Raw genomic sequence first — 72089 nt, forward strand, 5'->3', positions numbered from 1 at the left:
TCATTTTATTCCTCCATAAGAAGCTTTTTACCTCTCATGAATAAAGTCACCAAGAAGAGGAGCACAGTTGGTTCCAATGGGAATGCAAAATGTTTTATTGAAAATCATGAGCTCCAAACCATAAGAATATGACCTTATGCAACATTAATATCAAAGCTTCTATTAACCTATTATGGGTTGAAAAATCTCTACAGAATGTCTAACTGTTTGAAAATTGAGTTGTGACGAGAAACCATCAGAACAGACAAAAAGTCATCATTTTGTATTTCAATGATCCAAAATTAGTCTCATACATGTATAAATAAGGTCTGTTTCTATCCAATGCAGTGTAATTGTTGTCAATATTTTGTTTGAATCAGTGATTTTTTACATTATGTGTCCAACATATTTCTCCTTAAGACAAGATACTTGTATCTATGTTCGCCATTCTTTTTTATGAAACAAAGCAGAACCAAGTCTCAAAAGTTTTCCTTTAGTTTCAACTTTGGAATGGGAAATACTGGTGTTTTGTAACTTCATAATGTTGTGTTGCAATGAGTATAACAGCTTTTCTATAAAAGCATGCAAAGCAAACCTATGTTTGTTTGGATGTTTGTAAAACAGGTAGGTAGTCTAAAAGTTCAGTCTATTTACTATATACTGGAATTTGATTGGACAATAAACATTAACTTCATTTCAATGTTAAGTTCCACATTATATATCAATTTTAATTGTCCAATCAAATCCCAGTATATATTAAACAGACTATAACTCCGCCTACCTATTGTTTGCAAACACCCAAACAAACATAGCAAGCAAGTCAAAGTTTTGTTTTGCATGCTAAGCAAGGTAGTTTTGTTAGTGAATTATGATTGTATAATCAGAGAAAAAATAGTTAATAGTTTTTAGAATTTTTAGGCTGTCCTCAAAATAACCCCAAGTTTAACTATGTCTTTTTTTTGAAGGAACAACATTTTATAACCCTCTAAATATGCCAAAGTGTGAAGTTCTTTAATTTTGAAATGTCACATCAGAAAATTATATAAAATGAACATATTTCAAAAGATGTATAAACAATTAGTCACCTTGCTTTGATAGAAAATTGGTAGAGCTATATTTGCTTAAATCCACTGTATTTGGATTTCTGTGAAGTTTCTACTAAAAAAGTCTTTCCTGGTACGCCAACTCCTTCAATGAAGACTGGCGGCCATGATATATCCAAGTGAGCTTAAAATGGTGTTAAACACCAACAATTAATCATTTTGGCTTCAAGAAAAACATTCAACGAAAAATGAGTCGAATAATTTATTATAAAATATATTTCACAACATAATGACTCTTAAGAAATTACAAATCTCTTTTTCCAATAAGTTCAGTAAAAGCATCCATTCCTGGTCGAAAGGTTTTGACCAGAAACTTCATATACACTGGTTCTTAAAGAAAAATGAAATATTAACTTGTCAGAGTCAATTATTTCTGTGGATTTCATCAATGACATACACTAGACATGATTTTTTTTTTTAATTCTCACCAAAATTTACACGATGTTTCATTAAGCTTTCACACACATTTACATAATCACTGTTACTATTCTCATGGAAAAAAAACTTTGCATAAAATGATACTAACTTGAAGACAAAAGATACACCATTAATAAAATTTTGAAAATTTAAAACACTTCATCTGAAATTCAATGTAATTTTAAAGAGCAGTTCATATAAACATTTAAATACTGTCTTTGTTAAACTTTTCTGCTAATATTCTCAATGATGTTTCTAAAAATAAAACAAATTACATATCTTTTTCAATAAACAATAATTTTCTCAAGGTCAGACATACTGAATTAGTTTGACACACTTTCACATCACATGTAAAATCATAAATATAAAATAATGCACCCATAAACATCACACATACGTGTACCACATGTAAATTGTTCAGGGAATTTTCCAACAGTGGACTACTCACAAACCCTCAAAATATTTTCGATGATTTTGGTTGGCTCATTTACTTAAGTAAAAACATGTATTGTCTATAACTATATTAAATATCAAAAGCTCAATTATAACATTGTGTATATGTCGTACATTTGCATAGAAAAATTGTGTGGTGAAAGAAAATGAAAACATTAATGAAGTTAATTAAAAAAAAAAATCCTTTAAAAGTTGTACTTAATTCATTTTTCATCTGTAAAACAGTAATTGGACTTAATAAAATAATTATTACAACCAAAATTCCTATGAGTACCAGTAATTTTAAATATGTTTGTATTCTTTTGTAGATAAATGTCATGATATGGTGATTTTATAATGGCACAAAATATAAAATGAAAGTTTTATAATTCTTCTTTAAGTTCATATGGTCCATCTGCTCCTTCTGGGACCTCTTCATCTTCAGAACTCTTTTTATAAAAATTCCATTTTTTTAATAAATCATTTATTTCATCTCTTTTTAGTGGTTCCATATCTATCCTCTGAAAAAGAAATATTCACATCATGTTAAAAAATAATTATATTAAAAATTAGATATCGTAACGAAGATGTATCATTTTTTAGAATTTTAAATCTGTTACCTGTAAACTTGAAAAGAAAATTTGAAAGCTGACAAAAGCTTTTGACAGAATGACAATCTGTCAAATAAACCTGTCATAATAATTTCTTTTCTTTGAACTGGTTCATTAAACCAAGCTAAGACGGCCATCTCTAACACTGTATTATAGATTTAATCGAGGTATATGAAATGATTAGATTTAACACAGATTTAATGGCTGCTTAAAGCGTTTACAATTTTGAACAACACTTAACATATGTTAAATTTATTGACTGGCTGACAACACTTAAACAATGTTAAACAACATCGTTAGCCTAGCAACACTTTTGAACAACCGGGGCCTGGTATTTGGTATTTTTGAATTTTTATTTTCATTTTCTTCAAACTGAGAAATGAAGGTTACAACATAAACTTGCTACTTGTCCTTATAATACTTCCATGATATAACTCAGTGACTGTTAAATACCAGTTCCTGCCAACTGCCACTATTTGCAGGGGATTTCCCCCATGGAGGCTCCTAAATTGAAATTTAAAAAAAGCAATTTTGTCCACAATTTTAAACATAACAATTAAATTTACAATGATTTTAGGCTTATAAAAGGACTATGACAGCCATTTTGCACGCAAAACCCCCATGGGCATTTTTGAAAAGTTGGTAGGTATGTGTAACTCAAATAATTACAGAGCCCCCTTACAGTCATTGTCCTCCAGAGGTTAATGCATCATTCAAAGTGAGTGAAATATAATGACTGGATTATTCCAGTTACTGTTGATGAAGATTATGTGGTAACAACCCTAGACATTTTTAGAGGATTATAATTGTTAATTGATTAGATAACAGTAACTTCTACACAGGTGGTCAAATAAGTGTTTGTCCCTTAGTTTCTAAAAGAGGGATGAAAGATACCAGAGGGACAGTCAAACTCATAAATCAAAATTAAACTGACAACACCTGGCTAAAAATGAAAAAATCCTCTAAGCTGATCATTATACAGAAGTATTAAATTGACATTATACTTCCTTATTAAGGTTTCCTTAAGTTGTTTCAGTATGTAGCCTTTTGCCTAAGGCTTGACCACTGTTGTCATTTATTGATAAGAATTTGAGATAACTGTAGGAAAGTGAAACTTGATATTCCAGAGATTTGCAAATACTGTTTATTTATTTTCATTTTATAACTAACAAGAGATTTATAAATGTCAGACTTATTTATGTACATATGATCAAATATAACATCCTTGTCAAAGTTTCCAATGGCAGAATGTTCTACTTCAAAAAAAGTTTTTTAGATTCATAAAAGATGTACTTGTAACCAAATATGAAATAAACTTGTGTTCTTTGTGGAGATAATTGAAAAAAGTTTCCTAGAGATAAGGAAATAGAAGACTCCGAATTTAATATTGACACTGAAACTCAGACACAGAACTGAAGGTAATTTTGTTAGTAATTATGATTGTATAATCAGAGAAAAAATAGTTAATAGTTTTTAGAATTTTTAGGCTGTCCTCAAAATAACCCCAAGTTTAACTATGTCTTTTTTTTTTAAGGAACAACATATTTTAACCCTCCAAATATGCCAAAGAGTGAAGTTGTTAAATTTTGCAATGTCACATCAGAAAATAAAAAAAGGTCAGATATTTCAATAGATGTATAAACAATTAGTCACCAAAGTTTTTCTGAAAACTACTCAAAGCATTTTAGAGTTATTGTCCAAAAACTAAGAAAATCCACCCCTTTTTTTGTTGATTAAAAGACAGACTTATGATTGACTGTTAAAAATTAGAATGTGACTAATGTGTCAACAAAGATGATTTTGATCTTGACAAATTGCATTGAAACTTTTTTAAACCAAGACAAGGTTTCCATGTAGATATTTTTTTTTTTTTTTTAAGTTTTGTGTTGAAGAATTGCTAATCACCTGTTAAACCCACATTTTCTTTCATTTAAATTATTTGATATACACAAATGTATATATAGCAATGGTCGTCAAATGTATAATATATACAATTTTAATTAAAAAACTTAAAAGTATGTGGAACAACCATATACATGATGTGCATGAGGGTGTGGATGGATGGTCCTTCATTTCTGTATTCTTTTAATTTATAGACCAATTTTCTCTATAATTTTTTATAATTTGGGCCAATAATTCTGCCTCCTTTATTATTGTTTGTCCTTTATCTTCACTTTTTGCTCATTATTCTCTATTCATTAAACCCCATCCAGACCCTTGTACGTGTATATATGTGGGTTTTTGGCTCTGATTCTTACCAATGCTTATATACTAAATATACATTTATATGCCGCTATTATTGTTGTTGTTACCAATTATGTAAATCAATTGTATCTGATTTTATGCCCTTTATGGACCCTGTAATTTGGGAGAAAAAAAAATTCTATTCTATTGTACCTACCTCCACATCTTGGTCTGCTGCATTCTTTAAGCAGAGTATTGGAGGGGCACCAGGTACCTTCTTAAATTCAACATTGTGACTGGTTACTTGTTAAGGAAAATGTTCAATGGAGAAACATAATATAATAATAATTCTTATATGATTTGCACATTAGGGAATACAATGATATGATTGGTTGAGAGGACTTCCGTCAGTTGTTCTTAACATCTTTTATTTTATAAAGGATTCTATACGACTAAACTGGTTTTATCAAAGCATAATAACAATTATGTTAAGAGATATCATAACCTTTTTTGCAAAAATAGTCAGGGTAACACGACTACATTAAGTCTGTCTGAGTAAAAACTGTGCAACTTGTTAAAGTTTGAAGGAAAGACAAGAAACCTACATCTTAGCTTAGAATGATATGAGAATGGTATGAATCACAACACTAGGCTAGCATGGATGAGTAACCTATAGCTAGATATTATATAAAATTAACTGCCTTTTAATTTTCAGAAAATTATATACAATATTAATGTTAAGTTTGTTTTTTTTGCTACACATTTGACATAACAAATTATCTGGGTAAAATATTTGAGATGTTTCCCTCAGGTAATACATGTAGATTAGTATGAGATAGTTTCAAAAAAAAATTTCAGATGTGTGTTTATATATGTTATAATCTTCTGCAGGGGTGAATAATTAATAAATTTTAAAATCATTTTTTTAATTTAAAACACAAAAATGTATATATCTTTTCAATTGAATAACTAGGTCCCGTCGTGTATTTTCAGTTGGAAGAGGTTTGTTTGTACTCATAATAAATTTTGAGGTGTAATCACAGCCATAGTTGCTATAAGTTATGATGAACCATTAGAGGTTATTTATTGGTTACATTACTTAAAAAGATATTTGTTGTATATAAATGTCCTAAAAACTAATTACTGTAGGATGTATTGCTTTGAGGATCACTGATGAGTCTTTTGTAAATGAAACTCATGTGTTGCTTACAAAATATAAGTCATGTAAGTCTGATATTTATTTTTTTTCACTATTTTGTATATATGACAGTTGTCGTAAAATTTTAACTTAAGATTTTGTAGAACTTATGTCTACTTTGGTAACATGTGTCACTAAATACACCATATGTCAACCACCTGTTACAAGAACTCATTGTGTATCTGCTTATGAATCTTTTAGCAAAAAATCAATTTTCAAATCAGTTTATCATATATAATTTTGTTTTATTAATTTGTTATTTGTATAATAATAGTTTTGACAATAAGAATAAAGAAAGTTAGAAACAGGTTAATATAAAATAGCAGTGGCTGTTCTAGAAATTTTCATAAAAGGGGGGGCCTGCTCCAGTCATTCCCTGTATAAGCAACAAAATTTGTCAGAAAAAACCCAAGACCCCCCCCCCCCTAACCCCTATATCTGACTCTGATTAGTTTAAGTGAGATCTTATAGTCATTTATTAGATCAAATATATATAATTATAAAGGTTGGATTAATTTTCTACAAATGGTAATTAATGATAGACGAACAGGTGCTTGTTTGAAGATTTCTAATAGATAATTTACCCTCTACTGTTGGCTTCTTGTAGTGATGTGTGCATGTAAAACATCTTACCAAAAATTAATTAGGCAGCCATGGCTGACAAGGACACATACATTGTAGAAGAGATTGACATACTTTGGAAATTTATTCTGCTTTTTAAAGAATTAACGTCAAACATTGAGTTCAGCCGAAACTTACACAGAAAGCATGTAGAATCTTCCAGTAAAAGCTAAAGACATTACATAATACATGATGAAGGAGTTCTACTTTGTGTAAATTTGAGATCCAGGAACTGTGTTTTCTAGGAGAGAACTTTTCATTTTAAATTTCAGAAAATAAGTACCTACCATTCTTTACATTGATGCCTTGTACACAACCATAATTGATTTCTTATCAACTTAAGGAGGACCTTTCACCAGGGGTTAAAAAATGTTGTTACAGCTAAATAGCCCAGGACTTATTGGCAGCAGGATTTTACTAGCCCTGTTAGAAGAACTGCTAGTCCATCAAAACTGACCTGCTAGCCCTAATATGCCTAAAAAATCAAGAGTTTGCTGCATAATACAAAGTGGGTGTCCTTTGATTTAAAGGAGACATTATACACTGTATTCAATAGTTTTTGTTGAATTGCTATGTATTCTGTTGGTGCTTAACCTAACTTAGTTGTTCCCACATTCAAAGCAGACTTTTTATTGGCTTGCTTGGGGCAACTAACGGCAATATTCACATAGCATCGCCTGTTTTTTTCATCAGCAACAGCCAACCTTGCCAGGGGAATCATTGTGTCCCAGTTCTGCCAACTTTTCAGGAAGTAAATGTGTGATTTTTTGGCCAAATTGTAAAGATCAAAGAGAAAAAACAATAGATCAAAGGAAAATGCCGCCAAATAAGCATGAAAATGTGTGAGTCTCGCGCTAAAGACTTAATTGGCAGGCTTGCTGTCTTGGACACAATAATTTTTTTTTCTGCTTTTCCCGGTTGTATTTGGCATTTTTGGGGGGTGAATTTTCAGCCTTGTTACTCCCTTCATCTACCGTTTTTCGTTTTGAAACTGGCGAAGTTCCTGGGGTTCCCGTACTAAAATATTAAGAAAGATTTTGTTGCATGGTTACGTGCTCAAAATCTGTGCAACAAGACAGGTCAATACCGATCAATACATCATACCCCTAAATACCTTTTATTGAAAATCTCGGCAAAAGCAATGTACAGTACCCCAGGCCATTGTGTGAGAAATCGGTATTTAAAGTACGAGAATTGCAATCAACACATGATACCAGGCCACCTAGAGTTATTTGATCTATTTTTAAAATATGTACAACAGGATCCGTACAAACCAGTTCAAATTCTTGGAATCCTGGATGACTTAATTGAATCCGATTGGCTAACATAGAATAGTGATGAAGGGATTTTCCACTTTCTATTTTGGAAACGTCAAGAATTTTTTGTTTCTAGTCCATCAGGCATATCGAATTACACATTTTAATTGCACGAGGCTTAAGTGATCTAGTCCCAGGCGTCGGGCTAGTGGATTTTTTAACCCCTGTTTCACTAAGAATTTCAAATGGTCCTGGACCTTTCATTATTTAAATCAAATTTGAACCCCTGTTTAGTGAATACAAGTAAAGGATACAACAGAGGGATATCATCATAGATGAATCTCTTGACCTCTGGAAGTCGGTTCAAACGTCATCCACCACAACTCTACAATAAACAAAAAAACATTGTTAACATAGTAAATAATCCCTTACAAACACAATATGAATATGTTTGTATACAATGTTCTGGATTTACCCATACTGCCATAGGTAGCCACATACAGAAAAACACTAATGACTCATACCCATAAGGCATGAGGGTTCCCATACCGACCAAATGCACATGCAGGCCATTGCATGATTTTTTGATGCCTGTTCAGTGGCAAATATTTCATAAAATTGAAAATGAAAATGGGTAATGTGTCAAAGATGTACAAGACGGATATAATAGAAATCAATGGTCATTTGAATAAAGAATGGAATGAAATAGTAAAAATTAAAAAGATATGTAAGATAGAAATAATCATAATGATCTGACACCCCTTTGGCTAAAAGTCTTAATTATACTGTCTGTTGCCATTGTTGGCCCTGTACACCCTGAGGTTTTCAATAAAAACATAAAACTTACTTCAACAACTGCTTTCACTACTACTTTGTCTTCAAGTTCAACTTCATCATCTGCGGTAACTATATTCAGAATTAGCAATAATGCCGGCAACACCAGCATTCGCTTCCAATCCATTTTCGATGTATGTTTGTATACAGATACCAGTAAAGGTGCGTTTTGTAAGTGAGCAAACGATTGTATTAAAACAGGGATCCAGAACCGGTGTAAACGTGTAAGAAAGCGGTGACGCGATAAATATGTATGATCAAAACGTGTATAAATTTCTTTGGTTGGTTTAAACGGCTAAGTCAAGAGATCAGGTAAATAAAAATAACAGGTTGTCTGTTTTTTTTCCCTGTCTATTAAAAATTAATTTTATTTATTGATTATTCATTTATATTATAACACATACCAGCAATAAGTAGTAAATGTATATACATACTACTGAGTGGACACAGTAGACGTCTTACAATAAAACAAAGATTGCGTTACATTCAATATGAAAATTTACCTGTATAAAGTAGATTTGCCATTTATGTTTTTGGGGTCAAACATTAATACATGATTGATTTTGGATACTATATTTAGAATAGCTCCTTTTATGATTGTCCATTGAAATTGAAATACATTTCAAGGAAAAGAAAGTTATTGGTCAACTTTCCATTAAGTTTATCATTATAGAATCATTATAATTTAGGCAAAGGCAAATGAAGTTTGTCACAGGTACTCGGTTAGCACAGGGACTTTCTATACTAACTATCATGGCTTAGTAGGGGTCTTAATTTTGAAAACTTTGATTATCAAAATTTAAATCGAGCCCATATCAATTTGATCAAAACTGGTGTGGAACATTATGTCTTATTCCCTGCCATAGTAGAGGGGACATTATTAGTTATCTTGGTGTAATCCGGGGTGTACAGAATTTTACACCGTTGTTGAAAATTCATACACCCTGAGGCGCAGCCGAATGGGTGTATGAATTTTCAACAACGGTGTAAAATTCCTCAAGTAAAATTCCGTACACCCCTGATTACACAAAGATAACGAATTTATTTCTTATGAGCATTCCTTTACTCATTTTTAAACTGGAATGTAAACTTGAAAAATGCTAATGAAAAATTTCCAGTGTAACATTTTTTTTCAACGTCGATGTTGCTGCGCATTGTCAAAGACTTTTTTTCTTCTTTTTTTCCGGAAATTCAGAAAAAATTGGTATAATTTGAATTTTCAGGATTTTTTTTTTTTTTTAATTTTTTAAAAAATTTAAAAAAAATTGTCCTCAAAGGAGTACATGGAGTAGGTCCGGTAAGGGCCGATTTTGGCCTCAAATTTCAGGTTCATCTAACGAAAGTTTTTGGACACTTTTTAAACACTTAAGTGTCTATTTCAATTGATTCGATTAGTTTATGGGAAAGATTTGATTTAGTCATTAAAAACGCTCTGATTCAAGCTTAAATATGAAAAATCTATCAAATATGCCAAAAAACGTCACTTTTTAGATGGTTTTTGTCAAAAATGAATGTGGCCGCATCCGTGTTCATCCTCAACCTTTATATATGTTTTGTATTTTCATCAAATACAACTTACATTTCAATATTATGAATGAACACGAATGCGGCCACTTTCATTTTAGACGGAAACCGTCTAAAAATTGACCAAAATGCTAAAATTTTGAAGATTTCAGTAATTTAGCATGACTTAATGATGCTAGAACGCGATATTTGTGCATTTTATCGTCAAAAACAGCTCATATTTATGTAGCAGAAGCATTTTACTTTCCAAAATATAGCTTAAGGATTACATTTTCACAATTTTCTAAAACTGCTATATTTTGGGGCCCAAAAGGGGTCTTAGTGAACCTACTCCTTTATTTATTTTTTATATTTTTGGGTTTTTTTTTACATTTTATTTTTTTATTTTTTTTTTATTTTGGCAAAATTTAATTTTTTGGAATTTTTGGCAAAATTTTATTTATCCCGGGGTGAACAAGGGTGGGGTGTTAATTACACCGGGATAATTAACCAATCAGATTGCAGGATTTTTGCTGCATAAGAAATAATAAATTTTACCCTTATCGTCTGTACGTACGTCCGTTCATACGTACGTCCAAAAAATGGTTTCCGTTATCTAACTTAAAAAAAAGTTTGCCTCAACCAAATGTTATGAAGCTTAATTATTCACAATGCTTATTACCACAAAACACATATCAATTTTGAATTTGGATGGCGCCGGCATCTTTCACTGGTCTAGATTTATATGCATCTTTACAAATGGAAAAAATGCTGAATTTTGTGTTACCACTCTTTAACTTTTGGCCCAAACTTAATATTACGAAACTTATAAACAATGCTAACTACCACACAAATCAGATCAAGCCAGTACAAAGGAGTAGGTCCGGTAAGGACCGATTTTGGCCTCAAATTTCAGGTTCATCTGACGAAAGATTTTGACCACTTTTTAAACACTTAAGTGTCTATTTTATTTGAATTAATTAGTTTATGTGAAAGATTTTAACAAACATATTTAGTCATTAAAAACGATCCGATTCAAGCTCAAATATGAAAAATCTACCTAATATGCCGAAAAATGTCACTTTTCAGATGGTTTTTGGTAAAAATGAAAGTGGCCGCATCCGTGTTCATCCTCAACCTTTATATATGTTATGTATTATCATAAAATACAACTTACATTTCAATATTAAGGATGAACACGAATGCGGCCACTTTCGTTTTACACGAAAACCGTCTAAAATTTAACTAAAATGCTAGAATATATATGAGGATTTCAGTAATTTAGCCACGGGGGGTTACTTCCTATTATTGGGTATACGGGGATGTGCCAAAAATATGGGTCATAATTTTGCGAGATTTTATATAAAAATGACCCTCCTTTTTAATGACATCCTATATTAAAATGCATTTACGTTTGATAACTGTATATTGATTTGGGGTATGATCTACATATCATATATAAATATGCTATTAAGAATGTCAATTCATATATAAAAACTTAAGGGTAGCTGACCAGTATATTTATGAATTATGAGCAATGGGTCATATTTTAAATATTGTATATAAGTAAAGGTCATTCTTTCTTAAATATTTATATAACTATAGGTACTAAATTTCAGTGAATGTTGTATTAAAATGGGTACGTTTTTTGAGGCAAAAATGGCACACCCCTACCAAAAAAATATCGAAGTTACCCCCCGTGAATTTAGCATGACTTAATGGTGCTAGTACCGGATATATGTGCATTGTATTGTCAAAAACAGCCCATATTTATGTAGCAGAAGCATTCTACTGTCCAATAAATAACTAAAGGTTTACATTTTAACAATTTTGTAAAACTGCTGTATTTTGGGGCCAAAAAAGGGTCTTACTGAACCTACTCCTTTGGATAGCGTCACGTTTACAGTTTTTGAGTAATGTCCTTTTATAGAATTTCATGCAAGCGGGGACATCATCTGTGACACATTCTCCATTTATTTTCTTAGTGTTTTAAACTATTTGAACTTTGTCCTAAAAATAAAAAAAATAAATAAAAAAAAAATGGCCGACGTGTCAGAATATAGACTTCCCCTTATCATGCTTATTTTTCTAAACCCAGACAAAACCAACAAAGTATTATAATTACTTCTGAATCTCGTGTAGGGGCACTTGTAATTGCCCCCAAACATGCAGGAATTAGAGAGAGAGGGGGACCAAAAACAAGCATTTTTTGGTTTCCAGACAATGACTTGTGTTTAAGATTATGGATCTTTTCTGATACATAAAGAGAAAATAATTTGTAACCTTTGCAAAAAAGAAATCGGGAACGAATTTCATCATTTATTCCAATGTGTATTTCCACCATTCGTAAAACATAGAAACACATATATTCATTGTACCTAGTTACTATAGTACAAATACAAGTGAGATAACTAGGAAAAATGTTATATCTGTATGTCATGTTCGACTGAACAAACCTGCCATTGATCCTGAAAAAAAACCCTCGAAGTATTTTAGCTCACCTGGCCCGAAGGGCCAAGTGAGCTTTTCCCATCACTTTGCGTCCGGCGTCCGGCGTCCGTCGTATTTAACTTTTACAAAAATCTTCTCCTCTGAAACTACTGGGCCAAATTAAACCAAACTTGGCCACAATCATCACTGGGGTATCTAGTTTGAAACATGTGTCCGGTCTACCGGCCAACCAACCAAGATGGCAGCCATGGCTAAAAATAGAACATAGGGGTAAAATGCAGTTTTTGGCCTATAACTCAAAAACCAAAACATTGACAGCAAATCTGACATGGGGGTAAAATTGTTTATCAGGTCAAGTTCTATCTGCCCAGAAATATTCAGATGAATCGGACAACCCGTTGATGGGTTGCTGCCCCTAAATTGGTAATTTTAAGGAAATTTTACTGTTTTTGGTTATTATCTTGAATTTATTATAGATAGAGATAAACTGTAAACAGCAATAATGTTCAGCAAAGTAAGATTTACAAACAAGTCAACATGTCAGAAATGGTCAGTTGACCACTTTAGGAGTTATTGCCCTTTATAGTCAATTTTTAACCATTTTCGTAAATCTTAGTAATCTTTAACAAAAATCTTCTCTGAAACTACTGGGCCAAATTAATCCAAACTTGGCCACAATCATCTTTGGGGTATCTAGTTTAAAAAATGTGTCCGGTGACCCGGCCATCTAACCAAGATGGCCGTCATGGCTAAAAATAGAACATAGGGGTAAAATGCAGTTTTTGGCCTATAACTCAAAAACAAAAGCATTTAGAGCAAATCTGACAAAGCGTAAAATTGTGTATCAGGTCAACATCTATCTACCCTGAAATTTTCAGATGAATCGGACATCCCTTTGTTGGGTTGCTGCCCCTGAATTTGGTAATTTTAAGGAAATTTTGCTGTTTTTGGTTATTATCTTTAATATTATTATAGATAAAGATAAACTGTAAACAGCAATAATGTTCAGCAAAATGAGATTTACAAAGAAGTCAACATGACCGGAATAGTCAATTGACCCCCTCAGGAGTAACTGTCCTTTATAGTCAATTTTTTAACAATTTTCATAAAATTTGTAAATTTTTACTAACTTTTTCCACTGAAACTACTGGGCCAAGTTCATTATAGATAGAGATAATTGTAAGCAGCAAGAATGTTCAGTAAAGTAAGATGTACAAACACGTCACCATCACCAAAACACAATTTTGTCATGAATCCATCTGCTTCCTTTGTTTAATATTCACAAAGACCAAGGTGAGCGACATGCAGGCTCTTTAGAGCCTCTCGTTTTTTTACAAAAAAAAACATGTATCAGATTGAATTTTAATAGTGAGTGGAAGCATGATAATTTATTTTACTTTATTTTGTTTGAATTTTGTCAGTCTCACCATTAAATTACAAAATAACCAGGAGTGACCCTCACATTTATAATTTTTATTAATCTACATAATTTTTCTAGAACAATATAATTATTAGAGCTCATTGATCAATTGTTGATATTTATAAACATTTGGACGAAGAGTACAATAGTATGGTAACAACCTCTTTTTTCTTGATTTAGAGCATTACATGACATAACATAATGATATTCATCACCTACGTCTCTTGATTCGCAAAGATGGCACAACCTATCATTAATTATATAATGTTAGTTTATTATCCTCTTGTACACTTCACACTTAATGTGTCTGAGGTTAAATTAAGAATTTGAAATTGAACAACATGGAAAAACGAAAAAGTAATTACATACGCTTTCAACAATGGATTTAAATAATTAGAATAATAGGTAATTAGTTCTTTATTAATAAGACCAGTTCCATTGGTCCTTAAGTCTTTTTAATTTAACTACCGTGAGTAAAAATATTAACGTGTCATTTTAATTAAATATTTCCTAGATAAATGCGCTAATTATTTTGGGTTTATTGTACTGTGAATCCTCTTTGAAGATGTAAGTTTATAGCAATCTGGAATATCTTTGAATTAAGTAAGTAAACAATACCCTGTACGTTGTTCAAAATATATTTAAAAAACGTTTCCAAATAAGTCTGCATTTCTTTGTATATTAAATTTTAAAAAAAATGTCATATCATGTTTTGTGAATTTATCTTCAGTAATATATTATTCAAATAAGTTATGATATAAATTTCTAGTAAATCGAATGTTACCAAAGCTTATTTTGGTATGAACGAAAGCGACTGCAAGCAAACAGTCTTTTTCAAAAAATATATTTAAAAAAATCACGAATATATTTCGACAATGAACAGATCAAAACGTTTATGCAATTTATCATTAATAATATATTTTTTTAAAAGTTAATGTAAACATTACTTTATTATGAAATTCAATACATTTTATACAATAAGTAACACCCTATATAATCGCATTGTGGCTGAAGGAATCAGAAACTAGCAACATATGCCTATTTAAGATTACCTCCTTGGTGAATGAATCAGAAACTAGCAACATATGCCTATTTAAGATTACCTCCTTGTTGAAGGAATCAGAAACTAGCAACATATGCCTATTTAAGATTACCTTCTTGTTAGATTGGATACAAATGCAAGAATAAATCAAAAGTACGAGCTCTGGTACATAATAAACATATTGAAAATTTCAATTCATGATGGACTTAGAAACAAATGCAACATTTCAGATGAAATGCTAACAGTAACATGCATATTGTGTAAACTATTTGTATGGAAACTTTCAAGATTTAATAATGAACCATTGTACCACGAGCAGAACATTTTTGTTTTATTTATTTAAAACAAGATTTGAGCCGTTCAATATAGATTCGGTGCATGTCCATTGGTACAGTTAATCGTAAACTTCCAAATGACATTATCCTTTCATTTGTTATGCCTGCTTATATTGGGCAACATCATAAAAACGGATACCAGTTAGTTTCCAAGATACTACAGCGACAGTGTGGAGAAGCATTTGAATTTCTTGGAAACCAGTGACTTTTAGTTGAAGTACAGCCATAAAAACACTGCACGTTCCTTTGCTTTTTGTGTAGTTTTAATGTGCAGGACTTTTGTATTTATTTTGTGTCCTGGATGCATATCCCATATTTTTTTCGATGTCCATCATAAAAGAGTAAAACAGCCATGCCTTGCATGAACTTATGTTTAGCTTGAAGTGGCACGTTGTTAGCTTATTTTAGTTAAACTCAATGTTGAAAGGGAAAATGTATGGTTGCAACTGCTACGTACTATATCTACTAATCAACATTCCTTCACTTTTTAGAAAGAAACACAATTAAATGTATTCTATCCTCCAAGCCTTTATACTTTTCTGAATATGTCATTGTTTCTGGAATTTGCCTAAACTATTTATTTCTAGCAAACCACACACAAGTCTTGCATATTATTCTAATTCTTATTGTCTTGTTACAGAGATGACGAAAAGAACACACGTGCTTATTTCTGGTCAAGAAAAGACATGTGCCAATGGTAGAAAAATCCTTGCCAAATGTTCCGATTGTGGTAAATGGTTTGCTTCAAAAGAAAACTTGAAGAAACACATGGATACACATGGTGAAACTACGAAGCACAAGGCGACACACAGTGAAACTAAGAGACGCAAGCAGGCACTTAGTGAACATAAAGAGCACAAAGAGACGCATTATGAAACCAATAGGCACAAGGAAACATATAGTGAAACTAAAAATCAAAAGAAGACACAGAGTGAGACTGAAAAGCAAACGAAGACACGAGGTGAAACTAAAAAGCTAACAAAGACACAAAGTGAAACTAAAAAACAAAAGACGACATATAGTGAAACTAAAAAGCAAAAGAAGACACATAGTGAAACTAAAAAGCAAAAGAAGACACATAGTGAAACTAAAAAGCAAAAGAAGACACATAGTGAAACTAAAACTTTTTCGTGTCCAGTATGTAATAAAACGTTACTTGATAAATCTTCAATTGGTAATCATGAACGTATGCATTCTAAAAGTTTACAGTATGTGTGCAAGGTATGCAAGAAATCATTCAATGTTAAAAGTCACCATAAAGCTCATGAACTGATGTGTTCTGGAAAAGGTGGTTTAAAGTGTTCCACATGCAGTAAAATGTTCACTTGTGCATCTAAACTTGAAGCACATGAAAGAATTCATTCCGGTGAAAAGCCATTCATATGCGATTTCTGTGATAAAGCATACAAAACACAAGAACAAAGAAGAGACCACCAAAGAACTCATACTGGCGAACGACCTTATGAATGTTCCACGTGCTCTAAGCGGTTTACAAGAAGAAATGCATTCAAGATACACGAAAAAACACACATGGCTCTTAGGCCGTTTAATTGCCAAATCTGTGAAAAGACATTTCGTGATGAACGTCAGCTGAAAACTCATGCAATAATCCATTCTGACAGCTTTCCGTTTTCTTGCAAGGTGTGTAAGAAGGGTTTCAACCATAACAGCCATTGCTTATCCCACGAAAGAATGTGCTCTGGAGAAGCTGTATATAGTTGTACCATTTGCGATAAAAAGTTTCCAAATGCATCTAGCTTAAAAATTCACTGCAGAAAACATACAGGTGAAAGGCCATTTGAGTGTAATGTTTGCGACAAAACCTTCAGTTGCACGACCAACATGAGGGCACACAAATTATCACATAGCAAGGCAAGACCTTTCCAGTGTTTGAATTGTGACAAAGGTTTCAAAACAAAAGCTAAATTAACTCGACACAAGACAACCCATTCTGACCTCCGGCCTTTTCCATGTCACGTCTGCCATAAACCGTTCAAATTGAAAGAACAGTTAAATAGTCACGTCAAAATTCATGATCATTCTCGCGAGAAACCACATTCTTGTGCAATATGTAGCAAAAGTTTTGGTTCTAAGGGTGAGTTAAGAAACCATGACAGAATCCATACTGGTGAGAAGCCGTATAACTGTAGTGTATGTGATAAATCATTTGCCGGACTTGGAACAATGCTATTACATCAAGGGATACATTCGGGGGAAAAACCTTATTCTTGTTCTATTTGTTCGAGAAGTTTTAGATTAAAGGACAGTCTCCGTAGGCACACAAAAATACACAATAGTAAACTTCCGTTCCGATGTAAGACATGTAGTATGGGTTTTCTTACAAATATTCAATTAACAAAACATGAAGTTGTACACACGCGTACTTCAACAAAGTGCTCCTTTTGTGACAAGAGCTATTCCTCTGTGAATGCGTTGTTACAACACGAACAATTACATACTGGTGCGAAACCTTTCCAATGTTCTATATGTAATAAGGAATTCACATGGAGAGCGAACTGGAAAAGACATGAAAAAATACATATGGGAGAAAAACGGCATGAGTGCATTGTATGTCATAAAATGTTTGCTAGCAGCTTTAGTTGTAAGCTTCACGAGAGAATACATAGCGGAGAACGGCCTTTTACCTGTCCGGTATGTAATAAAGGTTTTAAGAGCAAAATAGAAATGAAATATCATAAATTTGTACATACAAAGAATAAACCGCTTAAATGTAGCGTTTGTGAAAAGGGATTTTGCACAAACTATAAATTAAAACTACATGAGGTTACACACAGAAAAGTGAAACCTTTCATTTGTTCTCTTTGTAAAAAGGGATTTAGCACTAAAAGTGAATTTGAAACTCACATGAGAGTTCACAAGGGTGACAGACCACACAAATGTACAATTTGTAATAAAGGATTTTACCTGGTTGGATCCCTACACGTGCATGAGCGCATCCATTCTGATAATAAACCTTTTAATTGCAATGTTTGTCAGAGAGGATTTAATTTCAAGACCAATTTTCAAATTCACGAACGGTCACATACGGGTGAGAAGCCATATGTTTGTGAGTTTTGCGGGAAAGCCTTCGTGGGCAATTCGTCACTAAGGACACATTTGATGATTCACTCAGACAGTAAACCGTATAAATGTTCTACGTGTGAGAAAACGTTCCGGTTTAATGCTAGTTTGAAGACACACGAACGGTCCCATGGCAAAGGAGAATCTTTAGAATGTCCCGTATGTAACAAAATCTTCAAGCAGAAAATATATCTGAAGCGACATGAAAAACTACATACAGGAGAATAGAACAAATTCATTGTTATGTTTTAAGGAGAAGTATTGTATATATATATATATGCATGAAGCTATATCAAGGTTTAGGGATATAACATATGAAATGTGCTTATGTACAGGGGCGTAGCTAGAAAGAAACGATGTGGAAGCAACTACCGCCGAGCCGAGCGAGGCTAAAAAATTTTGGGACCCTATTATTCAGCATTTTTTTTTTCTTTCGGTTTTCGGTCATAGGACGGTTAAAAGAGGAGCTATATGTAGATAAAAATTTATGAATGTAAAACTATTAATAAATCTTCTGAATATAGTAATACATAAACAACACATATTGGTGATACAGAATTTACTCAAAATTGTCCAATATCTGCTCTTCGGGTCTGGGCAGAAACAAACTTCTCTATTACTTTGTCAACATTCACACTGAAATCCCGATGAATTTGCAGTAATGCTATGTAACTTTCGTTGTTCATTGTTGATCGTACATTTGTTTTCAATTACATACGTAGTACCGTGACTGATAGATCTCAGGGCCATCATGGCATGGTAGCATTCGCCATATGTTATAAACCAGCGTACGTGTTCGGCATCGAGCGACCTCCCAATTGAATTCGTCAAAATTACATGCTAGGTCAGTTTCGTATGTTTCAGACAATATTGAGATTTGTTCGTTTGTGATATTTCCTACAACTCGATGAAGCAGATACAGCACAAAGAAGCGATTTTCTGATAACTTAACGCGACCCCACTCTCCAGTTGCCTTATCATATGGTCTATGAACGCAAAAAATAATGAGAATTTCCAATACTGTTTTGGCGTGGTTGCAGGGTGATTGGCTCCGGTAGTCTGTCAACCACATCGCCTCGGCATATTTTCAACGATATCTAAGGGATCTGATAATTCTAATGCCGATTGGTACATCTCATTCCAAACTGATGAACTGTACACTGTAAAATGTGCTCCAAAACTACATATCTTAGACCATGTAGACTGAGTATTACAAATTCAAAAGTAAAAATCTTGTAAAAAATACAAGTAACCTTCCGATTTTGTCATAATCTCCAAAACAAACAAATTATTTTGAAACCAAATGTCGTTATTTAATGATATTTCATCAATTAAAAAAAGTGACAACATAGTTGTTTCCTATAACATTCAATTTATAAATTTTTATTTTGCCATTTTATTTTTTTGCATGCCGAATCAATGTGCACGCAACTTCGGAGCTACGATCTTTTTCTGAATGAACAGCTTCATCAACACTTGTAACTAGGTTGTCAAACTAATATCCGGGATGGACGGAAAAGACACCAAAAGTCTCCGATGCCGATTGACCAACTCATCTCTCTCTCTTCTGCTTTTTTTTTTTTTTTTTTTTTTTTTTTTGTGAAAACGACGTGGATGCACGTGCTGTCGTGCCTCCGGGTAGCTACGCCCCTGATGTATTTATTTGTATTGGACCATATAAAAAATAAAATCTGCAATGATATATTTTGATGTTTATCTTTTATACTAGGTAACACATTTGTTTTTAGAATTTTTTCTAAGTATTAAATAAATGTTAAACAGTTAAAAGGGATTAAAACCCCAATTACTTATAATGTGAAATTGAAAAATCTAGAATTCAAAATCAAAACTATGAGTAGGGGCATTAGTAGCAACAAAACAAGCTGAATATATTGATAGGTCAAACAAATCCTTTTCGAGATACTTTTTTTTCTTTTATCTTGAAATGGATGGCGGGAAAATAAATATAAGAAGATATATGGTATGTGTGTTATTGAGACAGATCTCCATCCAAGTCGAAATTTATAAAAGTAAACCAGTATAGGTCAAAGTACTTTCAACAGGGATAATTGGCTCACACCAAACAACAAGCCAGTCAGGTATAAAGGGACCCATAAATTACTAGTTTTGAAAATGCCTGTCTACATATGAAAATGCCTGTACCAAGTCAGGAATATGACAGTTCTTGTCCATTCGTTTTTGATGCGTTTTGTTATTTGATTTTGCCATGTGATTATGGACTTTCCCAATTGATCTTCCTCTCAGTTCAGTATTTTTGTGATTTTACTTTTTACAACGATTCAAACGGTAAAATCAACGACGTAATCTGTATTAAAAAGACAACTGAGAAACAATTACGAACCTCATCAACAAACGATTACTACCAGTGGCGGATCCAGAACTTTTCCTAAAGGGGGGGGGGGGGAGGGGGGGTTCCAGTCACGCTTCAGTGATTCCCTATATAATCAACCAAATTTTTTCCACGAAAGGGAGGGGGGACCGGGCCCCGCAGGCCCCCTGGATCCGCCTATGACTACTTTCTTTAGTTTAGACGTCAGATTGATACAAGCAGAAATACATTTACAAAAACAGAGTGGACGTTGATAGGTTCTTATGATTTACAACTACAAATTCAGTGTTGTGTTTGTCAATAAATAATCAGATAATAACTTAAAATTCTTACCATGATTGCATTATTTATATGATATACTATCAACCTTTTGAGTCTTTATCATATACTTCAATTTTATACCTACACTACCAATAATTAACCCATACTTTTTTGGTACATTTCTACCCTCGTGCATATCAGTACTGCAAGGAAAGACTGAAAACTTATAATGTTATACTTTCAATGAAATCAGTACTGATTTTGTCAGTACTATTTCAGTACTGATTTTGTCAGTACTGTTTCAGTACTGATTTTTTCAGTACTGTTTCAGTACTGATTTTTTCAGTACTGTTTCAGTACTGATTTTTTCAGTACTGTTTCAGTATTGATATTGTCAGTACTGTTTCAGTACTGATATTGTCAGTACTGTTTCAGTACTGATATTGTCAGTACTGTTTCAGTACTGATATTGTCAGTACTGTTATTTTCAGTACTGATTTTTTCAGTAAAGTTTAAGTACTGATTTTTTCAGTACTGTTTCAGTACTTATTTTTCAGTACTGTTTCAATACTGTTTTAGTACTGATTTTGTCAGTAATGTTTAAGTACTGTATTAGGACGGAATTGGTGACCAACTTTGTTTTTACTGTTCCAGTACTGATTTATTTAGTTATGATCAGTACTTTTAGTTAAGATATATATATACACATATTTGTATATATTTCTGTTTTATTGTATCAATCTGATTTATCATAACTGTTCATGTACTGCATACATTTCAGTACACGCATTAATAGATCACTGTGTTATTTACAATGTTATTTTTCCTAACCAAATGTTAATGTTTTAATGCTTAATCGATGCTCAATGAAAACCCAATAAAGTATATAATTATGTTTTAATAGCAAGATATTGCTGGTCATGAGTTTTACTGTACATTTGGGTTGGTAATTTTTTGTCTCTTTGACATATTGTATGTTTCCATCCTTTATGAATGTTGTTATTCATTCTAATTTTTTTTGTGCTGTTTTTTTTTTATATCTGATTTTGCTTTGCTTCAGCAGCTATTTAAGTAATTTTCTTGTATATATGTTTTTCGGCTTTATGCCTCACTTACATTATATTTGATAATACCATACTATCTGTGTCCTGCTTAGGTAAAGTCAAAACATAATTACCAAGACTTGAAAATTACAAATGTATAATTATATTGCTTTCAAATAGACTTTAGTGTGGATGTATTGTTATCCAGTGGCAAGTTAAGTGCATGATTGGGACAAGAATAAAAACAACTACTCATTTTGTACTACACTGATTAAATATGCACTAACGAGCTAACTGTTTAACATGCCATCACAACAAGAAGTGAATCCGCAGGTGACGTGGTACCTAACCTGAACAGGTAACTTAAGACTGGGACTGTTTTTCTCTATCATGATGTGTTGTGTGAGGGAATAATTAGCATAAAACCACTATTCCAGTCTTAAATTTGAATTCTGTGGTTTTAATAATACTATTTTTTGCCAATACTGATTATTTCATAACAAAAAATAACATAATGCCAGCCTCATTTATATGCTCATTTGTAAGATTTTTAATGATAAAACCATGTATAGATTTCCTTTTTTCTATATAAACATTTACCAAGTTGCAATTCTTTTCACTTGTAATTTGTCCAAAGCTAGCATGTATGAAGTATATATCCTGGTACATTGCATGAAGGGAACTCTTACAAATTTACAACTGCACCAATTGTTACTGAACATATTTATATGCTAGTATACATATATTATAGAAATCATATTTACAATCTGTTTGTTGATTTATCACATTGAATAACAAATATTAATAATTTTTTACAAACATATGTAAAAGATGTTTAGAACTGTTGAAAATGTACACTTATTTTAGGTCATCAACTATATTATTTTTTTCAAGCAATCTGATCTAATCTGGTACAAACTTGATACAATAAGGTTAAAACCTAATCACAGTTGGTAACAACTATTATAAAGATTGTTCTTGATAATTTCTATTTATGCTTGCAAGATAAATTTGATCAACTTGGTTGCTATGTACATGTTGTATGTTTGGCTGTTTATATTACAAACACAATGTAGGCAGAGTTTAAGTCATACTAGAATTTGATTGGACAATGAAAATTAACTTCACTTCGCACATAGTTAAGTTAAAAAACATAGCAAGCAACTGTTCAAAGTTTCACTGTTCATGCATGCTTTTATAGAAAAATTGTAATGCAGCATGACCAGTAAATGCCATTCCCTCAACAATACATCAAATAAAAAAATATAAATTTCTGTAGAAACTAAGGTTAATTCAATTCTATATTCTCAACATAATGAAAATTGAACTATCATATAATAAATATTTCTTCTTATAATTTCTATACTATATGCAATGCCAAAACATGTTAAATTTATAATAAATACATGTAATGCAAATATTTTATTAAACCAGTCTTCATAGAATTGTGTCCTCAGTCAATATACCTCTTTCAGGTCAATATATCCTTGTATTGACCTCATACAAAGGCTATATTTGTATAATATTGGTAACATCTTCAATATTTGAATGAATAAGGTTACAAAAAAATAGTGACCATAACACTTTACCAAGGCTTAGATATAGGAAGAAGTGGTGCGAGTGCCAATGAGACAACTCTCCATCCAAATAACAATTTAAAAAATTAAACCATTATAGGTCAATGTACGACCTTCAACATGGAGACTGGTTCACACCGAACGGCTATAAAGGGCCCCAAAATTACTGGTGTAAAACCATTCAAACAGGAAATCTATGTTTAGGACAAAATCACAATTCTATTATTTAACCACCAAATTTTCTACAATTCATTCAGTTAAAAAAAAAAATTTTGCAAAGAAAGAAATTAACACTATTAAATTTTGAAGCAATTATGGAAATAATACAGACAGAACACAAATATTTATTATTGATAAATGATTCCTAGTGTCTATCAACCAAACATATGCTATACAGAAGAAAAAGAGACAAAAATCAGCACAATTTATGGTCAAAATTCATTTTAAATCTATTTATTAAAAAAACAGAATGATCTAATTTGTGCTTGAAAACCCTTGAAATTTTCCCATCATTCCTTGTCATAATGACACAACATCCACAACTAGTACAATCATGCACAACATACACAATGTCCTGCACATCGTCAATTGCAAGAGATAATTCATCAGATGATTTACGTAGTTTATAACAATTAAATACTCTATCTTCATCATCTAATTTAACCATTCTTGAAATGTCTATCAGTGTAGTAGAAATATTCATTATTTCACCAAATTTGACCTGCAAAATATACAAACATAAATCTATATTAGATATTTTTCCCTGTAGGATTCTTCATTTTTGGAAATATTGATCTAAAACAATAGATTGTTTTTGACTATTACATGATCTTTTCTGTTCATAAAAACTTGTCTATCGTGTGCAAGGCAAACACTAACAAATGTTGCTTTTTCATCAAATAAACCATACAAATATCAGTACAATACTAGTACAACTGTTAAGTAAGAAGATTGTTGCCAAATTAGGAGCATTAATTGATTACTCTCTTGGAGCATTAGAAGTCACTTCATTCTGCTGTTCAGGGAATTGAATTTCTCAACCTTTAGTGTTTTATATATAGTATGTATGGTCTTGTATTCATTGAATACAGATCTAAACAATGAAACTGCTTATTTCATTTGTTCATGATAAAAAAGTTAAAACACATAACTGTTTTCAGTGAATACTTACTTGATCATTATTGAAGTAATAAATTACATCTCCTTTTTTTAATTTTTCACCATTTTTTGTTCTTCCTCTGGATTTTTTTATCAAGCCATCATGACTTCTTTTTACAGAGCTGTGACCTAAAATGTAATACAATAACACCTGTTAAACATTTATTATTAATAAAGTAAATTGAAACTATCATAAAGTGGCTAATAAAGGTGCGGGAATTTCTCGCTACATTGAAGACCTGTTGGTAACCTTCTGCTGTTGTTTTTTTATTTGGTCGGGTTGTTGTCTCTTTGACACATTCCCCATTTCCATTCTCAATTTTATATACTGCAGCTGTGCTTTTTGAGCAGTCAAATTGCATTGACTGTATATTTAAGAGATAACTGTATTGTATTTGAAGCTTTAAGGACGTCCATTGGTAGTTTTACTGTCGCAAATTTAGTATACCTGGCGACAATCCGAAATTCAAAATGTCGGCTTCCCTAGTTACAGACAAGGAGATAGAGAATTTTACGCTTGCTGTCATCCAATCAGAACAATTGTTACAAAATAATTGCATTAGAATTATATGTCATAAACAACTCGTCTAAACATCAACCCAACAATGTTAGATATGTATATGTCATATACAGTCACTGACCATATATCACCTTGTTTATGAAGTTGACAATGGGTTTCCGTAGAGTTTTATTTATGACGTCAATAAAACATACAGGTTCGTGCAAATTTTAAGTCCCACCGCTTCAAATAAGAAAATGATGTTTTTACCCTAAATATTCCATTTAGAACATTTTTAAGAGTTGCAGTATATAAAGAATAACCATACATTGTCTCGAAATATCAATGCTATTTGTACTCGGCTCGAAACAGGTAGAAATGCTCGGTACAGCCTTGCTTTCTAACTGTTTCTAAGCCTCATACAAATAACATTGATATTTCGATACAATGTATGGTTATTTGTTGAGCCTGTGACTTTCTGCCTGCCTGGCATGGTTCATCTGACTTTGACCTCATTTTTATGGTTCATTTGTCACTGTTTTATTTTCTTGCTAAATATTAAGTTTAAGTAACAGAACTTTGTAATAAAGCTTTATATTTAGGACTATCAACCTATTTTCAATGATTAGTAAAGAAGGCGAGACATTTTGGCATGTGCACTCTTGTTTAAACTATATTTAACAGATATATCATGTTAAGAAGGGGTATTTGCGAAAAATACCAGTGGAGAATGTATAATTTCACGAGCTGTAAGTCGACGGCAGAGAGGGTAAGAAAGGCATATATCCGTTTGACAAATACCACAGCCGCATTAAAAAATGAATGATATTCATTTGATCACAGTAAATTGGTGAAAAATACTCTAGCTATCAACCAATCAAAATCCATGATTCTTACATAAGGTGTAATTAATCATAAAATTGTTGAAAGTAAATAAAAGATTTGTAAAGCAAACCCACTAAAAGAGTTAGTTGATAAAAGTCAGATGTTTAAATTGCCAACTCCCTTTTAAAGGTATGTTGTTTTCTCCAAGCACTTAAGCTTTATTCACCAACCAAACCTAACCAATACTATGTTGAATACTTTTATATCAATTTTTAACATAACAACATGATATCCATACCATCATTATTTTCAGTTTGGTTTCCAAACACAAAACTCTGAATTCTACTGTGGCATATTTCCTCGACTGTTTGTCTTGCTGGACTGACTCTGCAATTAATATTAAATGTATTAATTTTGAAAGTAATATATTTCTGATAAAATCTGAAATAGAATTCAATAGTAATCATTTCAATAAAGACCACATTTGCAAATATTTAAGTGGATAATAGAGATTGAAGCATACCTTATTTAAAAAAAACAAATGATGAAGAAAATGATATACAAATCATGATTCCCTTATATGCGAATCATATAAGAATTATCCAAACATATTTCAATGATAGCTTATAAATATTTAGATATCATTTTAATTCATCTAAACCATATCATTTGACATTTATTCTGTAAAAAAATATTTGTTAGTGACACCTTTTCTTATTATCATTTTTAGTGATTTGTAAAGATTTAAGCTTTAAAAATGTATGAGGTAAAATCTAAAAAATCTAGGCTTTAAAATTTATAATCTCCTATTCATGATGCTTGATGTTACAAAAATTGCCCGAAATGATTTCCTCTGACTTTTACATGATATTTAGCATTGGCATTATTTGGAAAGCAAATTAAAATCCATAATCTTCTTTAAATTTGGTAATGACCTTTTTGAACTATTTGAAATCTTTGAAAAAAAGAATTACCTTCTTTCTCGAGAAAATTTAATCATGTGTAAGAAATTGTGGACCTACCTTTTCCCATTAACTTTCCAGGTACCATTATCCATGATATGTCCAATTTCTTCCACATGAGTCAGTTTATAGGCTGTATCACGGTTTGGGTTGTGGTGATTGGTGATATACTGGCAGTTCTTTACTATCCCGCACCAACTTTCACCTGCCTCTAGAAAAATAATTATACATTATTGTCATAGGATTTCATGAAAGTTTACTGTGATAAAAAAGAGGAAGACAATTTTTTTTAAGACTGGCACATTGTAGAAAATGAATAAATGATATGCGGATATAGGATAGGCTTTGTCACCTGGCAACGCACATAATTCAATTTCAATCATTATTTCAGTATAATTAAATGTTCTTTCAAGAGAATTCCGTTAAAAGATGTTATCTTCTTTGGCTCAAAAGAAGGTTACATCATACTATAGGTTAACTTTATGACCTCAAACATAAACACAGGAAGTGTTCTGACTTCTTCAAGGCTTCAGAATGTAATAAAATTTGATACAAAATAATTGCATTTGAATGTCTTGTACCTGTTGTGTACTCAGTTGGAACACCATGCATCCTTATATTGTCTTCCGTATGCAAATTGTGATTTCATTGAAAGTATAACATTATAAGTTTTCAGTCTTTCCTTGCAGTACTGATATGCACGAGGGTAGAAATGTACCAAAAAAGTATGGGTAAATTATTGGTAGTGTAGTCAAAAGAGGTAAATATTTGGAACTACGTGAGTAATATTGTTAATATAAGTTTATACTTCTTTTTAATGAGATCAGAAAACAATAACCTGTGTAAAAACGAGAAGCAAGAAACACTTATGAACCACATCAACACACAACATACGAAACAAAACCGACACCTTAACCCTCGACAGTACTGTAACATTGCAATATAAATAGACCAAACTATAAAATAACAATTGAAAAAGCTTAAATCATTCAAAAAGACATTTGGCAAAAACAAGTAATCATACATTATAAAACGATTTTTTTTATCTATGAATATTAAGGCAACAGTAGTATACCGCTGTTTGAAATAAATCGATTGAAAAAAAAACAAATCCGGGTTACAAATTAACACTGAGGGAAACGCATCAAATATAAGAGGAGAACAACAACACAACATAAACACAACATTAAAATGTAACACACACAGAAACGAACTATAATATAACAATGGCCATTTTCCATGACTTGGTACAGGACATTTTTAGAGAAAAACGGTTGGTTGAACCTGGTTTTGTGGCATGCCAAACCTCCCACTTTTATGGCAACGTTAAATATAACATTAACATGACAACATATGACACAATATAAATACAATATCAAATAGCCTGTTCATGTTAACATATATTAACTAAGAATTAGGACCGCTTTCGATTTCTCCACTAGAAAGTCAGGTTGGAAACAGACAGCTATAGAATGAGGCAACCATAATGATACCTACAACTAGATGTGGAATCGGTGGATTTTCACCACAATGTATGCAAAGATTTGCTAGTATGAAAGTATTTTGTGCCTTCTGTGCCATATCTAACTTGTTTACGAGTACTTTAACAGTTTTTGTTTCAACACAAATAACAACTTTAGAGAAACAATTTGGATTTTCTAGCACTCAAAGTGGATTATTGATAAGTGCATTTGATATAGGATTTCTTTCCTTTATATTATTTGCTAGTTTCTTCTCTGGGAGAGTTCACAAACCACGTGCTTTATGTATTTCCAACGTATTAGCTGGACTGGCAGCCTATCTTTGTTCAATATCATATTTTGCCTCTCCATTAAAATACGAATTCAAATTATCAAACGAAACATCCTTTGGAAATGTTTCTTTGGGTTGATGTTCATTCTGAAGACCTGTGCCACACTTACGCCCTAGAAGGTTCCCACTCAAGTACAGAAACTCCCCAAATATTGGACCAGTGTGAAGATACCTCAGATATAACAAGGGTTGGAAGTCCTACACCATATACAGTCGTTTCTATGGCAATCATAGCTTCCGGGATGATACTTCAAGGAATCGTGAGATCACCAGTTGAACCATACCTAATTGATTATATCGACACCAATGTAAAACAGTCCAGTACTGCGGCTTACTTGGGTACGTGATTAGTCAGTTTAAATGATAAGTATGAAAACAACACGTTCTAAATAAGACTATTTTCAAAATTTTCCGACATAGTCGGTATAGTTTCGGTTTGTGTCCTTTGAACTTAAGGACGCTTAACTATGGCAACAGAATACGCATGCTCGAAAATCCTTTCTGTGATTGGACAAAATGCAGTCATTTTGGGTGATTTGGTTGTGTTTGCAAAAACGTCTCGTTAATTATATCGTGATGGAAAGCAAGTGAAAAACTATAAATATTTGAACTAGATCTTACAAAGATTTATATTTCTATTAAAATAATTGTTTCTCCAATAGCTCTTTGCATCCGTGACAGCTGTTTATTCGGGACAATTATATAATTTTTAATGTAAACTTTGTTATACGAACGTACATGACTTTTAGAACGCACCTACGCATGTGAGATTTACGCGGGGTTTTGGTGAATGTAAACAGAAAGATACGAGGACCGGGAATACTGAACGATACTGAACACAAACAGAGAAAACGTTATTTAAATGGTATCTTTGTGCTTCTGAAGGTTATTGAAATGATAGTTTTAAACATATACTCAAATTTAAATACGTCGGATATCTTTTTTAAAGATAGTTCTTGTTTAAAAACATTTTTGCCATCTAGTTAATAAGTTTTTAGTTTATAACCCGGATTTTGTTTTCTCTCAATCGATTTTGGAATTTCTAACAGCGGTATACTACTGCTGTTTTTATTAATTAGTGTCTTTTAGGTTTATTCCCTATACATGAAACATTGTAATGCTCTTGGTGTCTATTCTTCATATATATGGCATTTCATAGTTTTTAGAATCTAAAATCTCTATATTCACACAGAAAAGAAAATATATCATACAAAAAAGCCCGAAAAAAAAAACAGAACAAAAAAATCTTACAAAACAAAAGTACTTATCAGATTTACCCTCTTGTTTTATAGGCGTAATATCATCAGTAGCTATTCTTGGACCTGCTATTAGTTGTGGTCTTGGAGGTTATTTTAGCCAAATCCATGTTACACTTCAAGGTATCTATATTACCCTTCTTACATTATACCATACCCCTCTTATATTTACTGTACCCCTCTTAAATTGTACTGTTTATATTAGAAATTTAGAATGGCTTCATACTAGTATTACTACATTAATATATTTAAATGCTCTTCGAGAGCATTCCGACATTTCTGGTATATTTCTGGTATATTTCTAATATTCTTCAACGGTATATATAATATTTTTTCGTCGGTATCTTGATTATTTTCAACGTTATCTCTAATATTTTAATCGGTAACTCTAACATTTTCTTCGGTTTCTTTTTTTTTTGACATTGGTGTCTCTAATATTTTGCATCGGTATATATATGTCTAATAATTTTCATCGGTATCTCTAATATTTTCATAGTGTTCTCTTTTATTGTTCCTCGGCGTCTCAGTATTTGGACCACGCCTCTAACGTGCTCTTTCTCGCATTGAATATTGAATCGAATTGAATAGACTAAGTATTCATCTTGGTTTTTTTCTCATACATCACATACCTGCCAAGTTTTCTAAATGACCATGGTTTTTTTTTGTGTGCAAGATGGCTGCCATACTCCTAAACAAACCTTCAAGGGGGCCTTCCAATTCAACTGTAATGGTTGGTTTTTTTTGCTTCTTTATACTTTTATAAGCCTCAATTCATTGTAAAATTAATTGTTTTGTTAAAATTGTGGACATAATTACTCTTTTAAAATTTCTATTTGGGAGCCTCCCCACAAATATTGACAGTTGGCAGGTATGACGATGGAATTTCAAAGTAAATACCTTTTTTTACCTTTGAGGTTTCTGTATTTACATTTTTGAAAGAAATGACCAATCACGATTTCTCTGTCCAAAAATGCCTTCTTAAAGTCTTGACCAAAACTCGTTAAATATATTTACAATATTATAATGTTTTCCCGCCAGAAGTTAGTATGTCTTCTAAAGATCATCGATGGATTGGTGCTTGGTGGCTTGGTTTTATAGTGTTTGGAACACTATCAATAGTATCGGGAATACCAATTATGTTCTTTCCAAACCACTACAAGAAATCAATATTCCGAAATGAAAGCGAAAAAAGCAACCAAACTGAAATGATCATTACAACGTACGTCAAAGGTAAATTAAAACGTTAAAGATATTAATTATTACAGTCGATTCCATTGAGTGTGTAGGCAAAGGTAATATCTTTGGTTAGCTTGTTTGCTAGCTGAACCGTGAAGTCAATTTTAGGTCAGGTTAACTACCCTCCTTTCGAAATAGGCTAGTTCTACAGACAGATAGAATGGTTAGTTGTCGGACTAGTCTACTCTTAAAGTGGGGTAGTTTACCTAACCTAAGAATAACTTCACGGTTCAGTTAGCAAGCAAGCTAACTTAAGATATTACTTTTGCCTACACACCCAATGGAATTGGCTGTAACATTATGTTCGAGTAAGTTACCATGGCTGAACGTGCAATGTGATCGGTGTCCTTGACAGGGTATAAAAAGTAACGTCAAAAAAATACTCCAAGGAAAATTCCAAAACGGAATGTCCCTAATCAAATGTCAAAATCAAATGATAAAACACATCAAGCGAATGGACAACAACTGTCATATTCCTGACTTGGTACAGGCATCTTCAAACCTATGATCAGAATGGCAGTTAATGTTGAAAATATTACACAATCATCTTGCATACGGTAATAGTTTTGTTATTGGTTGCTCAAGGTGTAAACAAACACTGAAAGATAATGTGAGCTCAATTTCTCTGTGACGATAGATCGCGAATAATTATGTTTAATGTACGAATAATGTACGTTTTTTTCGAATTTACGATCTGTGCAATTCTGAACTTGATGCACATTTCAATTCTTTCATTTTTTTAAAGAGTTCTCTAGGACTATCAAACGTCTTCTGAAAAACAAATTGTACATGAGTATCAATCTGTCTGGCTCACTGGACGTGTTATCCATTGCCGGAGCACTAGCTTTTACACCTAAGTATATAGAAACTCAGTTTGGACAACAACGTTGGATGTCCAGTATTCTTACAGGTAATATGTAGATTATATATTGCTATTTATAATTGAAATTTGGCATAAAATGTGCATGTCATCGGATATTGCTCATAAAATGCCTTTAAAAGAGAGAAGACATATACCAAAGGAACATTCACACTCATAAGTCGAAAATAAACCGACAACACTATGGCGTAATAAGGAAAACAAGACAAAAACATAAACAAAACAGTACACAAAACACAACATAGAAACTAAAGGCTGAGCAATAAGAACCCCACAAATAACCAACATTATGTATTATCGTCATTATGTTTATTTGCTGTTGTTACATCTTCTGACATCAAACTCGGACTTCTCTTGAACTGAATTTTAATGTGCGTATTGTTATGCATTTACTTTTCTACAATGGCTAGAGGTATAGGGGGAGGGTTGAAATATCAAAATCATGTTTAACCCCGCCGCATTTTTGCGCCTGTCCCAAGTCAGGAGCCTCTGACCTTTGTTTGGTCTGATGTTATTTTTAATTTTAGTTTCTTGTGTATAATTTGGAGTTTAATATGGCGTTCATTGTCACTGAACTAGTGTATGTATATGTTTAGGGGACAGCTGAAAGACGCCTCCAGATGCGGGAATTTCTCGGTGCATTGACGACCTATTGGTGACCTTCTGCTGTTGTCTGTTATATGGTCGGGTTGTTGTCTCTTTGACACATTCCCCATTTCCATTTTCAATTTTAGTAGTTTTATCAATGTTGTTAAAAAAAACAATTAAACCAACAAATATTTGTTTTTAGGTGTTTTACAAGTAATACCAGTATCAGCGGGTATACTATTTGGAGGTATTATCACATCAAGGAAAAAGTTTTCTCCTATAACCTGTATAAAGTTCCTTATACTAGTTTCATTATTGGATATCATTTCTAATGTGGTAAACATGTCTCTAGGCTGTCCAATGCCAGACATTATTGGATATAACATGCAAGTATATAGACAAAAAACTATTTAGATTTAGTGAATTAAAAAAACATATTATCACAAAGCACCTACACAAACCGGTGTTCTTTTAGCATTTAATGGACAAGAAGGAATCTCAATACATGATTGAAAATTACTTGAACGACATAAAATATACCTAAAAGCATCGGAACAGCGCTTTAATTGTTTCTATCCATAAATTTGATTTTTGATGATCCTATTCAGAATATCAAATGGTCTCATCCTATTAGCGATCGAGAAGAAAAATCATAATTAGTTGCTTCATCCATGATGATTTCATATGTTCTCCATTTCAAATAACCTGTCTCACTTCGTTTTCATAAGTTCATTCCGTTAAAGAAACGTCTTTTAATTTGTCAACAGTCATCTGAACACTAATTCCTCGCTCTGCATGGACCAATGCCGTTGTGGTAATAATTACCTCCCAGTGTGTGCAGAGACACATAACACCAACTACTTTTCACCATGCCATGCTGGATGTACAGAAAATTTTCAACAGGTAATATATATACGAACTTGGATAGTTCTTCATTTTTGTTGTTTTTGCCATTTTTCTATATCATTCTTTCCCACATCTTCTCTATTCTTATATATTAGCACCCCATTATTCTCTCTTCTTTTTTAAGGGGCCTTTGTATTGCATTCCCCCATTATCCTCTGTTCTGTAAACCATACCCAGAGCCTCATATATATAACGTTGGCTTGTTTTAAATGATGCAGGTTACCAAACGTGCAGCAGATATTCATTAAAATATATGTCTATCAGTTATCGAATGATGCTATATGTTATTGCGGCGAAAACCAAAAGTACGCCATACCAGTTATAACTTTATACTAAAATAAGGAGATGTCGTTTGTTTGGCAATGACTAAAGAGAGTGGGAAAGGGTTACTGTCGTACAACGTGTTTTGCAATTTTTATTTCACGTGCAGCCTTGAAAAAGAAACACAAGCAACTAAAACTAAAAATCATACAAGACTAACAAAGGCCAGAGGTTCCTGACTAGTGAAAGGTGCAAAAATGAGGCGGAGTCAAGCAGGGTTAAACATGATTTTTGAGATCTCAACCCTCCCACTATATCTTACTTTGCGGTACTGGTTTTTCTCATTGATAAAGATCGTATGTAAACCTACAGTTGTTAACTTCTTAGTCACTTGGTCTCTGGTGGAGAGTTGTCTCATTGGCAATTATACCGCATCTTCTTATTATATATGTACATGTATATAAGTAGTAAAAAGGTAATTTGGTGTTGTTCTATAACATCTACTGTAATACCGAAAAACTATGATGCTGGACGAATAAAAGTATCATGACGAAAAAAAAAAAAACAATACTGAAAAATGGAGAGCGCACGAAAGAAGCAACGCCTGATGATTCAAAATTGTGGACACACACACCATTATTATGTCACATTGCATTAAATATCAACAAATTAAAAAAAAAAACAAATGTGTGAAACGTTTTTGTACATTATTATTCCTAATGAAGTCATATGGCAGCTGTTCATGTCTTTCGTCTCATGGCAACATGGTATCTTCAAACGATCTTACAGTAAAACCTGGACTGTGTTCTCCTGATTGCCAGTTTCTCATTCCGTATACTATTGTATCTTTGCTGTTTAAACTGCTTCTGTCTTGCAGTAGCATACCAGGATTTATATTACTTATCAGGTAACACTTTTTTTACATTTCTAAAACATTCTTACAGTTGATGCATACACAGTGCTAAACATTCTAATCTTGTTATGTCATAGTAATATGAAAATACGAATAGGTTAACTAAATCATTAAGTTATCCTTAAAGTTTACTGGATGATTTTATGAAATAAAACAAACAAGCAATGTTGTTTCAAAAATCGTACAAACACTGAAGGTTACAAGCGCTTGAGTAAAAGGTTTACATCTGATAACCTTTTATGGGCAATCTCCTTTTTGTCATATATTCCATGTATTTAATCAAACGTTGGTTTCTCCAATTTTCTTTTGGCTGATATGAGTTTCTGATGAAGATTAATTCAGAAATGCGTAATCGAACATCGAACATTTATCTTTCTCTTTTTATATCAAAACAAGGAGATGCTGTATTATCAATTAAATATGTAATGGCCAATCTAAAATCTAATAAATGCATGTTTCATTATTGAAACATATTCATCACTTTTAGAAATAAACAGAGTAAACCGGAACATTTTCGTGTCAGTTTTATTTTCGTTATTTTCGTGGTAAGAATTGAAACGCGAAAATAAAATTTCTGAATATTTTAAGAAAAACACCAGGGGGCAATTGATAAAAACGATTTTAATGAATTATTTACTTCTAAATGAAAGGCAGTGTCAGAAATCAAATTTCATATAGGTGACCTGACACAACATGTGTTCGTTTCATATAGATGACCTGACAAGACATGATTTTGCTTCATAGATATGACCTGACACGACATGTTTTCGTTTCATATAGATGGCCTGATAAAACATGTCTTCGTTTCGTGAAGAATACCTGACAAGACATGTTTTCGTTTCATATAGATGACCTGACAAGACATGTATTCCTTTAGTAAAGATGACCAGACAAGACATGTTCTCTTTTTATATAGATGACCTGACAAGAGATGTCTTCGTTTCGTAAAGATGACCTGACAAGACATGTTTTCGTTTCATATAGATGACCTGTCAAGACATGTTTTCGTTGTATATATATTACCTGACAAGACATGTTTTCTTTGTATACAGATGGCCTGACAAGACATTTTTTCGTTTTATATAAATGACATGACAAGACATGTTTTCGTATCATATAGATGACCTGACAAGACATGTTTTCGTATCATTTAGATGACCTGACAAGACATGTTTTCGTTGTATATAGATGACCTGACAAGACATTTTTTCGTTTCATATAAATAACCTGACAAGACATGTATTCGTTTCGTAAAGATGACCAGACAAGACATGTTCTCTTTTTATATAGATGACCTGACAAGACATGTATTCGTTTCGTAAAGATGACCAAACAAGACATGTTTTCTGTTTATATAGATGAACTGACAAAACCTGTTTTCGTTTCATATAAATGACCTGACAAGACATGTACTCGTTTCGTAAAGATGACCAGACAAGACATGTTCTCTGTTTATATAGATGACCTGACAGGACATGTTTTCGTTTCATATAAATGACCTGACAAGATATTTTTCGTTCCATATAGGTGACCTTTTTAGCAGGTTTGACTGTAACAAATATCTAGAGCCAAATAAAATATAAAAAAACGAAAAATATAACAACGATAGTAAAATCACAACCTGGAAATGTTTTTCAAAAGTGTTTATTAGCACAACAATAATAATCTCCAAAATACAAGATGTAATAATTAGAACAACAATTTATTACTATATTGGTTTATAGCGAAAAGAAGGAACATGGAATTGATAAATAAATAGCAACGATGTCATTACACACCATTACTATAACAAATATGTTAAAAAAAAATCTGCACTGAGTTTGCTGTTCCGTATCGTTAAATTTCCTGAAACAATTTATTAATTTAAAGAACTATAACCAGGAAGATTTGGACTATTTGCAATTAGAAATAAATCCAGTTCAGACAATATATTTTAAGTGCTATAGTGACAATTTATTAATCCGTTTATCAAACCTTTTACATTTCTTTGTGTCTAATTAATTGTATTGTTAAATATATGTTTGTCGTGACGGAAATCACTCTGACCATGACAAGTTAATCCGTTGGACACTAATCCTTTTCTATGGTAACTGTTTTTTATATATGCTTTTGTATGTTATTTGGTAGTCAGTTTAGGTCTTAGGTCTGGTACTGTCCGGACCTTGCTAATAAAGTTTAAAGTATTGGTATTCCGTCTTTGAATTACTATAACACGGAAAACGCCCGGTTATAAAACGAATGAAAATGCTCACACCTTTCATACATCATGGCAAAGAGGACATACGCTATAGTATTCTATATCAATAACCACTTTACATATCTCGAACGTGTTATATGAGAAAGAATCGATAAATTGCGTTAAAATATGGCTTTACTCTAACTTTTTGCAGTGTGTTTCATTTGTTTTCGATCACAGCACTTCATACTGAATATATAACTACAAATAATTTTATTGATTTTCTTCCCTAGGAAAAGTAGCTTAAGTTGTATTTGGTAAAACCCTTTGGAACTTTGAGTCCACAATGTTCTTCAACTTTGTACTTTATTTGGCTTTTTAAGTTGTATCATTCGGGCGTCTCTGATGAGTTTTCTTTATGGAAAGGCGTGTCAGGTGTACTAAATTATAAGACTAATTCATTAAGAAAACAGATGCTGTACTTGATAATCAAGTAACATTAATCACACAGTTATATACAATAGAATATATAATGGAAACGGGGAATGTGTCAAAAAGACACACCCAGACCAAAAACCAGAAAACAGTCCACGGCCACCAATGGAAATTTAACGCAGCGAGATAATTCCACACCCGTAAGCGGTCTTCAACTAGCCCCGAAAGTATTATTTGAAATGGTTACTTTTTGTCAAAACGGAAAACAACATTTTGAATTGCTTACAACAGCTGTCATTGCCTTGCTATTTCTCTGTTCGTCATCATGTGGGTCAACACGAACGTGTTTAAGGAAAGGATATATTTTTTGCCCATTATTCTATATTGTTTTTATTTTTGCATCTTATTTTTTTTGTTCATTTTCTCTATTTTTCATATTTTTTGGCCCATTTTTCTCTATTCTGTAAACCCCTATGCACACCCTCTAATACCTCTAATATGGTATTCCTTCAATTTGTTATGCACGTTTTCACCGTTAAATTAAAACTTATTTTAATATATCACTACAAATAATTATGTATACATGACGCTTTTTGCGATACAATGTTCTAGTATTAAATATCCCAACACAACGGGTGAAGGATGATGTTACCCTTCCTGGACATATTGAGACATATCTTTACTTGGCATGTGCAACACAATTGGTGCCATATATGGAGTAGGATGACCTCATCCTTCCGGGATACATGAGCTCACTCTCCGTTTTTGGAAAGATTAGAACTTGTTCTAAATCTTACTAAGGCACTGGCCTCCCTAACAACACGACAGGTTAGCTTCTGTTACTAAATGTATTCACACTGAAATATAGTTCCCTATAGTTCTCATGTATGTGCACATAATACACATATGAACTGAAAATATTGGTGTATTTTTGGAGCAGTTCATCCAAAAATGTGTGTAACTAAGGTGTGTTGATGTGCAGGCTTTTTTTATATAACATTTTGATTAGGTAGTTGGGTATTAATTACAATGCCTCACCTCCTAAACTGTCAATCAAATTGACCACATTACTTATCAACCTGTCTTACATAATTAGAACCTTCAATATGCAATTATTTGACCTCATAATTGAATACACAAATGTATATATTAGATGTTTGATATATATAAGGATGAAAGATTTATTTATTGCCTAGATTACTTTTGATCTACAATACATAAAGTGATTCTGTAAATTATGTCTGAAAGATAAATGATCAATGGATTAACAAGATCTTTTAAAAAAAATATGAATATAAATATGAATATATAAAAGCTATTCAAGTAAGGCCCATAATTTACTTGATAAATTTCCAATAATCATCTGTAATTAATCAATAATTTAAATTAGTTCACTCATTTTTTTTATCATCAGGAATTGGCTTGAAACAGTTTGAAAATTTTTAAACTTTTTATTAAAACAAACCATTGTTTATTAATTTATTCCCCATCAATCATTATGTCTATTTTAGTCATTTGAAATTCTATTAGAAGTGATTATATATTTTTGCAATCAAGAAAGAATCACATTTTGATAAAATAACTTTTTTTTATTTGTTTTCGATGAAAAAGTACATTTTCAATGCCCTGTTTTGAAAACTACTTTAAAAATTGACCAAAAGGCGCTCTACAACTTTTAATCTTCAATGTCATATAACCTATGTTTCAACTTACAAAATGCCCCAAAACAACAAATTTAGATTATTTTTGTTGACAGTTTAAAGTTCTTAGCTGTTGGTCTCAATCTTATGTCTTACAATAATAGTTGGAAGCATTTACTAGAAGAATTTTTGATTTGCAATTGATTGTTTTTTTGAAACATGTTCAGAACGGGCTACATTATTTGGTTAAGATATAAACTGCAGTTTAAATAAAATTGTGCAAATTAAGAGACCCATATTATTTAATTAAATGAGCTCATGTTATTCTCATACTGGAAAAGCACTTTTCCTTTTAAGGACCTGCTGTTAATGCAATTTTCAGCAATAGTGCTTTATTAATGTTCATTTTTCCCCATCATCCCTTAATATGATTTTTTTCAAACTACTCTTCTAATCTTTCCATGAGTGATTTCCATCACTTTGATTTGTTGGGGTTTGTGGTCATGGTATTCAGTTTTAAGCTTTTATGCAGTGATTGTAAACATTTTCTTGTCTGATCGATCATGGTTTTTTTTAAATTAACTTCTATTATTGGAAATAGATAATAACAATGGAATAGTTGATTATACATAAATGTCGAAAATGGGTTATTTAACAAGTATTTGAACATGTTTTCTTAATCTGTTTCCCTCCTTTTTAAAACAATTTATAACTCGTATTGTCTTCTATCTTTTTAAGGGAAAAATTGCCAACGTCAAACACTCGTATACATTTAAAATAATTTTCTAGAAGAAAGCAGTATCGAAAAGCCCAACGCTTTCTAGATTGTAAACAATTTTGAGGTTGCCTTTAAAAAAAGTTCTTTGTCTATTTTTTAGACCGTGATTATGCTCACCTGAACATTTTTATGTTGCTGGGTTACCATTTTTTTAACGTTTGTTAACTAGTAATTGACCACCATTGCCAGTTTTCCTGCCGAAGATCGGTGGTTCTCTCCGAGCACTCCGGCTTCTTCCATCGATAGTAAATGGGCCAACAGGAAATAGCTAATAGTGATAATAGTGGCGTTAAACAGTACAAATCAATCAACCAATTAATCAATCGATAATAGTATGCTTTGAAAATACAAAACGTGTGCTTGTGAGTACAAACAAGTTAAAACAAATATAGTTAAAAAAAAATTACAACAACAAAAAAGACTTCTGAAGGGGTACGTGGATAATCACTAACATATCTACCATTTCTTCCTTCAATTCATGAGCAATCTTTCAATGGTGGTTGAATGAGTGCTCACATGGAACTCAGTCAGTCTGATGTTGTTCATAGCAGCAAGAACACGCTTTATGACATGCCTTTCGGAAGTCATTCTTATACCATGCATATATTACAGGATTGATGACACTGTTCAAAATGCCAAGGAATGCGAGCCAGAACGATGCTTCATTTAGATTAGAATCATTCGTGTTCCCATTGGCGTAAGCAAATGATAATGACATGGATGGTATCCAGCATATGGTAAAGACTATTGTAATGAATAACATAACTTTTGATCCTCGTATTCCTCTTTTAAATATTTTATCCTTTATTGCCAATGCAATGAGTGGGCTTGTCCTCTTGTGAAATTTTCGAATTTCATTAAAAATGAGAAAGTGAGCGATGAAAGAGAAAAGATTCAACGAACAAACTGTAATAGCAATTGTCAAGAAGTAATCTGGCGTAAACAATAAACTGTAGCTACAAGTATGAGCAATATCAAAATTGTTCCATCCAAAAAATGGTGGGACTGACAAAGACATAGACACAAGCCATGGTAGTGTGACAAAAATGATGGATAGGTTTTTCGACGACATTCCTTTATAAGATTCTGGAAAACAGACAGCAATGTATCGATCAATTGATAGGAGGAACACAGTAACTTGTGACGCAATAGTCATGGAACCCACTCCTTGATAACGTAGTAAACATGTTACAGCATTCTTGTCTAAATGGCGGTAAAACATATACAATATTTGAATTCCTGAAGATATACCGGTGAAGAAGTCTGCTATAGCCAAGTTTAATATAAAGACGTTCGAACTGTCTTTCAAGCTCATGTATCTCAGTACTGTATATATAACAAACAAATTACTCGTACAAGCAACCACGAAGATAATTTGTTGGAGAGTGAGAAATAAGATCAGTAACGATGGAAATGGTAATTGTATAGTGCTTGAAGTTTGGTTCAACAATGTAGTGGTGTTCGAAGTCAAATCCATGTTTTTGTTTTATAAGTAACGTCTTTTTCTTCCTACAACGAGAGTAAAAAAGACAATACATTGTGTTTAGAAATCGATTAAATAAATAGTGAATAATTCAATTATAAATATTAAGGAGATGTGGTAAAATTATGATTGCAAAATAGAAAATTATCAACCAAAATGAAGCTATGTGTTAGGCAACTCCAAGTCACCGCTCAGCTGTCAACAATAAACAAAATTCATAACGTAAAGCGTGTTATAAAAGGCCACGAAGCGACACATTAAAATAGAATTTAAATCAGAAAACCAACGACCTGATTTGTACACGGTAGAAGAACAAACGAGAAAGAAACATGACAGACAGCAACAAAAGACAACCACTTAATTACATGGTGCTGACTTTGGATATACACATACATGATTTGAAAATGTTTTCGTGCGAAAAACTATATCCTGGGATAGTGGTATAATAGCACATCATGTTCGGATATTCATTTATTTATACTTGTCTAGGGATTGAGCGTTCTTGATGAAGATAATACCAGAAAAGTTTTTCACACTAACCATTTGTTTTTCATTTTCCATTTTCTATCAATATGTTAGTTGTCAGTTTAAAATGCATTAAAATGCTTTTCAATTTTAGTTCTTTTATATGGTAATTTGGTTGATATTTACTTGAGGGAAACGTATAAACCATTGATTTCTCTGAAGTTACTATTCAAAGTCAACTTAACAATTTCATTCATGTGATAACGTCCATGCACACATCACCTGGCTTTGTTCCGCAATTATTCCGGATAAAGTGCAGCAATATACATTCTTATATATACACATATACCTACTTGCATTTAATATTGCTTTATTTTGAGAATTTAATTCATCATCGATCATATAACCAAATACATTTCAAATGGAACCCAGATTGACATCATCCTCATAGATTTTGAAAAGGCATTTGACAAGGTTCCTTATTCAAGACTACTGTACAAACTCCTAGATCAGTTCATTCCAATTAAACAGGAAACAACAGGTAGTATTGAAAGGAGCTCGATCTCAACAAGACGATGTTCTGTCAGGAGGCCATATGGCACAGTGCCAGGTCCTTCATTGTTCATAACAAACATCAATAACATCAGACGTCCGCCTCTTTGCTGATGACAGTCTACTGTACAGGGGAATTAGTAGCACCAAAGATACAGACCAACTGCAGAGACCTTGAAGCGTTAGAAAATTGGGAAAAGACATGAATGATGAGATTTAATCCAACAAAATGCAATGTTATCTGCATAACACCAAAGAACAAAGAACCTTTACAATACCCATACAGTTAACATGTACACACACTCGAATCAGTAGATAGTGCCAAGTACTTGGGAGTTTCAATATCAAATAATCTATCGTGGAACAAACATATCCAGAACGTTACAGCAAAGGGTAACCGAACACTTGGGTTTGTTAAACGAAACATAAAAGAATGTACAAGGAAAGTAAAGGCTGCTGGCTACAACAACAAATGGAAATATTTAACGGCCTTGACTGGCTATGCAACCCTTGTACGGTTGGAAGCTTAGGTTTCACAGCTATGTACGCTGGCTATACAACTCTCGTGCGACCTGTCATAGCGTATGTTTCTACTATATGGAACGCAACCAACCAAGAAAGCATCAATACATTAGAACTCATACAGCGAAGAGCTGCTAGATTTGTCTATGATGACTACACATCACGCACATAAGGGTGTGTCATTACAATGTTAGAAGATCTATAGACAAAACGATGTGACAACAGGCTATATGCATGCTCTATCGTATCCAGAATAAGCTGATAGATATCAACAAGAGTACTTACATCAAAGGTGGCGACAGCAGAACTCGTGGTGGACACAAGTTTTACCGTGAACAGAGGGTTACAGTGATGTCTACAGGAACTCCTTTTCAAGAACAATCATGGAATTGAATAAATTACCTGCCAGGGTTGCTGAAGTGGGGTCAGTTGAAGATTTCCGCTCAGGGCTACAGACAACACATTAATACCAGACCTAACGATTGTAACTTTAACAGTAACAACCTGATTTTATTGTAAATACTGTATATAGCCTTAGAGGACTAGATATGTAACGTCGACAAGAGTAATCCTGCAGAGTTTGAACGTTTCATTCAAGGAACCCAACCGTTATGGAAGAAAAAGAAGTGCTCATCTGTGCCTGAAAATAATAATTATTAATTTTTTTTTTAAAGAGGGGGTGCGATCGCAACCGACGCACCCCCGTTCCGTTAAACTAAAAATAGAAAGATACCAAGAGATCTGAAAGAACATAAACTATTTTTTTGGTTTGCTATTATGGCTTATTTTACATCATTAAACATTATATTGATCCATTCATAAAAAAAATGCATAATACATAAGTCAAAAATAAACCACACCAATGAGTTCATCAATAAAAAAACGTAAAAAATAAATAAAAATGAAATCAATTCTCAAATGCCTGTTAACTACTCAAAGTGTCACTGAAACAGTAATCAGACAAAGCAACGATATTATTACCAGTTAGTAGATTCATGAAAAGCAGAATAATATCTGAAATATGTTTTAAAAAGAATACAATAGGAACTGAAATTAATTAAACAAACATACATTATAAATACGGTTGTAATTGGCTTTGAACTAGCTGTCAGGTATTGCGAGTACTTTCAAATCCGTACTGAGTGTCTTTTTTTTAATTTTAGGGAGGTAATATGAGGATGGCATTACCTGTGAATGGGGACGAAGTTTGTTTAAATTATTTTTTTTGTATTTTAAGTATTTGTTAAAAAAAAAAAATACGGAAATACCGTAACGTTTCCGATTTTGGTTCTATTGTTAGGGATTTTACTTGTGACGTTATTTAAGTTATGACGTCATGTTCAATGTAAACAAAGAAACGCAATGCATCAGGTAGGCCTAACGTTTATTCATACCAAATACAAAGAATTATTAAAAAATGAAATATTGGTATTGTGTTCCTTGAGTTCCTATATTTTACTAGGCTAATCAAAGTCTCACGACAACAAGACCGGAAGAAGGAAGTAGAGTTTTGTGTTCTGCGCAGATCAGGAAATTAAAAAACGCGACAAAAAAAAATTTGAACGATTTTGAGTTCATTAGTACAATGTAAAATTCGGGAAATTTTCCCGATTTTTTTTTTTTTTTTTTTTTTTTATTGAATTTTCTACTGTAATAGGGGACTTCGTCCCCATATAAATACTGTGTTTTTGTTACTTTTTTTTTGTTGCGTTATATAAATCAAATGAGTTGAACACTATTCAATTGAGTTTTTTTTGTGCTGTTACATTACTTTCGCCACACTCTGTATGTTTAGCTCAAGTCAGGAGCTTGTAATTCAGTGGTTGTCGTTTGTTGCTGTACATAAATATAAAATAAACATGCCGTTAGTTTTATTGTTTGAATTGTTTTACATTTGTTATTTCGGGTCCTTTATAGCTGACTATGAGGCATGGATTTTACTAATTGCTGAAAGACGTATAAAAACCTATATTTATTATATTCTATGTCACTTGTTTTCTGGTGGACAGTTGTCTGTCTCATTGAACTTCCTATTTTTATATAAACCGTTTTATTTAGATAATAATGCTTCTAATGCAGTTATATGACAGTTGTTATCCATTCGTTTGATGTGTTTGAGCTTTTGATTTAGTCATTTGATTAGGGACTTTCCATTTGGAATTTCATCGGGGTTCAGTATTTTTGTGATTTTACTTTTTTATCATGTAGCATTGTTTGCATTGGTTTCAATTGATGTATAGTAAGTATAAGAAATAAGTCGTCATATTGATTGTTGAATAATTTTACAGAATAATGAATTAAGTAATTCGGTTGCAAGAATTTGAATTTGATGTTTAAATGCGACTCCGCTAATCATTTGTCAACCCTTAAACATGAGACAAATACTGCAGAAACAGAATGAGAAATTTCAAATTATTCTTAAAATAATCAACTTACCAGCTTGTTGGTTGATCTTGAACTACCTTATCAATGTTGGTACCAAACAGTCCTTCCACAGTTAATGCAAAGAAGATACCACAATAAAGTTCACCATCTACCCACATCATATTCTGTAATTTACTACTTCAACCGGGCATAGACTGAATTCTAAAGCAATCTTAGTCACGATTTAGGAGAAATAAATCCGAGTAATAACTTTTAATATTCGTTATGCAATCAAACGAACATAAAAGTGAACCAAACATCGAAGACCAATTTTAAGTTTAATAACAATAGTAAAATGTGATATGATTGTCAATGAGAATTATCCACCAGAGACCAACTGACGTAGATGTAACCAACAATAGCAAAGTTTGTTTGAGTTTCAAAATAACATAATCACTTGATTGCAATTATTTAATTTAATATATCAATTGAACGAAGTGGGATCTGAGAGTATTCGCTTTCGAAAGAATTTCAACAGTTTGTTTTTTTAAATAAAAATTATTATTGCAATATTATTTATAGATTTTCTTCCAAATGTAAAGTCATATAGATTATCAATTTTAATTTTAAGTCAATTAAATGGAAACTCTAATATTCTAATATCGAAACGCATTCAGTTCAAGATTTCTTTTCCAAAAAAGCATTTCCCAATTGCCTATTTAATTCTGTTAAAAATAGTAAAATTACCACAAAAACTGAAATCCGAAGAAAATTAAAATGGCAAAATCAAAAGCTCAAACACATCAAACAAATCGGAAACAACTGTCATATTCCTGAGTTGGTACAGGTATTTTCATAAGTAGAAAATTGTGGATTTAACCTGGTGTTATAGCTAGTGTGTGATGTGTGAACAAAACAAAAAGACATGATAGATAAACATGTAAAAAAATTGTGGTACAGCAGTCAACATTATATTATCTTTATCACTATAAAACAAATAAACATGTAAACAAACATAAACCATGGTACAACAGCACAATAACGAGATGTTAAAGTACAAGGCCACGTCATATAAACAACGAAGCACAAAAAGGCATACAGACAATGTAATGTAGTTGATACAATATATTTATTTCAATATATTTTAGGTGGTACCCTACACTTTAGCTAAAATTAATTTGGGTCGTTTAATTTTCTTAAAAGTTTGACAAAGTATTTACTTTGACCCTTTTACAAAAATATAAAAATTTCAAAAAATTTGAACCAACCGTTTTATCAGAAAAATTACACTGGTTATATAACGTTTGACAAACACTTACTTTGATCATTGAGAAGCTTAATATTCTCTTAACAACACAACGTAATTAAAACGTTAAGCTGATTTTACAGAGTTATCTCCCTGTAGTGTTAGGTACCACCTTAATTGAATAAACGTATCAATTAAATGTTTTATCTTCTCAATTTCATTCATATTATTGATTTTATCTATTTACTTTCTTCATTTTGCTTCTTGTTTTATCTATTTATTAATATGTTTTGCTTTCTTTCACTTTCTGCTTTTTTAATTAAAAAGCGTATTCTAGGATACCTTTGTTACTCTCCCCCCTAGTTTATGAACGGTTTTTGAAACACTTGTATAAGCATGTGTCACAATTCACATTTTATTCTTAACAGTATATGTACACTAACATAAGATTGTATAAACTTTCTGAATAGAACGAGTAACTAACACGTTTATAATAAGACTGGAATATGTATTGACACAATGCTTAAGCAATATTAAATACATTAAAAAAAAAAATAGAAATAAGAATCTTTGATACCTGAAATAGGACAGGATGGTAAATTAATTGGAAGACTTCATAGCAACAGTTAATTATATACGATTTCATCACCCTGACAAAATTTGTTTGACGTACCAATCACAATTTTTTGAAATTTGAACTGAAAACAAAGGAGCCCGTACATTACTGTTCTATGTGTCTGCAGTTCTATTGTTTTTAATTTTAGGGCGTAACTCTTTTATCTACTTTGAAAGTTTAAATCAGAAAGAGTGTCAGTACACCTTGCTTTGACATTGTTATTTTGTCTGAGACTTGTGAGTTTAGTGTTCTCCGTCTCTCTGCATCGGAACGTCTTCAAACCACTACATTAAATAGTTACCGGTTAGTTAGGGTACAATGGGTCATGACACCATATTCAATGATTTAAAGTTATTCTGCAAGTCGTCTTCCGTGAACAGCCCTCTAAATGTTAGGGTTCCCTCATTGCTTTCTCGATGACCGCATTTGACAGTGATTTCTTCCAATTCGATATACATGTATCCGGACAGATAGTAACAAGATTAAATTTGCGCCTTCATCTTATCTTTATAATTAAGTCATGTTAAATCATGTACATTATTAATGTCTAAAAGATTTTAATTTCTATTGGCAGTGGGTTTTATTTATCTTCAACAGTTTATCACTTCGTTTCTGTAGCATAAAGAGCAATCGTGTTGGTCTATTACGTAAACGTTAACTTAGTACGAATCTGAAAATGTGTATTGACATACAAAGTTGTGTTGTGTCTCCAAATATGTCTTGTAGTGTCCAAAATGAATTTTGCAGGATCTGCTGACCCTTCCGGAGCACCTGAGATCATTCCTAGGTGTTGTTGGGGTTCGTGTTGCTTAGTCTTTAGTTTTCTATGTTGTTTCGTCTGTACTATTATTTGTCTGTTTGTCTTTTTATTTTGTAGCCATGGCGTTGTCAGTTTATTTTCATCTATGAGTTTGACTGTCCCACTGGTATCTTTAGCCCATGCCATCGTTTACACCCAATGATATTCTCCCTGTTATCCTTTTTTGTTGTATTCCTGTTTGTACATGCTCAAACAGTCATGAATTTTAAAAAAGCTTTGTCCTACGATTTCCATTGCATTTAACTTTGAATATGGACACGTAGTATATAATTGTTTAGGGGCGAGCTGAAGGACGCCTCCGGGTGCGGGAATTTTTCGCTACATTGAAGACCTGTTGGTGACCCTCTGCTGTTGTTTTTTTCTATGGTCGGGTTGTTGTCTCTTTGGCACATTCCCCATTTCCATTCTCAATTTTACGATATGGTATTTTTTAATAGACAGTCATGTCAGACGAACCATCGATTGAGTATATTAACATATAATTGTAAAAGTCTTTTCTTTCAATTCTAAAGGCGACACTGTTCGATCAAGTGCAATAGCAGTGTTTTATAAGGTCATAATTATAAACTTACAGTTTACAAAACTTTTATTTATGAAATACTAAGGCTTTCCTACCTTACACAAATTCGAAGCCTCTGTATGCATGCTTTGTAGATTTTAAGCGTGCATTTGATTCAGTTTCACATCTCCACCTTTTTTATAAACTTAAATGTATAGGTGTTGGAACAAAATTTTATGACATTATAAAATGTATGTATGAAAACACAGAAACTTGTGTAAAAATAGACCAACACAGGACAAACCTTTTTAAATCAAATATAGGAGTAAGACAAGGGGATAATCTCAGTCCCTGTCTCTTTAATATATATTTAAATGATTTGCCAACCTATTTTGACCAAACATGTGACCCAATCCCATTAAATACACATCCCTTAAATATTTTAATGTATGCTGATGATGTAGTTCTTTTATCATCATCAGAGCAAGGACTTCAAAATTGTGTTAAGAAATTAAATAAATTTACAGTTGATTATAAAATGACAGTTAACACAAAAAAGACCAAGGTTCTTGTATTTAACAAATCAGGAAGACTTAAAAATATTAAAATATCATTAGGAAACCAGACTTTAGAATGTGTACAGAACTACACATACTTAGGTATAAATTTTTCATCGTCTGGGAGTTTCCAAATAGCAAAGAAAGAACTTTATAACAAAGGAATGAAAGCATATTTCAAATTAAGGAAGACCTTTTCAGTGGAAAGCCCAAAACCTAGTACTTTATTACACATCTATAACCATACAATCCGACCAATCTTGTTGTATGGATCTGAAATTTGGGGTTATATACCACATAAGAAACAAATACATTTGGATAACTTTATATCAAAAGAAACTGATTATCTTGTACTAGAGAAAATTCATACTAAGCTTTGTAAATTTTCACTTGGAGTTAATATAAAAACATCAAATATGGCATGTAGAGGAGAATTAGGTTCACTCCCTACACTGTATTATGTAATAATGAATATGGTAAAATATTGGATCCATCTTATGAAAGATATTGAACCTTCAAATATTATTCTAAGGGAAGCCATAAATCTATCTCATTCTATGGACAAACATAACCAGGAATCTTGGATAGGAAGCATTAAACATATATTTAAATTTCTAGACTTAGAATATCTATTTGTTAACCAGTCAAACTTTAAACAAAACCATATTCTAAAAAAAGTAAAAACATCTTTAACTATTAAATTTAAAGAAAGCTGGTTAGCTAGTTTAGAAAGCAATTCTGGGAAGTGTACTAATTTACAATCTGGTAATAAATTAAGAACTTACAGAAAATTTAAAAATATTTTTATGTTTGAACCATATTTAAAAATGAATTCAAAAAAAGACAGGCAAATAATCACAAGATTTAGAACTAGCTGTCATGATCTTGAAATCGAAAGAGGGAGGTATATTGGAATTAAAGCTGAAGACAGAAAGTGTAAGCTATGTAAGAACGCAGTTGAAGACGAACTACATTTTCTTTTAAAATGTCCTGTTCTAAAAGGTACTCGATCTCAACATCTATCTAATTTAAATTCAAAATTCAAAAATTTTTCAAGATTATCTGATGAAATGAAATTTGTTTGGATTCTTTCATCTGAAGATTTGTTTGTTACTTCAAACTTATCTAATTTATTGCACTCCCTTTTTGAAGAACGAAAGAAAATTATAGAAAATATTGTTGTTTGAAAAAGAAAAAAAAATAGAAGAAAAAAATATTTATAGATATATACATATATAGGAAATAAAATTGATCAGGAGTTGTCTCCCATAGACCTAGAACTATAAAGATTTATGTAATTTCTCCAGGTCACAGTGGCACCCATAACTATGTTTTGTGGTAGGCACTTAAAGTTAACCATCGAGGGACGTTAACTACCGAGGGTAGTAATGAATATTCATCTTTACCGGATGATTGACAGCGATGTAAATAAAAACATGAGAGTGATTACCGTGTGTCAACGTCATATCAAATTAATTCAATTTAATTGTTAGAAATACTGTTTTCTGCTGAAAATTAAAAAATAAATAAAATTGAATGTAATGGAATGGAATTGAGCTATGTACAATACAGTAAATATTAGCAATTAGAATTAGACGGTAGACAAGCATATTTTGCCTATTGATTCTTTTTTGCATGCCTATTTGGTTATATTATAATGCACTAATTGTTTTGATACTGTTTAATGTTTAAATAAGACCCATATGTGAACCATTTATGCACTTTTAATATAAAGATCAGATTCACACAGGATCATACAGTTCGAGCTAACTATTTTATGTACGACAGCTATTACTAATGTAACGGTGATGCTGAGATAATCTCCCTTTGCTAGAATATGGGATGACGCAAAATGAACTATATCACTGTGCAAGAACGGAATAGCAAAGTGAATATATAAATCAAACTGTATTGGGATGATTTGGTAAACGTTTATCCAACTTACTGGATATTTTATGAAAAATTTTGCCATTTGTATAGAGGAATTATACCTTTTCAAATAAACTTGGGAGAATAATACACTAATTATAGAATTTTTAGCAACTTAAACGAACTAATCTTGTCAAATATACATCAAATTCATAGTCTTTTGAATGTAAATTTGTTGCGTGCAATTGTTAAATATTTAATGCGATGAGTGTCAATATAGCCTGAAATGAGATTTTGATTACAACGATTAAGAAAAAATTCAAACGCAATACTTCAAAATGCGAGTCTTAATTATTGTCGCAATAATAAAAACCTCGCATTAATTTTTGAATTTACAGACATCTGTACCGTCAGCGTACCGTGATCTGTTAAAGGTTTTTTTAATAGTTAATTCCGGTGTCACTTTGTCTCTTTTAGAGAGTTGTCTCATTGGCAATCATGCTATATCTTCTTTTTTTTTTATATAATAAAACAAAAACCTGAACGACTTTACATTATAAATTAAAATGCATCCTAGTCGTGATGGAGACAGAGTCAAATGAACAAATGGACTAGATGAAACTGAACGAAAAAAAGAAAGAAAACACCAATTTGATCTGATAGGGGTGAATTCTATTCTTTATTAATTCAAACTCGAGTTTGGTTTGGAACCGTATCTATTGCGATTATTACCCAAGGACAGATGTTACATATCTGAACTTCGATGCTCGAATTTGAAGTTACCTATTGAGACGGGTAGATGGGCGGGGATCGCGAGGGAAAATAGAATATGTACATTATGTAATGAGGGAATAGGGGATGAGTTTCATATATTGTTTACCTGTAAAAATGCTGATGTTTCTGCTCTTAGATCAAAGTTTGTACCAAATTACTATGTAATGAATCCAAGCAAGAAGAAATTCACTGGCTTGTTGTCTATATGTAACGTACAAGTTCAAAGGAAATTATCAATTTTCGTGAAGAAAATCATAAAATACTTAATCTAATTATACCAATTGTCTTTTAAAATATACTATGTATTTGTGTTTCGTTTGTCCTGTCTCGCTATGTATTATCTTAATATGGTTGTATATATTATTGTCCTCTTGTACACAAGTATGTGTCTGAGGTTATGAATAAAATCTTGAAATCTTGATACGAGAAAAGATTATATTTGCTTCGGCTTTTTCCATTTGCGCCAATCTGCACTTAATTAGCGCCTATTTTTTTTTATTTCTTTGCGCCAAATTCATTTTCTTCATTTGCACAAATTAACAGGTAAACACAAGTCATGAGGCATATAAGATGTATAGAATTTATTTATATAATAACAAAAATATTCCTTCTGGCCTTTTGCCACCTGCCACTTGCTCACACGTGACGAGGAGGAGGAGGGGGATTGAAAGCAGGATAAGTTTATTGCAAGTGTACATCACACTTGAAGTAGCACTTTATAAAATAAGATTGTAACAGTTTGACATAAAAAGCACATTTGCATATGCACAAATCTTTTTTTAACTGAGTATTGTCATGCAACACTTCTGTTGAACTGCAACCTTGTGATATCTTCCCTACAATAAAGCATCCCCTTTTTTATCACAATTTTTATAAGTTAAAGCCTGTTTTTTTCTTTATGGCATCGGTTCCATATATGAAAGTAAATGTTCGGGTACCAGAAGTGCGATTAAATGATGATACCCATGAGCTCAACATGTGTCTATACACACATTTATCTATATTGTAGCTTGTGTTCATTGAATTGCTGGGTTTGGTTAAACAAGTTAAATTTTATCATCTAAATTTATCAGACCTAACCTTTCGAATCAATTTGGCGCAAATTAAAAAATGTCAATGTGCGCAAATGAAAAAAAAATATGCTTTTTCAAAATTGGCGTAATTGTCATACGTACATTCACCGATCACATATTACTGGTTAGATTAAAAAATAATATATTATTTAGATTAAGAAGTACTTTAAGAAATTGATTGATTGTTGTTTGCCATCAGTACAGCCGCAAATATTTCAGACAAGTTCAGGGAGAAAACTAAATAATGAATACAATAGGGAATGTTACTGGTCAAATAAATGTCATCAATCATTCAGAGTGAAGTATAGATACGAAACTTTGGACTGTCGATTGAAAATAGTTTGTTTTGATAACAACCGCCGGTAGGTATAGACAAATACGGTTGATAGACGGTATATAGGAGCACTAAATTCTATGTTAACCACCGACAGTAGGTATTAAGAAATATTATTGAAAGACGGTATATAAAGGAGCACTATATTTTACGTTAACCACCGACGGTAGGTATAAAGAAATACTGTTAATAGACGGTATATAGGAGCACTATATTGTATGTTAACCACCGACGGTAGGTAAATTCAGATACTTTGACAGACGGTATATATGAGCACTATATACGGACCATATAATACGTTGTATTGACCATCGACGGTAGGTATAAATGAAAACTGTTGATAGACGGTTTATAGGAGCACTTTATTGTATGTTAACCACCGACAGTATGTATAGACACATAATTTTAATAGACAGCACTATATTTTACATTAACCACCGACGGTAGGTATAGACAAATACTTTTGATATACGGTATATAGGAGTACTGTATTGCTTGTTAACCACCGATGGTAGGTATAAACAGGTACTGTTGATATACGGTATATACACTGGGGTAAAGCTGATGAACGTAACTGCATTCACGGTCATCCCAAGATGTCGGATGAAAAATTAGGTCAGTTTCTGTATTGTCTGTTAAAGTGTTTCTATATCATTTTCTTTACAAAACATACATTGAAACGATGTAAATTTATAAAAGAATCACTCGTAAATCACTAATTACTTCCGAGAAATGTGCATGAAACGGGAAATTCGATTTGAAAAAATCGTTAAGATGACCGTAAATCATAATCAAAATATTTTGAAGATGACCGTAACATAAAACAAGGATGACCGTGATTGGTAAAAAGATGACCGTAACTTGTAAAGGATGACCGTAATTTGTAAAGACTGACCGTAATTTATATAGGACGACCGTAACTTTTATAGGATGACCATCAATTCTAAGAAATATCCGTATTGTATTCAAAGCTTTTTTGTTGAGTTTGTCGATCTCAATAGGGGCTCGGTTAGCGGATATAAATATGTTTCATAAATTTCTTTTTTTGAACTATTATATAATTGGCCATATTTAGGATTTATAACAATGATAGTAAATTGCATATTTCTCGTAAACAAGGAAATATTTATTGATATCGACGTTAAAATTTTAACACAAATTGACAGCGATACGACGAAAATTTGAAGAAACATGAATGTGTCCCTAGTACACGGATGCCTCATCTACACTATCATTTTCTATGTTTAGTGGACTATAAAAATGGGATAAAACTGTAATTTGGCATTAGAATTAAAAAGATCATACCATAGGGAAAATGTGTACTAAGTTTCAATTTTATTTTACTTGAAGCTGGACAAACGGACAAACAAACAGACGAACGGACGAACGTACGCACAGACCAGTAAAACATAATGCCAATAAATGGAGCATTAAAAACATTAATAATGCATACGAATATTTGGTAATCGAGCCCATGTGTATGGTTCCAGAGGAAGCAGATTAAAATCTTAATTTGTCTTGATAAATGCACGCGGAAACACTTTTGAAATAGAACAAAATAATCGAAACTCTGTGTTTATCGAGAAAGCGACAAATGTTAACTGTAATGTTTGATATAGTAACAAAATTTTAAAAAGTTAATAGAAACAAATAAAACGACAATTTTCTTATTTTAAAAACACCATTTGCATAAGTTTTCAATGTATCTATTACATAGTAATGCAAAACAATAAGATATCAAGTCGACGACATGGTTCTTATCGGGGCCTTTTATAGCTGACTATGCGATATGGGCTTTGCTCATTGTTGAAGGCCTTACGGTTACCTATAGTTGTTAATGTTTGTGTCATTCTGGTCTTTTCTGGATAGTTGTCTCATTGGCAATAATACCACATCTTCTTTTTTATATATAGTATCTATAAGTTGGATGTAGAAAATGCATAACCTCCGATTTTTTTTTATCACGGACGGAGAACATATCAATCTTTTAGTTCAGAAATTTTCGTGTCTGCCCTTCCATAATGTGAATCAAGAAAACATTCCCCTAAACAGGTAACGATTGTATCGAAAAGAGAAAAATCGAGTGCACCTTTTTATGTTAGGGCATGTTTGGGGTGTATATCTTGTCTTTAAAACGTACAAAGCAAGAGTATTTTATATAGCATCTCGCTTCAGATTTCATCATTATTATATATCAAATCTACAGGTTGACTTTATAACGTAAAAAATGACAGTACGAAAAGATGAAATATATGGGTCAAGTGAGATACCTATCTAATGAATCACAAAAACAGAGTAGGTGTGTTCGAATAGCTATTTTTTCTAAAAGTACTTGACGACAGTCTTTTAATTTGGATGATGAAAATGGATATCTTCGAAAAAATAGGATTTTCTTGTGTGTGATAACTAGGGTTTATAATCTTCAACCACTGAAAATGTTTAGTCTGCCCTTCCACGTAATATTTAATTAGAATTTTTTTAAATGCTTAAGAATTTTCAAAAATTCCATCTAACATCCGATCAGACAATATTTTTAAGTTGAATCAATGCAGACAAGATCATTAACTAATGCCCATTAGCTAGTAGATACATTTGTCTTTTAAAATATAACTGACATATAACGATCGATCGTAATGGTGCTATGTGGATAAATTTATCAGTTTTCAAGAGCAAAGTTGGCAGAGCGTCATCCCTACAATGGCTTCCATTTCTACGATTGTGGGCATGAACTGGCGTAATGGGGAGATAATTTTGAAGAAGTAGAATCCTGACTGTATGAATAACATTTCTGTATATATACAAATTGACAACGTTCCGCCTTGTGATACGCTTTTCGTACAATACTATTTTAAGGATCTACTTTGCTGGAGCTCACCTTCACTAGTTTATTCGAATGATATTTTCAAAATATTTCTGTTATTTTATTTGCACGACAAAATGAAAGACGATATAATATCAATGGGTTTACATGCAATTTTTTGGCATTTTTAAAAATGTGTATTTATTATATGTCATTAAAAGGAATCCCAGAAACAAACAAAAATCTTTTGTTGAGCAGTTGAAGGCTGTGCACCGCATTTTTTTCATTATGCTTGTAAGGTGTCATTTTATCGCGCTTTTGTAGCATGTTTTCCCTTCCTGTTCATTTGCATGTATTTTGGCAAATTCATTTTAAAAATTAAACCCTCTACTGTAAAAAAGATACATATGGTAATCTTTGCATTTGAAGCACGTCTTATTTTCTTCTACCTATAGGATAAAACTCTCATATTAATATGTGTATACCAACACGATTAATCATTTGATACAAAAAGATAGTTATATAAATACGGATATTTCTTAGAATTGAGGGTCATCTTTTAAAAGTTACGGTCATCATTTACAAATTACGGTCATCTTAAAAGCAGTAACGGTCACCCTTGTTATGAATCGCTTATTCTGTTACGGTCATCTCGATTGTGATTTACGGTCATCTTGGCGATTTTTTCAAATCGAATTTCCCGTTTCATGCACATTTCTCAGAAGTAATTAGTGATTTCCGAGTGATTCTTTTATAAATTTACATCGTTTCAATGTATGATTTGTAAAGAAAATGATATAGAAACACTTTAACAGACAATACAGAAACTGACCTAATTTTTCATCCGACATCTTGGGATGACCGTGAATGCAGTTACGGTCATCAGCTTTACCCCAGTGATATAGGAGTACTATATGTCATGTTAACCACCGACGGTAGGTATAGACTAAATACTGTTGATAGACAGTATATAGGAGGACTATATTGCATGTTAACCACCGACGATAGGTATAGACAAATACTGTTGATATACGGTATATAGGTGCACTGTATTGCATGTTAACCACCGACGGTGGGTATAGAAACAGGTTAGAAACATAGTGTTGATAGACGGTATATAGGAGCACTATATTGCATATTAACCACCTATGGTAGGTTTAGAAAAATACTGATAATAGACGGTATATAGGTGCACTGTATTATATGTTAACCACCGACGGTAGGTAGAGAAAAATAGTATTGATAGACGGTATATAGGAGAACTGTAATGCTTATTAACCACCGATGGTAGGTATAGACAGGTACTGTTGATATACGGTATATAGGAGTACTGTATGGTATGTTAACCACCGACGGTAGGTACAGACAAATACTGTTGATAGACGATATATAGGAGTACTGTATGGCATGTTAACCACCAACGGTAGGTATAGACAAATACTGTTGATAGACAGTATATAGGAGGACTATATTGCATGTTAACCACCGACGGTAGGTATAGACAAATTCTGTTTATAGACGGTATATAGGAGCACTATATTGTATGTTAACTACCAACAGTAGGTATAGACTAAAACTCTTGATAGACGGTATATAAGAGCACTATATTGTATGTTAACCACCGACGGTAGGTATAGACAAAAACTGTTGATAGACGGTATATACACATGTAGGAGCACTATATTGTATGTTAACTACCGACAGTAGGTATAGACAAATACTGTTTATAGACTGTATATGGGAGCACTATATTGTATGTTAACCACCGACGGTAGGTATAGACATATACTGTTGATAGATGGTATATAGGAGCACTATATTGTATGTTAACTACCGACAGTAGGTATAGACAAATACTGTTGATACACGGTATATAGCACTATATTGTATGTTAACTACCGACGGTAGGTATAGACAAATACTGTTGATAGACGGTATATAGGAGCACTATATTGTATGTTAACTACCAACAGTAGGTAAAGACTAAAACTCTAGATAGACGGTATATGTAATAGCACTATATCGTATGTTAATCACCGACGGTAGGTATAGACAAATACTTGTGATAGACGGTATATAGGAGCACTATATTGTATGTTAACCACCGACGGTAGGTATAGACAAATACTGCTGATAGACGGTATATAGGAGCACTATATTGTATGTTAACCACCAACGGTAGGTATAGACAAATACTGTTGATAGACAGTATAAAGGTGCACTATATTGTATGTTAACTACCGACAGTAGGTATAGACAAATACTGGTGATAGACTGTATATAGGAGCACTATATTGTATGTTAACTACCGACAGTAGGTATAGACTAAAACTCTTGATAGACGGTATATAGGAGCACTATATTGTATGTTAACCACCGACGGTAGGTATAGACAAATACTGTTGATAGACTGTATATAGGAGCACTATATTGTATGTTAACTACCGACAGTAGGTATAGACAAATACTGTTGATAGACGGTTTATAGGAGCACTAAATTGTATGTTAACCACCGACAGTAGGTATAGACAAATACTGTTGATAGACGGTATATAGGAGCACTATATTGTATGTTAACTACCGACAGTAGGTATTAGACAAATACTTGTGATAGACGGTATATAGGAGCACTATATTGTATGTTAACTACCGACAGTAGGTATAGACAAATACTGGTGATAGACGGTATATAGGAGCACTATATTGTATGTTAACCACCGACGGTAGGTATAGACAAATACTGCTGATAGACGGTATATAGGAGCACTATATTGTATGTTAACCACCAACGGTAGGTATAGACAAATACTGTTGATAGACAGTATAAAGGTGCACTATATTGTATGTTAACTACCGACAGTAGGTATAGACAAATACTTGTGATAGACGGTATATAGGAGCACTATATTGTATGTTAACTACCGACAGTAGGTATAGACAAATACTGATGATAGACGGTATATAGGAGCACTATATTGTATGTTAACCACCGACGGTAGGTATAGACAAATACTGCTGATAGACGGTATATAGGAGCACTATATTGTATGTTAACCACCAACGGTAGGTATAGACAAATACTGTTGATAGACAGTATAAAGGTGCACTATATTGTATGTTAACTACCGACAGTAGGTATAGACAAATACTGTTGATAGACGGTATATAGGAGCACTACATTGTACGTTAACTACCAACAGTAGGTATAGACTAAAACTCTTGATAGACGGTATATAGGAGCACTATATTGTATGTTAACCACCGACGGTAGGTATAAACAAATACTGTTGATAGACGGTATATAGGAGCACTATATTGTATTTTAACTACCGACAGTAGGTATAGACACATACTGTTGATAGACGGTATATAGGAGCACTATATTGTATGTTAACTACCAACAGTAGGTATAGAATAAAACTCTTGATAGACGGTATATATAATAGCACTATATCGTATGTTAATCATCGACGGTAGGTATAGACAAATACTGTTGATAGACGGTATATAGGAGCACTATATTGTATGTTAACTACCGACAGTAGGTATAGACAAATACTGGTGATAGACGGTATATAGGAGCACTATATTGTATGTTAACTACCGACAGTAGGTATAGACAAATACTGTTGATAGACTGTATATAGGAGCACTATATTGTATGTTAACTACCGACGGTAGGTATAGACAAATACTGGTGATAGACGGTATATAGGAGCACTATATTGTACGTTAACTACCGACAGTAGGTATAGACAAATACTGTTGATAGACGGTATATAGGAGCACTATATTGTATGTTAACTACCTACAGTAAGTATAGACAAATACTATTGATAGACGGTATATAGGAGCACTATATTGTATGTTAACTACAGACAGTAGGTATAGACACATACTATTGATAGACGGTATATAGGAGCACTATATTGTATGTTAACTACCGACAGTAGGTATAGACAAATACTGTTGATAGACGTTATATAGGAGCACTATATTGTATGTTAACCACCGACGGTAGGTATAGACAAATACTGTTGATATACGGTGAATAGGAGTACTGTATTGCATGTTAACCACCGACAGTAGGTATAGATACATACTGTTGGTAGACGGTATATAGGAGCACTATATCGCATGTTAACTACCGACGGTAGGTTTAGAAAAAAAATATAATAGACGGTATATAGCAGCACTATCTTGCATGTTAATCACCGACGGTAGGTATAGACAACTGTCAATAGACTGTGTAATGGAGCACTGTATTGTATGTTAACCACCGACGGTAGATACAGACAAATACTGTTGATATACGGTGTATAGGAGCACTATACTGTATGTTAACTACCGACAGTAGGTATAGACAAATACTGTTGATAGACGGTATATAGGAGCTCTATATTGTATGTTAACTACCGACGGTAGGTATAGACACATACTGTTGATAGACGGTATATAGGAGCACTATATTGTATGTTAACTACCGACAGTAGGTATTAGACAAATACTGTTGATAGACGGTATATAGGAGCACTATATTGACTGTTAACTACCGACAGTAGGTATAGACAAATACTGTTGATAGACGGTATATACACATGTAGGAGCACTATATTGTATGTTAACTACCGACAGTAGGTATAGACAAATACTGTTGATAGACGGTATATAGGAGCACTATATTGTATGTTAAGTACCAACAGTAGATAAAGACTAAAACTTTTGATAGACGGTATGTGTAATAGCACTATATCGTATGTTAATCACCGACGGTAGGTATAGACAAATACTGTTGATAGACGGTATATAGGAGCACTATATTATATGTTAACTACCTACAGTAGGTATAGACAAATACTGTTGATAGACGGTATATAGGAGCACTATATTGTATGTTAACTACCGACAGTAGGTATAGACACATACTGTTGATAGACGGTATATAGGAGCACTATATTGTATGTTAACTACCGACAGTAGGTATAGACAAATACTGTTGATAGACGTTATATAGGAGCACTATATTGTATGTTAACCACCGACGGTAGGTATAGACAAATACTGTTGATATACGGTGAATAGGAGTACTGTATTGCATGTTAAACACCGACGGTAGATATGGATAAATACTGTTGATAGACAGAATATAGGAGCACTATAGTGCATGTAAACTACCGACCGTAGGTTTAGAAAAAAAATAATAATAGACGGTATATACATGTAGGAGCATTTTATTGCATGTTAATCACCGACGGTAGGTATAGACAACTGTCAATAGACTGTGTAATGGAGCACTGTATTGTATGTTAACCACCGACGGTAGGTACAGACAAATACTGTTGATATACGGTGTATAGGAGCACTATATTGTATGTTAACTACCGACAGTAGGTATAGACACATACTGGTGATAGACGGTATATAGGAGCACTATATTGTATGTTAACTATCGACAGAAGGTATAGACAAATACTGTTGATAGACGGTATATAGGAGCACTATATTGTATGTTAACTATCGACAGTAGGTATAGACAAATACTGTTGATAGACGGTATATAGGAGCACTATATTGTATGTCAACTATCGACAGAAGGTATAGACAAATACTGTTGATAGACGGTATATAGGAACACTATATTGTATGTTAACCACTGACGGTAGGTATAGACAAATACTGTTGATAAACGGTAAATAGGAGTACTGTATTACATGTTAACCACCGACGGTAGGTATAGATAAATACTGTTGGTAGACGATATGTAGGAGCACTGTATTGTTATTGGTTGCTGTCTTTGATATTAATTTTACGTTTATCGTTTCAGCATTAATCGGGCTGTTAGTTTTCGTTTTTCGTCACATCTAGTCAGGAATGGGTTTTAATTGCATTTTACATGAATACATATGTGTAACTCATGGCTGATTCACATTCGTTTGTCTTTGGTGGATAAGTTTTCCATTGGCAATATTACCACATATCTTCTGAATTTTCATTGCATCATCTAAACATGTAAAATTCGTATATAGAAAATATATACGTATAGATAATACATATATAATATAAAAAAGTAGATGTTGTATGATTGTCAATGAGACAACAGTAGTGTTTGTGGGACAGAATGACCCCCATTAAGGTGGACGTCGGACGCTGACGCCATATTCGAAAGTTGGCGCAGACGCCGACGCCATATTTGGGCCTTAAAGCGGACGCCATAGTCGACCCTGAAATCAAGACGCAAACTTCGGGTTGGACCATGTTACTCGGACATCGAGACGCCGACGCCATATTTGGGCTTAAATCCTGGACGCTATATCTTAATGTTTGACCAGGCTACCCTCCAGGGTGAATACTTTTAGTGACCCTAGAAAGAGTTTTTCAAGACTTGAGACCTGCTATACATCCATGTAGGTGTTTTAAGATTTTTTTTTATTTTCTTCTGTTTTTTTTCTTTCTTTTTTCATTATTTTTTTTTTTTGTATCATTATTTTTCATTTAACCAAATAGTGCTACGAGTTTACTGTCATTCTGAATCGTGTCAGTGGATGAAAAGTTGTTGATAATGTCCTTCATCTCGAGTCCCGACATCTCAATTTGACGTAATAAATGCAATACAGGCCACATGTATCTGAATCATCGGGTTGGATTTGATTGCAAACCACACAGTATTTCGGTCCATTGACGATGAGTACATTTCTGAAATAGCGTTGGTACTTTTCCGGTAATCGTCCTAAGGAGTCGAAAAATTCTGATGGACCCGATGCGGGGAAATGAAATGCAACCCAATGACTCCCCTTTTGATCACAGTTGTCCGTATTGACCACAAACCTTCTACGCCTGTCGCTCACATATCTAGGCAAGTCTTCTGCACAGTAAACGTTCACGGGCAATCCACTCAAAGCATCCTCTACATCTTTCCCGGTCATCGTTAACGGCAATGCCGTTTTTATTCCCACAACCTTGCTGACGTTGGGCTTCTCATCCACGTAGGTGAGCAAACACTAAGTACTCCGCAATCCTGACAGGCGATGAGATCTTTCCGTGTTTTAGCATCCTCTGACGAAATATGTGTTGTCTCGTCGGCAATATCTTCGTCTGATGAGACCGAACTATCGTCTTCAAAAGTATTCGAGAGACGGTCGTCATCCCTCTGTCCGTCTGGTGTCTCTCCTTGACCGACCTGCAAGACCTCTGTGTGCAATCTGGAGGCTTCTGGGGTTCTAGCTTTTAGGTCAACAAGAAAGTACCAGAAAGGTGTCCTCTTTGCCTCTTCAAATTTCCGGAGAAAGAAGTCCCCTCGAGAAGGATACATCTGTCGGCCAAGAGTCACGATGGGCTGTCGATCAATGGGGTTATTAAAGAGAATGAGATAATGACAGTTTCGTCTCTGGGTGGGGTCTTTGCCAAAGTATAAATTCTGATTAAAAACGACGACCGATAAATTCCTATGGTGACACCCTTCCGTAAACAAATCATTTATTCTGGAGTCTTTGTCCGATGTCGACATGAGGTCATCTAATAGGATCATGTTTCGAATGTTGGGATCGAAAAAATCGTCCCTTTCGAGATCAAAAGGAATTCCACGAATGAATTCAACGCGTGGAAGCACTGCATGTTCGTTGTATTTCCTCGTAAAGAGGTTACCACCTTTTATACAACCAAACGATCCTGTCTGGACTAGGACTTCACAGTTTTTTTATGTGTTGAAACAAATAAAATAAAATAAGTTTTATCGCAGGAGGTTGGACCGGACACAATCATGGTGAAAGGGTGTCTAAACACGAAAGCCTTCTGCTGCTGCTTTTGCTGCTGCTGCTTCTTTTTCTGCTGCTGCTGTTACTGCTTTTGCTGCTGCTGGGTAACACCTGGGTGGTATAGTGGCTCATCGGAAGAATGCTTACTCCTTATATGTCTTTGAAGATCGTGCGGCCACACATACACTTTACAGCAAATATTGCAATTAAACATACTCGTAATTTCCTAAATGACAGTGAGTAGTTTCCTCTTATAGATTTACTTCACTTCCTTCGAAAATATAGCAAGAGAAATACATGGTCATCTTTTAGACGACATATTTGAAGATGATCGTATCTCAAAACAAATTCGATGTGATACAATTCATTCCTGGTTACCGTGAAATAGACTGGTTTCCCAAACGTCACGTCCGTGATATCTTCATTTAATCGTATCGACTGGAGAATATGCAGAGATTTTCCCTAACGTACGACTGGTGCACGAAATCGGAACAGAAGTACATACGTCTCGTTTAGGCTTCTAATTCCGGTATGAACGACACCTTCAATGCACATTCCCACGATCCATCCAACGTATAGCGTTTTGCAAGGCGCACTTTGAAATTGCCACGTACGTTATTTTCAAACGATGGATGAAAGCGAGTTTTCACTATTAATAAATAAACAAAACTCGTCCATAGTGTTAATTCCAGTGAAACCTTTAGTATCTCTCTTACAGCTTTGTTATACTCAAAGCCGTATTTAAGGAAATAAACGGAAATAGTAATTGATTGCTTAACGTCCAGTGGCAAATAATTCATGAATGTTTAGAACACGTTAACCATAAATACAATAGGTATAGGTCTTGTAAAAGAGGCCACCTCGCGGGATAAAGGGTATATTGGATAGGAACATAAATTTTGCCTTGCAATAGGCTAAAATGTGTTGTGCATAAGTACAGTAGACTAATTTATCTTCTATACGGTTGAAATAATTTTTATAGTCAATACAATTTTTTGTGTTTCTGTATAATTAATGAATCCTCCTGATCATCTTTCTTCCTTAAGCATTTAGTAATCTTCATCATAATTTTATGTTAAGGACTATATAGACATAAAACTTGTTTGATTGGACCGTATGCTAAGAGCCGGCCACCTACAGAGCCAGAATCATCTCATTTATACCGGTTCAAACCGGTTCTTGTTTCTCTGCACGGACATAATTCTTGCACGTGCACAAACAAACAAAAAATGCTACTGTAATTATATACTGTAACAGTCGTATTTGTTTGTATTCCTTTATAATTTTTCTATAGTTTAACATCCCATAATTTTTAATTCCTTATATTTAAGTAGCCGTATATTTCTCTATTCGATATATTTTACCAGTCCCTATTTCACTATTCTTTATATTTATGTTGGTCATATTTCTTTATTCTTTATTTTTCTCGCCCATATCATTCTTTATTTATTTTTTCGTCCATTATTCTCTATTCTGTAAACCCAATCCAAACTCCTTGTATATAAATATTGATTGATTAAATATATTATCCGTGTATTTTTGAAGATAAAAACCAACTACGACCGTGGAATTTTCAAATATATAGTTAAGATTATGTTAAATGAGAAACAATTTTAAATGACCAGACGTGGTTTTAGTTAATCATTTGGGTTGAAATCCTAATCATATGATAGTAATTATATGTGGTTGAAATGAGTTGGAATGCAATACTACTCAATGTTTACGGTTGTCATTCTTATCTAAAAGATAAAGATAATTATTTAATGTCACAGACTATATTTTTATAATTGGTGTCCGTTAATTAGAACCAAATAAAAAAGTGTACACCTGTAAACATGTTATTGAAAGAAAGTGTATAAAGATACTTATTTTTAATCACCACATGTGCTTTATCTCTTAATCTAATTATTTGAGATGTCATGTTAAACAGGACCATAGGATATTAATTAAGTGGTTCAAATAAGTCGGAAAGCTACGGACGCCCATAGGACCTCCCACAAATATAATTTGAATTCGAAATCACGAATTTAAATCGTTATTACGAATTTTATAATTCGTTATAACAGCTTAAATTTGTGAGAACGAATTGTTGGAAATCGTTATATCAGATTTTGTAATTCGTTACGAATTATTACGAATTAAATTCGTTATCACAATTTTTTGTAATGTGTGATACCGAATTAAAATCGTTATAACGAATTGTATAAATGGTTATTACGGATTAAATTCGTGATAACGAATTTGTGGAATTTGTTATCACATTTTTTTTAATGTAATTTGTGATTCCAGATTAAAAACATTTTCACCTAATTTTGAACTACCTCACCTGGCACACAGGGTTAAGTTAGCTTTTTTCTCTTTACTGAAACCTTTTGGTCAAAGTTAAACAAACTTGACCACGAGCAATTTAGTTTTAACGATTTCTATTTTAAAAATTAGCAAAATTGATTGGACACTTAATTTGGTTGTTTGTTGGTTTTGTTTTGTTTTTGTAAATTAGCGCTGAATGGGCACAAGTTCAGAACGGTAAAAGTGACGTCACCCAATTTCAAACTTGATCATCAGACTCAGTGTTTTGTGTTAATAAACATTGTGTATTAATTCAATAACATTTGGTTGAGGCAAACTAAATGTAGAGAGCGGAAATTACAGAATAAACACTACGTCTTTGACCATTTGTAAAGGGGCATAACTCACGAACTATAAAAGAGACGCCCTTCAATTTCAAATTTTATCTGTGTGTTTTAGTAATTGGCATAGTGTATAAGTTGAATTTATAACATTTGGTTGAGGCAAACGGAAACCATTTCTGGGAACGTACCCGACAAACGGACTGGACTGACGGACAAGGGCTAGACTAAACTTCTCCCACGCCTAGCGGCGGGGGCATAAAAAAATGTGTTTGATACCCATAATTCGTGACAGTAACATTTGTATTCCTTTTTCTTAATTTAAAGTCTTCTCAGACAGGCGATTTCCTTCGTGTGTATCGCTAATTAATATATTTTACACAGAAGCAAAAGAATTAGTTTCGGCAACATGGTTAATCGAAGTGTAATACCTAAGATTTTCATCCCTAGGTTTACATTTCGATAAACCATGTTGGCGAAACTATTTCCGTTGCATCTGTGTAAAATGTATCCAGGTACACACACTAATGATATTCACCGCTTAAAAAAACTTTGGTAGAAAATAAAAAATAAAAATATTTCGGTCAAGAAATATGAGAATTAGACATATTTTCCCCCGGAGAGTTTCGGTGTGTAAACTGGGTCACTGGCTAATAAACCCACCCGTTTACACGACAAAAATTTCTAGGTATAGTGTAAAATGCGTTAAAACTAAATTGATTGCGGTCATGTTTGTTTCACTTTGTCAAAAAGGTTTTAATGAAGAAGATTTTTGTAAAAGTAATAAACAGCGATGGGTGCAGAGTGAGGAAGAAAGCTCTCTTTATTCTGTGTGCCATGTGAGCTAAAAATCTGTGATAATGAATTTTAATCTGAAATTACCAATATCACAAATTTAATCAGTTTAAACAAATTCTACAATTCGTTATAACGATAAAATCGTTATAACGAATTTATCGTTATCACAAATTACAAAAAATTGTGATAAGGAATTTAATTCTTAATAACGAATTACAAGATCTGTTATAACGATTTTCACCAATTCATTATCACAAATTTAATCTGTTAAAACGAATTATAAAATTCGAGATAACAATTTAAATTTGTGATTTCGAATTCAAATAATTTTATATTTTTGGGAGGTCCTAAATGGGCTTCCGTAGAAAGCAATACTACTGAATGTTTCACGATTGTCATGTTAATAAGATAAGAAATCCAAAAATTAAAAAGATAAAGACAAATATTTTATGTATTGATATCAAACATTTTAATCCAATTCTCTTTACACGGGAATAGTTCCGCCTACTGCATTGAGTGACAGTTTTTCTGATTAATATAAATAGTATATCTTGGAGAATTCTTACAGTTGTTATAAACATGTATAAGCAGTTAATTATTTAAGAGGTATAAGATTCTTTTCAGAATTATCACAGACTTATTACCTAGGGGTTGGGTAAGCGTTTATCAAAGACAAATTCTCGTCCATTTTCGAGAATATACCGTCCACTTTTAAGGGTATGACGTCACTTTAAAGGGTAGTCTGATGCAACATTAAGGTATAGCGTCCAAGTTTAAAGCCCAAATATGACGTCGGTGTCTCGATGTCCGAATCATACGGTCCAACCTCAAATTCGCGTCCCGATTTCATGGTCGACCATGGCGTCCGCGTTAAGGCCCAAATATGGCGTCGGCGTTCACACCCAGGTCCAAATATAGCGTCAGCGTCCGACTTCCACCTTTATGGGTTCATTCTGTCCCACAAACACTACTGACAACTCTCCACAAGAGACCAAAATGGCACAGAAATTAACAACTATAGGTCACCGTACGGCCTTCAACAATGAGCACAGCCCATACCGCATAGTCACCTATAACAAGTCCCGAAATGACAATGTGAAACAATTTAAACGAAAAAACTAACGACCTAATTTATATACAAAAAATGAACGAAAAACAAACATGTAACATATAAACAAACGACAACCACTGAATTACAGTCTCCTAACTTGGGACAGGCACATACATACAGAATGTGGCGGGGTTAAACATGTTAGCGGGATCCCAAACCTCCAAAAACCTGGGACTTTGGTGTAACAGTACAACATAAGAACGAACTCTAAAAATCAGTTGAAAAAGGCTTACTCATCAGATGGAAAAAAATACAAATATATAAGATCCATACAATACATACAGACCATATATCGAAACCAATATATACTAAGCATTCAGCCAATCAAACAAAATGCATCTTAGAACCAAAGATCATTTTCACACTGTATATGGGTTAGAGATCTTAAAACAGAGTTTTTTTGGACACTGTATATGGGTCAGAGATACAGTTTGTATACAGACTGAATCTAAAAATTAGACCCATAGATAAAGCATACAGAAAATGCATACAGACTGTATATAAGAGCAACAGGCAGTGCACACACTTTATCTTGCAGTAACAGGCAAAACATACAGACTTTTATTTCAACTTGGAACAACTTACAATGCATACATACTGTGTCTCTGATCCATAGACAGTGTAAACCGACTAAATCTAAGATATAGAATAATAGAAGTATCTTAGACTCATAGTCAAAGCATATAAACAATGTATAAAGACTAAGAACGACGAACAATACATAAACTTAATTTAATTTACAACAAAGAAAATGCATACAGACTGTATCTGGGAAGCACAGACAATGCATTGACTGTGTGTTATCAAAGAACCTTTGTGAGCACGCTCACATACTTCACAGCCCGACATTGTCACTAAGCAAACAAAATTTCAACAGATTATTTAGTTCAAACACGCATGAAATTCTGTTGTGTAATTTCAGAAGATATGCAGAAGTATATTTAGGCCGAAATTCTAAGTTCAGAAGGCATAGTTTCTAATTCCTAACAAGAGTACACACGTTGAAATTTCTCGCCTTATTTATGTTGATAGACCTAAATATAAAGTTTTACTACAATTATCACATAAACTTATTAATAACATGACCAAAGAAAATGAGATCAAGGTCATATGACCAAAATGAGGAATACATTTACACCTTACAATCATTCGATACAAATCAGGTCAAGGTCAGATGACACTTGGCACAAAAACTAAACACTGAACAATGAACCTCGAAAATGAGGTCAAGGTCAAATGAGACTTGCGAGGCTGACATCATAAGATATTTCCAGACACCAAATAAAGTTGACCTATTGCATATAGTATTAGAAAAAACGAACAAAACTCAAAAGCTTAACTTTGACCATTGAACCAAGGAAATGAGGTCAAGATCAGATGACACCTGTCAGTTGGACATGTACACCTTACAATCCTTCCATACACCAAATATACAAGACATATTTCATATAATATCTGAGATATAGACTTGACCACCAAAAACTTAACCCTTTTCATTGATCCATGAAATGATGGCGAGGTCAAGTGAAAACTGTCTGATGGGCATACTGACCAAGGTACGCAAATACTAAACATAGTTACCCATAATATGAGAGAAATTACAAAAAACTTTAACTTTTTTTCAAGTAGTCACTGAACCATGAAAATGAGTTCAAGGACAATGGACATGTGACAGACGGAAACTTCCAAACTTAAGGCATCTGCATTTAAAGTATGGAGCATCCAGGTCGTTCGCCGTCTAAAATATAAAGCTTTTAAGAAGTGAACTAACGCTGTCGCCGCCGCCGCCGGATCACCATTCCTATGTCGAGCTTTCTGCGACAAAAGTCGCAGGCTCGACAAAAACAAGAATGTGTCCATCGTACACCGTTCCCCACTTGCCCTATCATTTTCTTTGTTCAGTGGACCGTGAAATAGGGGAAAAAAACCTTCTTTGGCATTAAGCTTAGAAAAAAAACATATTATTGGAAACATATGTACTAAGTTTCAAGTTTATTGGACCTGACCTTCAACAAAAACTACCTTGACCAAAACATTTAACCTGAAGCGAGAAAACGGACGAAGGAGCAGACGCATAGACCGGAAAACTAATGCCCATTTACTATCGTAGGTGGGGCATAAAAAAATTAATCATGATTTTCTGCCAATATGCACATTTACATAGCATGTCCTAACTATCTAAAAAATTCATGAAACTCTGTTGTGGTCTTTAGACAGATTTTATGACAAACTGTTGTAGAAGTATATAGGAAATCAATGAATTGATAATTTCATAATTTCCTCATTATCTACAAAGATTTATAAAACTCTGTTATGTGGTTTCAGAGGAGTTGCAATAACGAGAACAGGACTGACAGACCGATGGATCAAAAACATTGTACCATAAAGAACTTTGTTTGGTTTGGTATAATAAAGGGTCTGCTAAATAATGTAAGGCTGGGATAAATTAGTCATTTGGTCACACCAGTTTTTTGGCGAGGTTCGTTTTGTTCAGTCTGTGATGTTCTTTGTTGTGTTTTGCATTCTGTTGTTTGTTTTTTAATCTTTCTCTTTTTTTTGCCGTGGTTTTGTCAGTTTATTATTGACTTATGTGTTTGAATAAGCCTTTAGTATCTTTCGCCTCTCTCTTCGGTCAATTTGATTATGTGGGACATACAGATTTAGACCCAAACTTGTCTCTGGTTGTTTCGTGATTATTGCAGATGTAAATCATACTATAAAATTGAGTATGGAAATGGGGAATGTGTCAAGGAGACAACAACCCGACCATAGAGCAGACAACAGCCGAAGGCCACCGATAGATCTTCAATGTAGCGAGAAACTCCCACACACGGAGGTGTCCGTCAGCTGGCCCCTAAACAAATATGTATACTAGTTCAGTGATAATGGACGTCATACTAAGCTCCGAATTATACACAAGAAACTAAAATTATATATCATACAAGACTAACAAAGGTCAGAGGCTCCTAACTTGGGACAGGCGCAAAATTGCGGCGGGATTAAACATGTTTTTTGAGATCTCAACCCTCCCCTATACCTGTAGCCAATGTAGAATAAACAAACGCGAAACAATACGCACAGTAAAACTCAGTTTAAGAGAAGTCCGAGTCCGATGTCAGAATATGAAACAAAAGAAAATAAACAAAATGACGATAATACATAAATAACAACAGACTACTAGCAGTTATTGACATGCCAGAACCAGACCTTAATTAAACTGATTGAAAGATTATGTCTTCATCATATGAATATCAGGCACAATCCCTCCTGTTAGGGGTTTAGTATTATACCGTCATGAAATATACAACCCTCTTATTTACAATATCATTTGATCAACACCTATTTACAAGGGTCTATTTGATATGATTTTTCTCATTGTTGAAGGCTGTATGGTTGCATATAACAGCTTACATCCACTTTATTTGAACTTGAGTGGATACATGTAGGCGTCTCATTGGCAATCATACCACATCTCCGTATTTTTACAGTATTGTATCAGTACTGTTACCTAATAACAGGAATTTGACAAAACTAAAGACATACATACTTGATTTTACTTCTCTAAAGATATAAACAAAATTTTCATAGTTCGTATCTGAACATGTACACAGCCATGGGAATTTTAAGGGACTATATTTCAGTGTGCATATATTTAGTAGCTAATCTGGCTACTTCCTGTTTATCAGACCGGTACCTTAGAAAAGAATTGTGACAATATATCCAATCTTTTCAAAAACCAAAGACTAACGTCACTAGGAGCAGCAGTTAGTTGTCATAGATACTCTAGATAGAAAGATAATCT

The 72089-nt window shown here is 33.0% G+C and overlaps 3 protein-coding genes, 2 long non-coding RNA genes and 1 pseudogene across 5 annotated transcripts in view; 2 read left to right on the top strand and 4 right to left on the bottom strand.

Annotated features, from left to right (window-relative positions):
- Positions 1-1271: 1271 nt before the first annotated feature.
- Positions 1272-8949, bottom strand: LOC139528420 (uncharacterized). Its single transcript, XR_011665589.1, has 4 exons — positions 8649-8949; positions 8116-8186; positions 4944-5022; positions 1272-2452 (listed from the first exon to the last, which is right to left on the bottom strand). It is a non-coding gene; the product is annotated as an uncharacterized lncRNA (long non-coding RNA).
- A 7064-nt stretch (positions 8950-16013) lies between these two features.
- On the top strand, positions 16014-18793 carry LOC139528421 (zinc finger protein 585A pseudogene; annotated as a pseudogene).
- Positions 18794-24083: 5290 nt separating this feature from the next.
- Positions 24084-27780, bottom strand: LOC139528422 (uncharacterized). The gene is made up of 5 exons (XM_071324393.1): positions 27724-27780; positions 27203-27353; positions 26479-26567; positions 24870-24985; positions 24084-24419 (listed from the first exon to the last, which is right to left on the bottom strand). Exons 1-5 carry the CDS (start codon positions 27752-27754, stop codon positions 24114-24116), a joined length of 693 nt encoding a protein of 230 aa, XP_071180494.1. The 5' UTR covers positions 27755-27780; the 3' UTR covers positions 24084-24113.
- A 1236-nt stretch (positions 27781-29016) lies between these two features.
- On the top strand, positions 29017-34992 carry LOC139526617 (solute carrier organic anion transporter family member 2B1-like). The gene is made up of 7 exons (XM_071321776.1): positions 29017-29293; positions 30247-30333; positions 31249-31440; positions 32192-32356; positions 33117-33300; positions 33682-33817; positions 34807-34992. Exons 1-7 carry the CDS (start codon positions 29017-29019, stop codon positions 34990-34992), a joined length of 1227 nt encoding a protein of 408 aa, XP_071177877.1.
- Positions 34993-40546: 5554 nt separating this feature from the next.
- LOC139526618 (cannabinoid receptor type 1B-like) lies at positions 40547-41338 on the bottom strand. Its single transcript, XM_071321777.1, has one exon. The coding sequence runs from the start codon at positions 41336-41338 to the stop codon at positions 40547-40549; it is 792 nt and encodes a 263-aa protein (XP_071177878.1).
- A 30486-nt stretch (positions 41339-71824) lies between these two features.
- Positions 71825-72089, bottom strand: part of LOC139528423 (uncharacterized) — an 8582-nt gene continuing 8317 nt past the window's right edge. The window contains exon 3 of the long non-coding RNA XR_011665590.1: positions 71825-72089. This exon is cut by the window's right edge and continues 654 nt beyond it. This is a non-coding gene — a long non-coding RNA (uncharacterized lncRNA).

The sequence above is a fragment of the Mytilus edulis genome, chromosome 6, assembly GCF_963676685.1.
Source record: "Mytilus edulis chromosome 6, xbMytEdul2.2, whole genome shotgun sequence".
NCBI lineage: Eukaryota > Metazoa > Mollusca > Bivalvia > Mytilida > Mytilidae > Mytilus > Mytilus edulis.

Excerpts from the sequence above, each read along its gene's own strand:
- LOC139528422 (XM_071324393.1), bottom strand. The coding sequence starts at position 27,754 with ATGCATGGTGTTCCAACTGAGTACACAACAG. Across the intron at positions 26,568-27,202 it reads TGGAAAGTTAATGGGAAAAG|AGTCAGTCCAGCAAGACAAA; the intron begins GTAGGTCCACAA and ends TATTAATTGCAG. Across the intron at positions 24,986-26,478 it reads CCAAACTGAAAATAATGATG|GTCACAGCTCTGTAAAAAGA; the intron begins GTATGGATATCA and ends ATTACATTTTAG.
- LOC139526618 (XM_071321777.1), bottom strand. The coding sequence starts at position 41,338 with ATGAGCTTGAAAGACAGTTCGAACGTCTTTATATTAAACTTGGCTATA.
- LOC139526617 (XM_071321776.1), top strand. The coding sequence starts at position 29,017 with ATGTTTCTTTGGGTTGATGTTCATTCTGAAGACCTGTGCCACACTTAC. Across the intron at positions 31,441-32,191 it reads CATTACAACGTACGTCAAAG|AGTTCTCTAGGACTATCAAA; the intron begins GTAAATTAAAAC and ends ATTTTTTTAAAG. Across the intron at positions 32,357-33,116 it reads GATGTCCAGTATTCTTACAG|GTGTTTTACAAGTAATACCA; the intron begins GTAATATGTAGA and ends ATTTGTTTTTAG.